The sequence below is a fragment of the Tenrec ecaudatus genome, chromosome 11 (genome assembly GCF_050624435.1).
Source record: "Tenrec ecaudatus isolate mTenEca1 chromosome 11, mTenEca1.hap1, whole genome shotgun sequence".
Classification (NCBI taxonomy): domain Eukaryota; kingdom Metazoa; phylum Chordata; class Mammalia; order Afrosoricida; family Tenrecidae; genus Tenrec; species Tenrec ecaudatus.
This window is the reverse complement of record NC_134540.1, coordinates 6,706,953-6,777,834: the sequence shown is the minus strand read 5'-3', so window position 1 is coordinate 6,777,834 and position 70,882 is coordinate 6,706,953. Positions and strand designations below refer to the sequence as shown.

General features: G+C 51.7%; 1 protein-coding gene, 1 long non-coding RNA gene and 1 other non-coding gene across 4 annotated transcripts; 2 read left to right on the top strand and 1 right to left on the bottom strand.

Annotated features, from left to right (window-relative positions):
* The first annotated feature begins 8,239 nt into the window (after positions 1-8,239).
* On the top strand, positions 8,240-8,313 carry TRNAN-GUU (transfer RNA asparagine (anticodon GUU)). The gene has a single exon. It is a non-coding gene; the product is annotated as a tRNA-Asn (tRNA).
* Positions 8,314-21,264: 12,951 nt separating this feature from the next.
* On the bottom strand, positions 21,265-60,645 carry USPL1 (ubiquitin specific peptidase like 1). The gene is made up of 9 exons (XM_075562814.1): positions 60,522-60,645; positions 56,154-56,317; positions 55,516-55,644; positions 47,955-48,597; positions 44,164-44,277; positions 39,611-39,740; positions 32,360-32,485; positions 28,125-28,282; positions 21,265-24,736 (listed from the first exon to the last, which is right to left on the bottom strand). Exons 2-9 carry the CDS (start codon positions 56,259-56,261, stop codon positions 22,932-22,934), a joined length of 3,213 nt encoding a protein of 1,070 aa, XP_075418929.1. The 5' UTR covers positions 56,262-56,317; positions 60,522-60,645; the 3' UTR covers positions 21,265-22,931.
* Positions 60,646-60,769: 124 nt separating this feature from the next.
* On the top strand, positions 60,770-67,914 carry LOC142461633 (uncharacterized). 2 transcript variants are annotated; one of them, XR_012786910.1, is made up of 3 exons: positions 60,770-60,861; positions 66,337-66,444; positions 67,531-67,914. It is a non-coding gene; the product is annotated as an uncharacterized LOC142461633 (long non-coding RNA). The 2 variants fall into 2 exon arrangements; XR_012786911.1 differs by lacking the exon at positions 60,770-60,861 and adding an exon at positions 61,092-61,224.
* Positions 67,915-70,882: the final 2,968 nt, after the last annotated feature.

Genomic DNA, 70,882 nt, shown 5'->3' with positions numbered 1-70,882 from the left:
GGTTGGCTTGGGTGTGCGTGCGATCCCTCTGCCTGCGGCTCTCTCTGTGTGGAGACTCCTCCAGCTCCGTCCTCCGCAGGTAGCTCCTGAAAGAGGGCTGGGGGAGCAGCGCCGGTGGGCCTGGCTGCCTGGCGTTGAAGAATCCACACGTGGAAGGAAGTGAGAACCCGCCCAGCCCCTTAGTTCAAGCCCTGGGTTGTGGGGTGGCCTGTTAGGCTGCTCCCCAGAAAGAAGGTCAACAGTTGGAAACCACCAGCCTCTGGGAGGGAGAAAGATGGCGGCCAGTTTGCGCTGGCCCTGCTGTGCGTGGGGTCATCGTGGGTCAGAGCGGACTCCATGACAGTGGGTCTTGCGGTTGTGGTTTTCACTTACATCCTCCTCACGGACGTCTCCAAGCACCTCACCCAGCATGCACGTTGCTCAAGACCCTGGGCCTCCTCGGACAGCCCTTTGTGTTCGCGATCCACTGCTCTGGCTACGTCCCTCCCTGCCGGTGGTGGGTCTCTGCTTTTGTTTATGACACAGGGAAAGCATGCCCGCCATGTTTATTGGCATCATAAATCACTCCCGAGAAAAATTCATCGCCTCTAAAGCAATTAGAGAAATGAATTTTTTAAGTGGCAGATATTTTTACACGGGTTTTAAATGCAGACAAACCCATTAACATGATAAAATGTTGTGCTGGGATGATGGTAGGCGAACAGGTACAACATGTGGGGGGCGGGGGGCGCAGCGCTTGGACTGAGTGCTGCCGTCTGGTTCGAGATGTTTGCAGCCCAGCTTGGCACCACAGTGCAAAAACCGGGACCCAAACCAAACCCGCTGCCATCGGGTTGATCCGACTCAAAGCCACGTAGGGCTCCTTAGGGATTCCGTCAATCAGTCCTTCCAGGGGCATGCTGCTGGGTCTTCCTCCCAAGGAGCAGCTGGTGGATTTGAACTGCCAGCCTCACAATTCTCAGCTCAATGCTTCACCACCAGGACTGCCTTCGAACCTAATGGGGAGGGGCTTGTGTTTTTGCTTTGATGTCTGCCCAGCAGAGCTCCACAAAAGAGGCCAGCATGGAGTGGCTTCGTCAGACATACTTGGGACACGTTGTCGGGAGAGATCAGTCCCGAGAGGAGGTTAGGACAGTGTGCTTGGTGCAGTCAAGGGGCAGCGAGAAAGAGGAAGGCCCTCGATGAGATGGACGGACACAGTGGCTGCAACCCTGGCCTTCAACTTCACACTTGTGAGGACGGCGCAGGACCGGCAATGTTGCGTTCTACGGTGCACAGGGAACTGACCTGACGGGACCTAACAACCACAAATCGTGGGTTACACATTGGGCTGCTGACCCTCAAGGTGGCTGTTCAAACCCCCTAGCTGCTCCACAAGAGAACGATGAGGCTGTCTGCTCCTGTAAAGACTGACGCTCTCAGAACCCCGACCTGGGGTTGCTAAGGGTTGAAAATGACTTGCTGGCAGTGGGGGGAGGGGTGGAGTTGGGGGGGGTATGAACTCAGACAGGGCCCCCCCTTTCTTTGGTGCACATTCAAAGATGAGGACTCTCACAAGAAGTAGGAACACCCCCCCCCCCCGGTCTTGAAGTGGGGACATGGCCCTCCTGACCCCTGCGCCCTCCCTTCCTATGATCCCACCCCGGCTTCCCTTTGCCTACTGGGAGTCGCCTGCTGCTACCGTGTCCTTCAGAACATGGGTGGGGAAGGCCTGGGGTCCAGCTGTGTTTCCTGGGAACAGGGTCACCCTGAGCTGGAGCCACACGGATGGCACCTGACATCAACGACAATGAGTGTGTCCCAAGCAGATGTCTAAGACAATATTGGCTCTAACCTTCCAAATAAATCTGGTGCTTGTTAATCACATGGTGTCTTTCAAGTGCTGTTTGGGAGAGACTGGGCCTCGGTGGACCCTACAGGACAGGGTTTCTGAGGCCATGTCAGGGCAGAAAGCCTCATCTTTCGACTGCATAGCACCAAATGGGCTCGAACTGCCAACCTTGTAAGGAAGCAGTTTAGTACTTAGCCCACTGTACCACCATAGCTCCTTTTGGTTATATATGATAAAAAAAAATTCACTACCATTGAATTCATTCTGACTCACGGCGACCCTATAAGACGGTATAATTAGTAATATATAAAGGTAATACATTGATATATTGTCTTTTCCATGAGTACTGGTCTCCTGTAAAGTGTTTCACTGTTATAAGCTATACTGGACTAGACAGTCTCAGAGATGCCCTTATATACTGTCCCTCTCCATCTGGGGTGGGAAACCTTTTTTTCTGCCAAGGACCATTTGGATATTTATAATGTTGTTCACGGGTCATATATAATGATCAACTTAAAATTAACCTGCTCTCTGTCTGAATAGGACAGGCTGGATGAACTATCTGGATGAAAAACAACGGGACCGACAGTTCCGGGGGGACTTGGGGTGGGGGGTAGGGGGGGTAAGGAAGTGGTGTTAACAAACCCAGGGACAAGGGAAAAACATGGGACCCCAAATGGTAGAGAAGGGGGAGTGGCAGGCCTGGTGGGAAATGATCAAGGGTAAGGTTGCTTAGAGTAGAGGTATACTCTAGCCCAGGTGGCGATGAAGCATGGTAGTAGGGCAGGAGGAAGGTCAAGGGAGATGGAGGAAAGAACTAGGAGTCAAAGGGCATTCATGGAAGTCTAGACAAAGACATGTACATGCAAATATATATAGGAGGTTGGGGAAATAGATCTTTGTGTCGATATTTATAGGTCAAGTATTAAGGTGGCGGAAGGACCTTGGGCCTCTACTCAAACACTCCCTCTATGCATGAATACCTTCTTTTATTAAATTGGAACTCTATGATGCTCACTCTCCCGACACAACGGCTGGAGCCAAAGTGGGTGAACAAGTAAATGTGGTGAAGAAAGCTGATGGTGCCCGGCTATCAAAAGAGATAGTGACTGGGGTCTTAATAGGCTTGAAGATAAACAAGCGGCCATCTAGCTCAGAAGCAACAAAGTCCACATGGAAGAACACACCAGCCTGTGTGATCGAGTGGTCCCAAAGGGATCAGTTACCAGGCATCAAAGAACAAAAAATCATATCATTGACTGCACACCTCCATGATAGGATCGCTGAAGACAAATGGGTGCACAAGCAAATGTGGTGAAGAAAGCTGATGGTGCCCGGCTATCAAAAGAGATAGTGTCTGGGGTCTTAAAGGCTTGAAGGTGAACAAGCGGCCATCTAGCTCAGAAGCAAAAAAGCCCACATGGAAGAAGCACACCAGCCAGTGCGATCACGAGGTGCCAAGGGACCAGGTATAAGGCATCATGCAAAAAAAAAAGATATAAGTGTGTGTATGTATGTGTATATGTGTGTATATGTATATATGTATGTGTATATATATATTATATTAAATGAAGGGGGAAGTGCAGAGTGGAGACCCAAGGCCCAAGTGTCGGCCAATGGAGATCCCCTCATAGAGGGGCTTAGGAGAGGAGATGGGTTAATTAGGGTGTGAGGTAGTATCGATGAAGAACACAGCTTTCCCCCAGATCCTGGATGCTTCCTCCCCCCAACTACCATGATCCGAATTCTACCTTGCAGGGCTGGATAGGACAGAGGCTGTACACTGGTACATATGAGGGTTGGAGGTACAGGGAATCCAGGGTGGATGATACCTTCAGGACCAAGGGCGTGAGGGACGATGCTGGGAGAGTGGAGGGTGAGTGGGTTGGAAAGGGGGAACTGATTACAAGGAGCCACATGTGACCTCTTCCCTGGGAGAGGGACAGCAGAGAAGGGGGGAAGGGAGACCCCGGATAGGGCAAGATATGACAAAATAACGAGGTATAAATTACCAAGGGCATATGAGGGAGGGGGGAAAAGGGAGGGAGGGGGGGAAAAAAAAGAGGACCTGATGCAAGGGGCTTAAGTGGAGAGCAAATGCCTTGAGAATGATTGGGGCAGGGAATGTATGGATGTGCTTTATACAATTGATGTATGTATATGTATGGATTGTGGTAAGAGTTGTATGAGTCCCTAATAAAATGTAAAAGAAGAAAAGAGAAAAAAAATGATTAGGGCAAAGACTGTACAGATGTGCTTTATACAATTGATGTATGTATATGTATGAACTGTGAAAAGAATTGTATCAGCCCCAATAAATTGTTAAAAAAAAAAAAAAAGCCTCACTGAAAAAAAGGGAAATCGAGCTGATTCCAGGAACCCAAGTGGAAGGTGAATTATGAGAATGACGAGTGCAACAAATGTATAAGGGTGCTTTGCTCAATTGATGTATGTACAGATTGTGATATGAGCCTTATGAGCCCCAATAAAAAGATTTTTTTAAAAAGCAAAAAAAAAAAATTAACCTGCTCTGTAGGGTCAGGAGCCCTGGTGGCGAAGAGGTTATGTGCTGGCTGCAATCCGCAAGGACTGCAGTTTGAAATGACCCGGTGCTCGGAGGGAGAAAGATGAAGCTCTCTCCTCTCCTAAAGAATTACAGTCTTGGGTGGGGGAGAGAGGGTGGGGGAGACGAAGAGGAGCTGATACCAGGGCTCAAGTAGAAAGAAAGCATTGTGGAAAGGATGATGGCAACACGTCCACAAATATGCATATGGATGTATGGACACAATGGATGTATGGATGGTTATAAGAGCTGTAAGAGCCCCCAATACAATGCTTTTTTTAAGTTTTCATCTTGGAAACCCACAGGGGCAGTTCACCCCTATCCTGTAGGATCGCTGTGAGTCAGAACTGACTCCATGGCAGTGAGTCTATGTGTGGTCACATAGTTAATGCACTCATCTCTACTGTGCTGCTGGAACCGCTTCTCTTTGATGAGGCGTGTGACTGCAGCTGGTACTGATGATTTCACGGGCCTTCTACCGCCCAGTGGGCCGGTGGGTCAGAAGTTCCCAGCTCCTGCTCCAAGGTACAAGTGAGGTCCTTACAGTGCCTCTTCAGTGTCACCAGGATTCTGGCCCTGGGTGGCGCAGTGCACGTGCAGCACCCATTTCTCTGCAACAAGGTGCAGAAACGGGCTTTGCACCCACACCACCTGACTGGTTGGGCTGCTTACCTTCTGCTAGTTGGGTGGGTGAGAAATGCCATCTCCTTCGGGTTTTGTGTCTCCGGATTATTAGACTCGTCGGGCATTTGTCTGTGTGTTTACTAACGGCCTGCTTTTGCTCTCCCACTCATGTTGCTTGTTTTCTATTTTGTTACTTAACTTCCAAGCGTTTCCTCTTTTACTTATCATGCTGTGTTTATGAAATCCTTTCTTGCTTCGAAGTCATGGTCAGCCTTTATCGTTTATTTCCTTTTGTGAAAGGCCATTTGCCTTGCAACAGCATCAGCTGAAAACTTTTTTTTAATTAATGAATATTTTTATTGGGGCTCATACAACTCTTATCACAATCCATACATACATCAGTTGAGCAAAGCTCCCTTATACATTTGTTGCCCTCATCATTCTTTTTTTTTCTTCTTTTTTTACATTTTATTAGGGACTCACACAACTCTTATCACAATCCATACATATACATACATCAATTGTATAAAGCACATCCATACATTCCCCGCCCCAATCATTCTCAGCTGAAAACTTTATTCTGCCACTTTTTTCTTCTCACTTTTCCCACCACTCCCTCCTTCCCTCTCTTTTTTTGTTTCCCAGCAATCCCCCAATACATGTGGTCCTTTCTTCTTGTTGTTTTTCCTTTTCATTTCTCTTCCATCTCCCATCCTGTCCTTCCCCCTTCCCTCAACCTCCTAGTGGCCTTCAACATCTGTTTCTTCTAGTGTGAAAACCATTTTTCTTAGCTTTTTCTTGTATAGCAGTGGTGTGTGCAGTATTTTTCTTTATAAGATGGACTAACTTTGCGGAGTGTGTCTTCTGATTTCATCCTTTTGATGGTGAGCCGTTGGGCAGCTTCACCTCTATTCTTTAAGGATGCACACGATTCCATTGTCTGCAGTTTCCAAAGTCGATCTGTCCATTCTGATGCAGACCGACATTGTGATTGTTTCCTGTGGGTAGCGCTGCAGTAAAGAAGGCTGTGCGTACATGTGTGTTCGTGTGTTGTTCTCCATTTCTTTGGAGTTTGTACTGAGTAGAGAGATTGCAGGATCATAGGGTATTTCTATTTGCATTCGTTTAAGGGAGTGCCATTCTGTTTTGCATAGCGGCTGCACAATTCTGTAATCCCAGCAGCCATGCATGCTGTGCTCCCCAACATTTATTTCCTGTCTTGTTTGCTAGCAGTGCCAGGGTGAGATGGAATCTCAGGGTTTTGCTAATGACTGTGAGTATTTCTTCCTGTGATGGTTGGCCCCCTGTATGCCATCTGCAGTGAATTGTCTGCTCACGCCTTGTTGTGCCCATTTAATTGGCTGATTGATGTGTTTTCTTATTGAGGTGTTTGCCGTTTTCTCTAGATTTTTGAGAATAGTCCTTTGGGGCAGTTACATGATCTACTGTCAACTTGAGGGGAAGGGTGGAGTCTAGCCTGTCAATCAGGTCGCAGCTTGATGACCTCATTTGGAAGCTAGAAGGAGATAAATAGCTCCCTGGAAGCCAGATGCATGCTCTCCCTGCAAGACATTCCTGTTGACAAGCCACATGGAATTGCGCTGAAGTCAGAGCCCTGCAGCTGGAGGGGCCACGTGGAAACTAATCCCAGTGCTGAGGTGCTTCCACTGCCACTGGATCCACAAGACTTTCCACCCACTGGCCTGTGATCTTCCTACATTTGGCGTCATTGCATGAGTCTGAAGAGGAATTTACAGACTGGTATCAGATATATGGGCTAATATTGGACTTACGGACTTGATCTGGACCTGGCTGGGATGTTTGTTTAACATACAGTTACTCTTAATATAAAGCTCTTTCTTAGAGACATGAGTGTGTCCCTAGATTTGTTTCTCTAGTCAACCAGACTAACACATCCTTTACCCGATATATCATTGCCAAACATTCCCCCCGGATTTGTAGGTTCTCTTCTTAATCTTTTGATGAAGCACTTTGATGTATGTAATGTCTTTTTTTAGGTCTTGGTCCTCTATGTTTTTCTTTTACAGTGTGGGTGCTTTTTAATTTTGTTTGGTAGTGTATCGATGTATGATACATGGTTCCCATGTTTCCACTGACGATCTTTAGGTGGGGGGTTGATAAGGAAGTCTCGGATCCACCTTGTGCTCCTTTTGGATGGTGTGAGGCATGGGTCCTGTTTCCTTCTTTTGCAGGCGGAGAATCTAATTTTTCCAGCATCTTTCTTCCTCTATTTAAAGAGTTTCCTCAAAAGTCAGGTGTCTGCAGGTGGTCTATTCTTGGGTCATCTGTTCTGATCCATTGGTCTACGCCTCTGTCTTGTTCCAACCAACAGTCGGACTTTCTTGGCCGCAGCGTATTCCTTCCTGTGTGCTGAAACAACGGGATCATCTGCGACCTCGGCCCTTCCCAGGCGTGATTGCCTCGCAGTCCATATAGGCTCCTCGTGGGCCCCACGATGCCCGGAAACCATCACGCAAGGGTGCCGCGAGGCGTCTTTCTGGAACTGAAACTGAACCGCTTCAGATACCTCCGGAACCCTGAGGCCTGGCGGGCAACGCCCTTGTTTGTTTGGCTTTTTCCGGAGCAGCCGCCAGGTCGCGCGCTCGGGACTCGGGGAGGCGGCCCGTCAGCTCGGGGGCCGGCCGACTTGGGAGGCCTGGGCCCCGCCCTCAGGCTCCGCCCCTGAAGCATCGGCCCCGCCCCTTAGACTGCGTCTCGGCCCCGCCTCTCCGACTGCGCCTCGGCCCCTCCCCTCCGGCTTCACTCGGCTCCTCCCCCGGTCCCTCCTGTAGGCCCCGCCCCTCCGGCTTCGCTCGGCTCCTCTCCTCCGACTGCGCCTCGGCCCCTCCCCTCCGGCTTCACTCGGCTCCTCCCCCGGCCCCCTCCCCTCGGCTCCTCCCCTCCGACTGAGCCTCGGCTCCTCCCCTCCGACTGCGCCTCGGCCCCTCCCCTCCGGCTTCACTCGGCTCCTCCCCCGGCCCCTCCCCTCGGCTCCTCCCCTCCGACTGAGCCTCGGCTCCTCCCCTCCGACTGCTCCTCGGCCCCTCCCCTCCGGCTTCACTCGGCTCCTCCCCTCGGCCCCTCCCGCCGGCTCCTCGGGCGTCCGCGGCTCCTGGGAGGCCCGGCGCGCACGTCGCTCAGCCTCGCGGGGCCGCGGCCGCACAGCGTGTATGCCCAGCTTCGCGCCTCCGGACAGTCGGGTCTCTGTGGCGCAATCGGTTAGCGCGTTCGGCTGTTAACCGAAAGGTTGGTGGTTCGAGCCCACCCAGGGACGTCCGCGTTCCTTTTCCACGAGGGGGTTCTTTTAAAGTGGAAGACGCGAGATTTTTAATCCGCTGGGAAGACGACACCCCCGAGCCTCTGGGCCAGAAGACGGTCCCCTCCGTGTTTGGCACGCGGGGTGCCTTCCTGGGTTCCCCCCCCCGGGGCGACAGGGCGGCTGCGCTGGCTTGGACCCTTTGCCGGAGCTTCGTTGAGAGGACGCCCAAGAACTCAGGGCAGCGGGAGGTGGAAGGGCGAACGGTTAATTGCCCGTTGACAGGTGGCTGAAGACATTGCACTGCTCCATCTCAGAAAACCTGACATGACCCAAAGGCCAGTCCGGTTATTCAGCCCCTTTCCACCTTTGCAAAGAAAACGTGCAGGAATCCCGAAGCCTGGGCAAGACTACCCATCTTAAGAAACGATGGGGTACATTCCGCTCTGACCAGCTTTTAGACAACCGTTGTGCATATAAGCTTTAGGGCAGTGGGAGAAGATGTTAAATTTACCCTAAATTACTGATACAATTTTCCCTGAAGGAAAAAAAACTAGTGAAAATAATAATAACCAAGCAGAAACGGTATGGGATCCTGGTTTGTTTGTTTGTTTGTTTGTTTGTTTTGGGGGGGGATCCTGTTTAAGGCGCTCAGGTGACATAGTTTCACAGAGAAGACAAATGAATTTCAAGCAGCTGGTTCACATCAGACCACCTATCAAGATAGAGAACCACATGATAGGATGCCTCACAGTGATAGACTCATTCCTGCCAAGATGGAGGTCAGGTGCTTGGAGCGTTGTCTGTGGGATGTGGATCATGTGCAAAGTCTGAGGAGCCTGGTGGTGTAGGGGGTACATGTGGGACATGCTGGGCTGCTAACTACAAGGTCACCAAAATTACCAACTGGCCAGTGGACAAAAGATGAGACTTTCTTCCTCCCATAAAGAATTAGAGTCTCAGAAACCCACATGGCAGTTCTACCCTGCCCGTTAGGCTTGCTGTTTGTTGGGATTGACTAAAGCAGTGGTTCTCATCCTTCCTAATGCCTCGATCCCTTAATACAGTTCCTCATGTTGTAATGAGCCCCCCTCCAAACATAAAACTATTTTTGTTGCTACTTCAAAGCTGTGATTTTGCTACTGTTATGAATCAGGAGACCCTGTAAAAGGGTCGTTTGACCCCCGAAAGGGGTTGTGACCCACAGGTTGAGAACTGCTGGACCAGATGGTGGTCTTTTTAAGAGTTTCTAGACCTAGAAAAATGACAACCAAGCCCTTAACCCCTACCTGAGTCCTAGAGAATGCCCTGGCAAATGCTGACTGACATCTGTTTTTGGTTTGTTTTTTTTAAAGTAAATGCTGAATAAAAATCCTCTGGTATCAGGAGTCCTATGGAAAGAGACATAACTGCACTTGTGGAATTCCACCATTCCTGTGCCCCCTCCCCCAAATAATATTCTTAAAAACCAAAGCAAACCCACTCCCTACCAAGCTAATTCCTACTCACAGGGCAGGATTTCCAAGGATGAAATTTCACAAGAGTTCCATGGAATCACTAGGGATGTTTGAACCAGTCACCTTTGGACTAAGGGCTGAGTACCTAAACCACTCAGCCACCTGATACTCATCAGAACTCCAGCTTCCCACCTACACTTACGGCTGGCTTACTATGAAGAAACACTAGATCATAACACTGCTCAGACCTACTATCATATTTCAAGATAAAGAAGGGGTAATGCTTGGTGTTGGTGACGAATGTTGGCTATATCATGAACTGCTAGGGGAACAAATTCATCTGTCTTAGACGAAGTGTATGCAGAATGCTCCTTAGAAATGAATGTGGACACGTTACCTGGAAGAGCCACGTGCCTGCAGAATGGCGCCCTGCTTTGTAAAGTAGAGAGGCAGCAAGATAAGTTTAAAAGGCCCTCAGTGAGATGGATTAGCACAGTGAGCTTAAACAAGGTACTACTGTGGAGCTGGCCCAGGCCTGGGCGTCGGTCCCTTGTACCTGGGGTCACTGTGAGTCAGGACCGACTTGATGGCATCTTTGCTCTCAGTGAACTTAGAAGGACTTAGAGGCAATGGCTTGAAAGCTGGACGCATGTGTGCTGGGTGTAAACTCTGAGGGTAGAGACCATTTCCGTGTTCCCTGGTTCAAACTGACCCAGTGTCACCCCTACGAAACGCCTGGTGGTCTGCCTTGCTGTCGATGGTGGCCAGCGAAACCCTGTGGGCAGTTCTACTCTGTCACACCTGCCAGCGCCAGGAGTCAGGCAACTGACAGCCACGCTAAGCTCCGTGAGGGCAGAGGTGTGCTCAGTTATGAAGGATCCACTTTAGGCTCCAAGGTTCCTGCAGGAGGAAGGTCCAGTTCCTGAGCTGAGCCCAAGAGCGCTTTCAAACCCACAGCCTTGTGTTCGACCCAAGGGCATTGCCACGTGGCTAAGGGCACTTTCCGACGGTTCTGTGCTTGCCCACGGTGTCTGGTGCTAACGACTGTGGAGGAGACGGAGGCCTCTTCAGAAACACTTCTCTGTCCCAGACTGTGGTTGTTACATAATTTCACGTCAACTTGATCCATAACTGTTGGGGTGGAGGCTAGCCTGTCAATCAGTTCACTGCCTGAGGATGCCTACTTGTGGGCGTGGCCTTCCCGTGAGGATTCTGGGGACTTGCTCTCTTTCTCTCTCTCTCCCTCTCCTCTCTCTGCCTTCGTCTTTCGGTTGACAACCATGCGGAGACTTTCTGAGCCCCTCTCTCTGTTGGCACCTTACTGTTGAGGAGACACATCCGGCCACGCTGAGACCTGCCAGAGCCCTGGAGATGCTTCCACTGCCACTGGATCCACAAGACTGTGTACCCACTGGCCTGCGATCTTCCTGCACTCAGCATCAGTGCGTGTGCTGGGTGAGTCTGAAGAGGGATTTATGGACTAGTATCAGATTTATGGGCTAATATAGGACTTATGGACTTGATCTAGGCTGGGCTGGGATGTTTTAATATACAATCACTCTGATATAGAGCTCTTCCTTATACATATATGAGTGTCTCTAGACTAACACACCACTCCCATTGCCATGGAATGGACACTAGCCCACAATGAACTGCTCCACTGGGTTTCCTAGATTGTGTGTGGTCTGGATGGAAGCAAGTTGCCACTGCTTTGCCCATGAGGCAGCTGGCGGATTCTGGAGGAAGGGGGAGGACCGTGTGGCCCGAGAAGTCCTGAGTACCAGCTATCATCGCAGACCTCACCGAAGAGAAGCAATTCCAGCCGTCACATCCGCAATCAATTCACTGCCGCGGAGTCAATGCCTACTCACGGTGACTCTATAGGACAGAGCACAACTGCCCGTGGGGGTTTCTAAGACTGTAACTGTTTACGGGTGTAGAGCGCCATCTTTTGCCCATGCCATCACATTAGGGGTGAGTTAATGAAAGATCTGACTAGTATAGTCCTCAAACGACGCTATAAATATCCAAATAGCCCTTGGCAGAAATAAAGTTTCCCATCCCTGGTGTAAAGGAAAGCCGTGAAGAGATCAGATAATACCAAAATCAAATTCATGGTCGTGGGGCTGATTCCAATTCATCAGGACCATACAAGGCAGAGTCAAGGTGCCCCTAGGCGCTAAATCATTGAGACTTGAAATGAGAAGAAACAGCTGTAAACATCTCTTAATAATCAAAATGTGGAATGTACAGAGTATGAATCTAGGCAAACTGGAAGTCATCCAAAATGAAATGGAATAGATTAGGCATTAGGGAACAGAAATGCATCAGAATTGGCTATGATACGGTTTACTGTGCCAGGAATGACACATTCAAGATGAATGGCTTCATATCCATCGTCAAAAAGAACATTTTAAGATAGATCTTGAAGTATAATGCTGTGACAAGATCTACCCACATACCTACAAGGAAATCCAGTGGATATAACTATCACTTGAATGCACTTTCAAACCACGAAAGCTAGTGACATAGAAATTGAAGAATTCTACCAACTTCATCCGTTGGAAATTGATCAAACATGCAATCACGATGTATTGATCATTCCTGGCAATTGGGATGCAAAAGTTGGACACAAAGAGGAAGGAAAGGCAGTTGGAAAGCGTGGCCTTGGTGATAGAAATGGAGCTAGAGGTCAAATGACGGACTTTTTGCCAGACTAATAACGACGTTTTCCTTGAAAATCCCTTTTTACAACACAAACGGTGGTCATCCACGTGGACTTCTCCAGATGGATCACACCGAAATCAAATTGACTGCGTCTGTGGGAAGGGACCGTGAAAAAGCTCAGTATCAGTAACCAAAACAAGCCCAGGGCCGACTGAGGAACAGCCACAGTTGCTCCCTGGCCAACTGACTGAGAGAGATCCATATTTATGCCCATTCCAAAGAAAGGTGACTCAAGGAAATACAGAAATTCTAGAGCAATGTCGTGAATATCACATGCGAGTAACATTTGCCAGAGATCACTAAGCAGCAGTTGCAACAATACACTGACAGAGAACGCCAGAAGCGTGAGCCAGATTCAGAAGCGAACGTGGAAAGCGGGACATCACTGATGGCGTCAGATGTAGACTGCACCAAAAAGACGTTTAGCTGGTTTCATTAACTATGTAAAGGCAGCCATGGAGAGCATTGCAAAGAGGGTAAATTCCAGAACATTCCTTGAGCTCATGCAGAACCTATACAAAGAACAAAGGCAATTAATCGAACAGAACGTGGGTATACTGCGTGGTTGAAAATCAAGGAAGGTACATGCCCTTATTTAGACCTCTATACGTGCCCTTTGCCTCCTGGTTCTTTCCTCTATTTCCTTTTCCTTTCCTCTTGTCCCACTATCATGCTCAGTCTTCATTTGGGTTTCAGTAATTCCTCTTGGTTACATTACCCTTGATCATGCCCTACCAGGCCTCCTGCACCCTCCTCACCACCGATTTGGATCACTTGTTGTTCCCTCGTCCCTGGGTTTGGTAAAACCATTTTCTTTCCCCCCACCTCCCCCTTACCCATGTCCCCCAGGAACTGTTGGTCCCATTGTTTTCTCCTCCAGATTGTTCATCCAGCCTATCTTATTTAGACAGACCTGCGTAGATAATAACATGCACAAAAACAAGACAGAGCAAAACCACGCAACAAAAGAAAACAAAACAATAAACAACAAAAAGCCAATGACAAAAAAATGGGGAAATAGATCTATGTGCATCTATTTATAGGTTTAGTATTAAGGTAGCAGATGGACATTGGGCCTCCACTCAAGTACTCCCTCAACGCAAGAACACTTTGTTCTATTAAACTGGCATTACATGATGCTCACCTTCCCGACACAATTGCTGAAGACAAAGCAGGTACATATGCAAATTGCTGAAGAAAGCTGATGGAGCCCGGCTATCAAAAGATATAGCTAGCATCTAGGGTCTTAAAGACTTGAAGGTAAACAAGCGGCCATCTAGCTCAGAAGCAACAAAGCCCACATGGAAGAAGCACACCAGCCTGTGTGATCATGAGGTGTCAAAGGGATGAGGTATCAGGCATCAAAGAACAAAAAAATCATATCATTGTGAGTGAGTGCAAGTGTGGAGTGGGAACCCAAAGCCCATCTGTAGGCAACTGGACATCCTCTTATGGAAGGGTCTCGGTGAGGAGATGAGCCATTCAGGGTGCAGTTTAGCAACTTTCCTCTAGTTCCTAAATGCTTCCTCCCCCACCCCGCCCACTATCATGATCCCAATTCTACCTTACAAATCAGGCTAGAGGATGTACACTGGTACAGAGAGGAACTGGAAACACAGGGAATCGAGGATGGATGGTCCCTTCAGCACCAGTGGTGAAAGTGGTGATACCGGAAGGGTGGAGGGAGGGTGAGGTAGAAAGGGGGAACTGATCACAGGGATCTACATATAACCTCCTCCCTGGAGGAACTGACAACAGAAAAGTGGGTGAAGGAAGACATCGGACAGGGTAAGATATTACAAAATAATAATTTATAAATTATCAAGGGTTCATGAGGGAGGGGGAAGAGGGTGGGAGGGAGAAAAATAAGGAACTGATGTCAGGGGCTTACGTGGGAAGCAAATGTTTTGGGAATGATGAGGGCAACGGATGTACAGATGTGTTTGACACAATGGATGTGTGTATGGATTGTAATAAGAACTGTGTAACTAAATCTTTAAAGGAGCAGACATCCTCGCGTTTCTCCCAAGGAGTAGCCGGTAGGTTTGAATCACCCGCCTTCTGGTTAACAGCTACACCTACCCCACAGCTCTCCAAGAGCGCCTTGATTCAAGGTCAGATTCATCACACTCACTGCCGTCGGGTGGATTCTGACTCACCGTGACCCTGGAGGACAGAGACCGCCCTGTGGGTTTTCCAAGACTGTAGATCTTCACCGAGCAGAACACCTCCTCTTTCTCTGAAGGAGCGGCTGGTGGGTTTGAAATGCTGACTTTGCAGCTAGCAGCCCCACACTTCACCCCCAGCGCCTTCCAGGTGTCTTGATGAAGGTTGTCTGTCATTGCTATTTTTAGGGGCTATCCAGTTGGCTCCGACTCCTAACAGGATGAAACACTGTCCGGTCCTGCGCCATCCTCACAATTGTGTGTGGTGTCGCTGCCACAGGTAGACAGCCAGACACGGACATGCACAGTGAGCTCACGGGGACACAGGCCCTCTTCAGCACCTCACAGCTGAGGGCCACAACCCCGTGTCCCTGGGGAACCCCCCAGGGAGGGGAGCCCAGAGGGCTACCAAGGTGATGCCAAGCAGAGTTCAGAGAGCAGAGGCTGATAGTAACAGGAAACATGACCCCAAGACATTCATTCAGTAGATTAAACCTTTCCAAGCAGGTCCTGGGTCATGGGTTGAAGGAGCGCCTGTGAGAGACGGCTAGTCTCAAAAGGAAAATGTGTTTTTTGTTTATCGACGATGGCAGGCCCTGCAGGGCTGGGAAAGCCCGCTTCCTGCCAACTCTTCCCTGATTACAGCCTTCCCACTGGGAGGGGAAGGCGGGAACCCAAATATGCCAGAAGGTTCCAGAGTCTGGACACTCACCTGGTATTTAATGCCCCTTGAGCCCTAGGGCAAAGGAAAGCGGGCCGAGCCACGGGGGGAGTGGGGGGGGGCTGTAAAGACTGCCCCCAGGCGGTGGTGTTTGTTACCATCACTGCCAGGAATCCCCCTGCTTGGTGAAGCCCAGAGACTTTCTCTACTTGCCCTAGCCAGGGCCTGATGCACCAGAGTCTCACAGAGCCCGGGGGACGTGCTGGTTCTGCTTTGGGTTGGTAACTGGGAGAAAGACCTAGTTTCCTACTCCTGTGAGTTAGTCACAGAAACTCAGTTCTACCCTGTCCTACAGGGTCACTGAGAGTCAGAATTGACTCGATGGCAGAGTTGTCTAATTGTTTTTTGGTTTTTCATTGTTTTACTTACCACCACCCCAAAAAAGGCAGGGGGACATGGCTCAGTTCCTATGTGGGGATAATTAAAATATAGCCATTTTCAAGGTATCATGAAGGCTGCTCACAAGTAAAGAAAGAGAAGTCGGTATCTGCTGGTCAAGCCCTTGTAGACCTGACCCTGAGAGATATGTGCCTTCCAGCCCTGGACATCCTGCCAGGCGAGATCGCCATCAGTTATTAAAACTTCAGGTGGCTCCTTTGTCCCCGTCCTGTATTATTCGTTTAAGGTATCTACTTAATTACTTCAGAAACACAGACACACACACGTACACATCAAACTGGCTTTGGGCTTCGTGGTTCCTCAGTAGTATTAGACTCTTGGTTCTCGCGTTACCATCAAGACTATGTTAGGAGGAGGGAGGGGAACACGAGGAACTGATACCAAGGGCTCAGATAGAATGTAAATGTTTAGAAAATAATGATGGCAACATACGTACAAATATGTTGTTTGCTTGATACCATTGATGCATGGATTGTGATAAAAGCTGTAAGAGCCCCCTATACAATGATCTGAAAGAAAGAGAGAGACAGCGATTTGACGACATAGAAGAGGTGAAGAAAAAAACGAGGGAGGTGCTGTCAGCCATCCAAACAGATGAGTTTGAAAAATGTTTCCAAGAATGGAATCACAAAGTGGGTGAAGGGAGACATTGGAAAGTGTAAGATATTACAAACTAATAATAATTTATAAATTATCAAGGGTTCTTGAGGGAGGGAGGGGAAAATGAGGAGCTGATACCAAGAGCTCAAGTAGAAAGCAAATGTTTTGAGAATGATGATGGCAACAAATGTATAAATGTGCTTGACACAATGGTTGTATGTATGGATTGTGATAAGAGTTGTACGAGCCCCCAATAAAATGATGACATTTTAAAAATTATTTTATCTAAGCCATTTAAAAAAAGAATGGAATCACAGATTTGACAAATGTATTAAGTGTAATACAGAGAGAGTACTTTGAAGGTGATAAGGTTGTTTTGTTAAAAAAATTAAAATATATCATAATATTGATTTTTAAAAGATTTTAGTTTAATATCTTTTCCATACCCCAAACTTTCTGTCGTACATAGGGTCACTATGAGTGGGGACCAACTTGACAGCATCTGACAATAACAATAACATGTGCTTTGGATTATCATGCTTTCTGATCCAAGTGCTCCTAGGAGGGGAAGATGGCGTGGCCCCATCTCACGTCCTTTGGACGTGTTGTCAGGAGAGACCAGTCCCTGGAGTCCCTGCTTGCTAAAGTAGAGGGGCGGTGAAAAAGAAGAAGTGCTTTGTCCGAACCTGGCTGGCTTTCTACCTGTGCTAGTGACACCCACACTAAATGTCACCTCATTCCTGTCAGACACCAAACCTTTGCTGTCTGGCACCCCTAGGTGACAGAGTAGAACTGTCCCCACAGTTCCCAAGGTTGTGAATCTCCCTCAGTGGGTTGGTGGTTTCAAACTGCTGACCTTTCAATTAGCAAGCAAGTGTCTGACCACAGGCCACTAAGTCCCCTTACCCTAAGCCACCCGATTGGTTCCACCTCTCCAGCCACGGTGTCCCACACCACTCTCTTCTCCCCCCACCCCCACAATGATTTGGCACGAGATAGGTAATGATTGATGAAGCACAAGCCATTCTGACTACACTACTCACCACTCTCGTAAAAAGTAAGGCTTGGAAACCCAGAGGGGCAGTTCTACCCTGTCCTATATACTCGCTGAGTTGGAATCGACTTAATGGTAGTGAATTTGGAGCTTCACCTATCACTGGGCCTTTGGTCCTCCACTGGCCCATGGTGCCCAGCCTTTGAGGATTTCAGCTCCTGGACGCCTTCTTCCCACCTGGATGCCCCCTGCCAGTTGGATGGCGTTGCCTCGGCTTCTGTGTCTTGCAGAAGTCTCACACGGCCTTCCTTCGGCATCACCAGGGTGACCGGTCCCAGCAAGGGTCCCTTTCAAGCACAGCACTTCCAGACCAGCGTCCTCCTCTACTAGTCTCACGCAAGCATGCTAAGATCTGTTGCCACTTAAAAACATTGTTGTTAATTAGGAGTTATGCATATATCATGTCCTTCCTTAGTTCAGCCACGTCAAGCAGAATTGGACAATTGCTACCACGGTCCATTTCCAAACATCCCCTTTCCATCTTTTAACCGGCCAGTTCCTGCTTCGTGCCCCGTGGTTGTGCGCCCTCTAGCGGAAGCACCCTCAAAGCAACACTGCAGGAGAGATGGGAACTGCCCTGTCGGTGACCAAGGCTAGAGTCTACGGGAGCAGATGGCCACATCTTCTCTTCCATGGACTGGGTGGGTTTGAACCACCAGCCTTTCAGTCAACAGCCAAGTGCTTAACCACTGTGCCACCAGGACTCCTTCCTCAGAGCCCTACTTCCTTGCTTATCTATCATTATAACCATTCACCCTGATTCCTTTTCTCCTCTTTGTCCCATTTACCTGAACGTGCCGAGTACTAGGGTTAAATTCAATTCCCCGGCTATTTCTTCGGTCCTGCTCAACAGGTTTGTTCAGTCCGAGGGGCGACCATAAGCCTCCAGTGGACCCTGATGCTGAGGCTTGGCCCTCCTCGATGAGCAATTCACCGAGTCTCATTTTCCATCCTCAGCCCTGTGCTCTCCTCACTGACGATTGGACTGTTGCTTTTCCCCAGAAGCCAACCAGAACGCACTCCTTTCCTGCCCCACGTCTCCCCAACAGCTCCACTCACACGTGGTCGTCCCTCGGCCGTGAAGTCCATGCCGGCTATAACAGCTCTGCTGGTCAGCGTAGACCTGCCCCCGTGGGTTTCGGAGACCAATTCTCTGTGGGAGGAGAAAGCCTCCTCTTCCTCTCTCAGAGTGGGCTGGTGGTTTCAAACTGTTAACCTTCCGATGCATGACCACTGCGTCAGCAGGTCTAATATTATGAAATGGATTCATCCTTCTGGTGCTGAAGGTCAAACCCTGCTTCTCTATTCCATCCCTGGAGACTTACCCCACTCCCAGGGACAAGCATCCAAGGGTCTCTCTCCATGAGACACCAGGTCCACACACCAACATGGCAGCGCCCTTTAGTCACACCCACCCCCGGCTTTACGTGGGACTCCCCAGCAGCGCCTGCAAGAGGGACTTCGTCTCCATGTCCTCCCCACCCTGACCCTTGAGCCCGCCCACAGTCTACGCGTTCTGAGTTGTCCTTGTTCATTGCCAAAGCCAATGGTCATTTGCAGCAGCACCCAACAGAGCCCCCCTCTTTCTTCCTGGAAAGACCCGGCTCCCCTTGACTTGCGGGATACCATCATCTTCTCTTTTGTCACCTCTGCCTCCCTTTGTTGCTAATGGCTGCTTTCATTTAGCCATGAATGGCCATGGGTTCAATTCCCCAGTGAGTAGCTGGTCTCCGGTCTCTCTCCTGAGCTTTATCACTACGCCATCACCTCTCCCTGGAAGCCTAGCAGGTATCTCTCTCGGCTCATTTCCTTTTAAATCCCTGCCTGTGTAAGTCTGTCCCATTTCCAACGCTGGTGCAGACCGTTTGCTGAGGCACCCAGCCTGGGGTTCATCTGTGACAACTCCTCAGCCCATATTCAATCCATCATCACGCCCCCCGTCGGCTCTACCTTTGAAGTGGAACTCGGAACCCAACCCGTCCTGGAGTTGACTGACTCAGCAACACTGGACAGAGGGTTCCCCAGGCTTTGTAATCTCTCTGGGAGCAGCCAGCCTCACTGTTCTCCCTTGGACCAGCTGGTGGGCCTCAACTGGCAACCTTGCAGTTAACAGCCCAGTGATGAGACCACAGCTCCAAGGCCGATTCTCCACACTTCAGCGAACCTTTGAAAACCTCAGGCTACATCATGGTACCTCTCGTCTGGAAACTTCTAGTGGTTTCTCATGATGCTTTCCACAAAGCTCTCACCATGGCCTGGGAAGTCAATCTTCCCGCCCTCGCCTGTTAGGATTCCTCCCCTTGCTTATTCTCCCCTCCTTTGTCCTCCGTGGTAAGCCCCTGTTCCCCCACACAGTCACCTGGCTAACCCCCCAGCTTCACAGTCCTCTCTGCTCCAATGTCACCCAGCCACCTCCACGCGGCCTTTCCCAGTCCACCCGGCCACCCTTCCATGTCTTCATAGCACCACCCCGTCTGGTACCATCGACGGGCCTCCCAGCACCTCACACTGCACAGCGGGCTTCCAAACGCGTGTGGAAAAAAAGAAAATGTTATTTTCCCACGAACTTACTGACCCTCCTCATCTCTTTATCTTAATGCTATAGAAGGCAAACGAGCCACCGTAGGACATCTTTTGGGTTTGTTTACTGCCTTAGTTGGGGGCTGAGAACAAAAGGAATCTAGAAATACTTGTTGAATGAATAATTAATAACAAGAACTCAACTGGCCACTAGTCGTGGAAAATGTTCCCTTTCCCTGGTAATTATGAAAACGTAGACAGGACGAGGTAAAGGTTGCATTGTTTGCGTAATGCTAGTACTTCGGGCTGAGTGCACACGCGCGGACCCTGTGAGCCAGCAAAGGCACTCTCCGGAGCGCAAGAGCAGGCGCAGTGAGCACAGCACCCAGCTCCCCGACCACCTGGACTGGCCAGACGCGGCGCTGGCTGCCATCGGGAAGAGTCCTGGGGAGTGGAGCTGAACTGGTCTATGGAGGGTTTCAAACATGTGGCCTTTCCGAGGCGCATCACCAAGCCTCTCCTCCAAGGCACCTCTGGGTGGCCTCAAACAGCCCAGCTTCGGGCTACCAGTCAATTGCTTAACCTTGGGTGCAGTGCAGGAATGCCTAACCCAGTAGTGTGCTCACTCTTCAGGTCAGGGAGCTACTGGTGGGGGGGGAGGCACTGCCGAGAATTATGAGACTTCCCAGGCAGAACCAGATCCTACCAACTGTTATTTCTGTTGAATTTTATCCCCCGCCCTCTTGATTCATTTTAATTTTTTAAGTCATTTTATCGAGGCTCTTACAGCTCTTCTAACATTCCGTACATACATCCACTGTATCAAGCATATTTGTGCATATGTTGCTACCATCATTCCCAAAACATTTCTTACTTAAGCCATTGGTATAAGCTTTTTTTTTCATTTTCCAATTTTTAAAAAATTTAATAAATCATTTTATTGGGGCTCATACAACTCTTATCACCATACATACATCAATTGAGTAAAGCACCCTTATACATTCATTGCCCTTGTCATTCTCAAAATTCGCCTTCCACTTGGGTTCCTGGAATCAGTTTGTTTTCTTTTCCCCCCTCCCTCCCCCTGAACCCTTAATAGTTTATAAATAATTATTTTATCGTATCTTACACTGCCCAGCATCTCCCCTCACCCACCTTCCCATTGCCCATCTCCCAGAGAGGAGGTTACACATAGATCCCCAAGATCGGTTCTCCCTTTCCACACCCCCTTCCCTCCCGGTGTCGGTGTCACCACTCTCACCACTGTAGCAGCTCTTTTATCCCTTTGCTCCCCACCCCACCCTTTCATTGTTATCACCCCCCCATTGTTATTGGAAAGATGTTTCTAATAGTTGATGTCTGTGGAGATAAGCAACCCTAACAACTGCCATTGGGGTGAAGCTGACGCACAGCGACCCCACAGGATCATGGGCTTCTAAGGCTGTAACACTACATTTACAGGAGTGCAGCCTGTCCTCCCTGGGGTGGGTGGCGGGTTTGAACTGACTTTGAGGTGAGCAGGCACGCCCATTCCGCCACTGCCCCAACCAAGTTCCTATTCTGCGTTTTTCTTCACAACAAATGTGCATTCAGTTCTTACATTCTTCTCAGTAACTGCTCTCAACCCATCACTGCACAGGTGCCCTGTGGGGGTCCAGATGCCAGGTGGAGCTTGGGGTGGGGCTCAAGTTGAGAGCCAGCGTGTCCAAAAGCTGTGGCAGCCCCTCAACCCAGGCCTCCTAACTTCCCACACTCTGGGCCCGTTCCCTTACCTGTAAACCCATCCCGCTCTGCCCCTTCACTACGAGGGCAAGTCAGCAGCATGGCTACAAAACGGAACACAAACATGAAAACGGGAAACCGTTCTTTCAGACAGCCACCACCTTGGCCCATGCACTCTGAAGGAGGCATCTGCAGCTCCAGAAGCCCTCTCCACACACACCTGCGCCGTGCCAATCAGGCAGTGTCTCACTCTGGACTCAGAAGTGTGTTACTTTTCCAGGAAGAGTTTGGAAAAGTTGGCCTGAGGGGCAAAACCAGGGCCCTGGGTGACGGGGACAGATGCGCCCCGAGGAAACTCTCTGAGAGCAGCCCTTGTGACCCTCCCCAGACAGGGCACCGTGATGGGAGGGAAGGGGGATTTCTCAAAGTTCCTGCCTTTTCAACGATGCAGCTTTCTGGTAACTTCCCAACCTGTGATTGCTTCGTGTCCTTTGATAAACTCTACCAAGCCGACCCTTTTGAAATCTGCTCCCCACACACCCCCCAAATATGGTTGTGGTCACCCTCTGAGCTGACCTCTGCTCTGAATGGAACTGGCTGGGCAGATCCCCCTGGGAACTACTGCTTCGCTGGGATTCTTCCAAGTCCATTCCTGGGAGAACGACCCATTGGTCAGTGAGGCGCGTTGAAGCACATTGTCTGGAACAAACCCGTGCACGGATGACCAGAGCCCTACCCGCACACCTCCTGGGCCCAGCGAACCTGACGTGAGCACAGCCTCACGTTGACGCTGGCTGCGATGCTCGCCCACCCAGAGCTGCTGGAAGGACATGCGCTTTGGCTTCAGATGGCCCTTTCCTCCCTCGGGGCTCTGGCCATGGGTGTAAGGGGAGGACAGGGAGGCTGACTGCAGGGGGAGCCGGCAGGCTGAGACCAAGGGCCACAGGACCAGTCGGCAAAACAGACAGACACCACCTTCCGTGGGATCCAACTACTGCCTTCCCTAACCAAGGTGGCAGATGTTCAAAGTCTAGATACACATTTTTTAATTGAACTTTTAACAGCAAAGTTTCCAGAGACAAGAGGCTGTTTTCCATTTTTAATGTTCAGAAACCCACATTCTGCAAAATGAGTCCCCCCCCTCCTCCCCTAAAATAAGGAGAACAGATCCCTGAATCACACCCTGCATGCGTTTTCAGGAGAAACCAAATAACTTACGCTCTTCAAGAGCTAGCATAAATTAAACACGCGACCAATGAGGTACCGGGCAGTCAGCAACTCTCAAACAGGTACTCATCGAAATGAGGCAAGTCCAAGGGGTCGCTGGTTAGCGCATTCAACGCTGAAGTAGAAAAAAACTCATCAAAAATATCCGTCTTTACGGGGCTCTCCAGGTCCAAGGCCTGAGCGCAGGCGTGACTGGCCCAGGGGTCAGCCTGGGCGCCGTCTGGGTTCTTCTTGGTGGGGCTGCAGTAATTGTGGTCCCCTCTCAGGTGCGAGGTCTGGGGACTCGAGCCTAGTTTGCTGGGGGCTGGGACGTGGTCGTCTCCCATTTCCAGGTACTGAAAGTCCGCCTCCCTGGGCTCAGGAAGTGCCGTGGACCCCACAGCTACAGGACAGAGCAGCTCAGCTAAAATCTCTTCCTGCGTCTGGCCGCTGAGCGGGGACGCGCCGGGCAGTGGGGGAGCCCCGGCTGAGCTGTCCGCAATATCGATCTGGTACTGCAGCTCATTTAACAACAGTTCAATGGAGTCACAGTCGTTGGGGGAGCCACAGTGAGACGTGTTCTCCAGGGTGTCCCTGGGGGGCATCCTACTTGGGGGGGAGGACGAGGAAAGGGAAGGGGAAGAGGTGAGGGCAGCCAGCTTCTTCTTTTTGGCCCGGAGCTTCTTCAGCAGCTTCAGCCGGAGCTGGTGGATCTGTCCCTCCCTCGTGTCTCCAAGGCCAGCTGCCGAGAACCCTCGGTCCTTGCCAGGAGAGGCGCTTCCACCCGTCCTCTGAGGCCCCGGGACAGCAGTGTCAATGGGGCGCGGAAGAGACACTGTGCCCCCTGGAGCAGGCTGGCTTGGGAGCAGGCTGCTCACTTCAGGGGGCTTACTCGCCCTCTTATGGGCCTTCTTGGACGCCCGAGGTGCCTTCTGGCTCCCTGCTTTCGTCTTGAAGCCGCCAAAGTTCCGTGCGCCTTTCACAGACGGCTGCAAGCCCGTGAGGGCGGTCCTGGCCTGCGCAGACACGCAGGGCGGCATGAAGGAAACGCCCCTGCTTAGCAGGCCCTGCACCCAGCTCCCCACAAACGGTTTCTTCTGCACCTCGTGCACTGGCTGCTTCGCTCCGGGCCTGGCTGTGTCAGTCCAAGCACCCAGTGCCCGGGAAGGAACGTGGAGTTCTGGCTTTAATGCCTCTGGGTCCGGTGGGCAGCGCTGCGCCGGCTGAGCATCTGCCTGCGATTCCCCTGGCCCCTCTCCTTGCTGAGGTGCTGCCGAGGGACCAGTGTGCCCGGGAGCAGCAGGGAAGGCATCTTGAGTCCCTGGGGGCAGGCTTGCACCTGGACCTGGGGATGAAAACCGGACATCCAGAGTTTGGGCTTGGACGGGCTTTTCCGCATCCGGAGCTGCCACTAAAGAATCCAGGAAGGAGTCCAGCGACGGCGACAGACTTGTAGCCCGCACACCACGATCTTCTCCCCCAGGCTTCTTTTCTAACCGGAAACGCTCTGAGCCGGCCTCTAGTTCGTCCAGGGTCAACGCAAGGCTGTGACTGTCGGCCAGACCCTGGGGACCTGGAAGGACAGGGTCCTTGGGAACACCGCCGGACCCAAGTGCAGGCTGGGTTACAGGAGACCCTGGAGCTGAGACCGGGCTGCCCACCAGGCCCACAGGCGGGAGTGCCTGGTTCTGACCCCCCAAAGTGTCTTGGTCGTTGGCCTCTGTACATGGAAGGCTGGCGGTTGCGTCAGCTGGCGTGGGGGAGGGTTCTCTCTCCCAAATAACGATGTGAATCTCTGCAGCTGGAACTTCAAATCTCTCCCGTCTCTCAGAACACGGGCCTTTTAAGTCATCGCATTCAAGCCAACCTCCTGAGAGAACGAGAAAGAACGGGCAAGAGGTTAGACATGGGAAGGCTGCCATTCCAGCCAATAACCCTTTCCATGCTGGGTCTCTGGGCCCCGGCCAGAGGCGAACAGCTGACATATGGCTCGGCACCACGCACCACCTGGTGTTCAGGTTAACGGAGTGAAGAAAGGCAGCTTGCTTAGGAGAGAGTCGTTTACACTTCCCCCAAATACCCACGAAATGTAAGACAAAAGTGTACTGCGGGACCTGAGGCTTAGAGCACTCCCCGCCCTAACTCACCCAACAGTGTCAGAGCACAGACAGGGCTCCACCCTGGCTTCCATTCCTAATGAACCTCTGCGTTTCCATGGGAACGAGATGATGGACGGCAAGGGAAGTGTTTAGGGGCTAGGCCGAGTCTGGAGTGTCGGGTCTTGGAGGCCTTTCTCTGGGTCAGCACCATCTGGGGGTGGGGGGAGGGGGCAGCAGGGCACGGTGGCAATCAGTTGAGCGATCTGAGGTAGTTAGGGAGGTCACAGCCTGATGGCATCTCGGTGGGTGTGGCCGTCTATAGGGAGGACCCTGGGAACGTCCTCGTGGCTCTGCCACTTTGCCTTCCTGCCTGCCGGGACTCTGCTGGAGCCCTGCCGTTTCCACCCCTCGGACCCACGATGCTCCTGCACTCTGCATCACTGCACGTGGCTGCGTGAGCCTGAAGAGGGACTCCGGGGCTGCGTCGTACTTTGGACCTGCGCTGGACTGGGGTAGGGCACTTTCTTGATACTTAACTACTTCCTGATGTGACATTGTTATACATATATGTCACTGGATTTGTTTCTTGAGTTGACCTGCCCTAGCACATTATATTATCCCCTTCCTAAAGGAAAAGGAAAAGCGAGACTAAGCAGTACAGGAAGGTGGCAAGGTGCTGGAAGGCAATGGGTCAGGGAAAGCGTGCTTTGACACTCCCACGTTACTACCGCAGGTGAACTAGGCAAGGCTCACTGTCGTCCTGGCAGCTAACAGCTTTTACAGAGGCAGCGGCTACATGCGCTCCTCCTGCGGACATCTCCAAGCCACCCGGGTGCTGTGGCCTCCGTCAGTACTCACGCTTGGGTGACCAGAGATGGACAGGAAGGGGCTACTGGGACGCGGCACCGGCTCCTGCTGAACTAAGTGAGATGAATGACCAAGCCAGAGGCCAACCCCATCACACTTCTGAGTTAGGCCTTTCCAGTGCCCGGTGGCCCAGTGGTGAACACCCCAGGGATTGTGCGTGCCGCAGGGCGGTGTGGCACTTCGCAGTGTCCTGTGACTCCAGGACCAAGTCTGAGGGCCGCCTTCCAGTAAACAACTGGGCGTGAGCGCTCACTGCGCCCTTTGCTTTGGGAAAGCTTTCGAAGAGCAGAGGTTGAGAACTGAAGAGAGGGGCGGATCCAGGGTCTACTTTCTAGTGCCGAGAGCCTTCTCACGGGCTCAGGAGCAGGCTCGAAGAGCGTGGAAGGCTAAGGAGGACAAAGGACCGTCTTCCTGGCTGCGGTGACCCATTCCGACACCTCCAGGGCACCATTAGTGACGGACCACGGAGGACCCAGGCCTCACACAGACCGCGCCACCAATGCCCGAGGGGAGAAATGAGGAAACAAGATGGTAAGAACCTACTGACACACCTGGTACAGACAAACTTCCAGGGTGGGTCGAAATCTAGGTGATGAACAAAAGCAAATGGCTCGTCTGTGCAGGCAGGGTCGGAAAGCACACTCACAAGAAGGCGCCGACGTGGTCAGCCTCCCCGAGGCCCTCAAGGAGGCAGAGGGTTTCCCTGGGCAGTACTGGGTCACTCTGAGACAGAACACCTGACCCCATGGACGCCACTGCCCTGCTCTCCACACCGCCTAGTGACCCACCCACCTCTGCCAGGCAATGGACACCAGCCCTGGCGCTCTTCTGTATGGGCGCTGGCTGGTGCTCCTGAGAACACTGCTGCGCAGGAAGACTGCATCTGCAGGGGGGTCTCCGTCTGCACTCTGCATGGTCAGCTACACCATCACGGGGGGGGGGGGGGGGGGCGGGCGGTGTGATTCTCAGAGTCTCTCCAATTTGGAAAGCGTACAACCAATAGAAACATTACACCAAGTGACAGACATCTCCCGCAGTGCCGTCCTACACGCATACATGCCGCCAGGGACACGGCCTGGGACCCAGGGAACAAAGAGAGCAAGACGTGCTCACTGTGACACACGGGAGAAGCACGGTGTCCTATCTGGCCTGCTCGTCACTTGAGCGATGCCGACAAGGCTCTCCCACGCTTCGACGGAGGATTCTCCAACTGCGGAGTCCCGATAGTCTACGCGGCACCGTCCCAGAGCTTGCCAGCGTGTCAGAGCAAAGGACTGACCGTCGCAGACTAGGCAGCAGGGGCTGTGTCTGCTGTTCTTTCAGAGAGAAGGAACAAACGCTAGCGCCCACCGTGCTTTCCTCACCGAGCAGGGACTGCTCATGGGCTGGAAACAGAAAAGGAGATCAAGCCCCACACGCGGACCAGGGCGCGTTGCTGGGAAGGGGAAGGAGGGGCGGTCGGTGTTGTGGATCTGAACTGGGGCGCAGTGAGCGCGGCTCCTGAGAAACGGACCATAGCCGGTGCGTACCAGGTGGGGCGGGGCCGTGTGCGAGCAAGCACCGACAGCTGGGTGCAGGCACACGTGCTCCGAGGACACAGTTCAAGGCACTTCTCACACTGCATCGGCACTTGGCAAGGGTTTGAAGGCTGAGGGCTCAGCCCCTCGGGATGGCTCGGCCGATCAGCACCGAGCGTCCAGAGGCATGCTCTGCGAGTGAGTAGCGTCTTAAACTCTGGGAGTGGCCACTGAAGACACCGCCACTGGTCTCCCCTTGTCAGGAGCCAAACAGAGAGGCTAGCCAGCACCGCAAGGAGGACCAAGCCTGCGCGAGGCTGGCAGCTCACAGCCCAGGACCTCAGCCACCCAGACCACCGTGGCCAGAGCGCCCCGCTAGCACGGGGAAAAGGCAGGACAAAGCCAAACTCAAACCTAAGACCCAGAAGGCCAGGGGACTTCCCGAGACGCTCGTCCTGAGACACGGGCGGACACCCTTAGGACAGAAGAGCAGAGGGACCTACAGGGCAGCACTCTGGCCAGCACACAGCCTCCGAAGAGCCGACAGTTCCCCTGGTGCACAGGGAGCGCAGCCCGTGGTCGCTCGGCGTGGGAAATGCCTGGGGGGACTGACCTGCTGCGTCAATGTTGACCGGCAAGCGCAATGAAGCGTTTTTCTAAAAAGTAATACTACAGAAAAGCAAGGGGAGAGCTCTGTTGCTGTTTTTGTTGTAAAAACACCAGGATTTGGCTCCCGTGCCGACACCGTAAGAAGAAATACATTTAAACCACTTACCGCCGGCATCTGCGATCCAGGTGATGAAGTGACTTTTTGCTTGGTACTGGATCACGGAGGTGACCTGGTAGAGCGAGCCTGCGAAGCGAAAGGCGTACTGCTGGAGGTCGTTGTGAGGTAAGCCTTCCACGAAGTGCACCATGAAGACGGGGGAGAGCCTGGGGCAGGGGGGAGAAGGCAGCGCCGTCAGGGCTGTGTGCAGCAGGACACCGGCCCCAGGGTCTGATCTGAAGCTGGCGCCGCCCTCCCCCCCCCCCATGAGCAGGACCTGGGAGCAGGACCTGCCTGGCCTGCAGGAAGGCGCACAGCCACATCACAGCAACGGCTCCGGGGCAGCAGGAAGGCTGGGGCCGAGAAGACCCCGGAGGAGTGGTCAGAGAGCAGCCCCTTCTCCAGTTGAGAATCTGGAATGCTCTTTGCTGTCAAGATTATACATCACTTGCTTTTGTGGGACAGGAGGGCAAAAGTGTACAACAAAGTTACAACCCCAAGATAGTCAATAAAATCAACACAACAACAAACCAAAAATTCCCATGGCAACATGCTGATAATTAGGCCAATTGTAGTTATCTCAGGAAGCAGACAATAAAATTTCCATTTGGTAAAAAAACCTCAATTTGTAACCAGGAAAGAAGACAATTTGACATGCCGATTGATGTACTGTAAACTCCAGAACATCCATAATTCCCAAAATGTAATTTACCTTTAAAAATTACATGCCACATATCAGACAAGAAAACCCAAAGATGGGTCAGAAATGGCTAAATTTAACCAAGCCGTCAGGATGTAAGGAAAACACCGAACGGCTCCTTGCTCAATATTTAAACAGCTGTCAAACTTCCTTAGCTTAGCAGAATGATGCAGCCGAGACGGACTCGAATCAATGTCCCAGACGCAGACTCTCGGGCGGGCGGGTGGGCCCATGCTGTCACTCCTGTCAGTCTCTCTGCCGACCGCCCGCCCTGCCGGCCTGTCCGAAAGGCCACTCTTCAAACCCATGGGGTTCAAAGTCACACCTTAGTTCTCAGCCATCGGCCCCGCATTCTCGCGATGACCCTTGGCGCAGACAGGTGTTCTCGAGCCAGACACACGCACCTCGGCGCCCTGTCTCTGCTGACTACTATTTCACACACGACACCTTGCACGACACTCCCGAGGCCTCTGGTTGATCTCCAGGCTTCCCGATCCCAGCAGCTTCCTGAGCTCTGTGTGCGCTCACCACGCGCCCAGACAACACTTTCACAGACACGCTTCTTAGAACGAGAAATAAAACCCCACAAGGAAGCCGCCTGACACGTGCGGCCTGCGCTGCTCACCACTAGCCGTCCAGAACACCTGCCGCCGATCACAGAGTGACGCGGCAAAGACCTCACTCACAACAAGCCCCGGCCCGACCACAGCGCGTGTGCCGACTCCAGCTCAGCACAAGAACTGGCTAGTCAGAGAAGTCCAGCCCCACCCAGTCTTGCACAGACTCCCAGCAAGTGTCTGCTCACTGCAGCTGACTGACTTAATAATTCACCTTTCAGAAAACATGCTGTGATAATGCATGCTGGCTTCAGGAACATTCAAATTGCTCTCTAACGTCATTACATCTTAGCTCAATCACCGCATTGCTTAAGCTAGTTTCAGACCCTAAGACAATATAAACATGATCAACTGAAATCCAAGGATTATCATCAATCTACATTAGTAACAGGAAAGTACTTTCAGGGAAATTCAACTGTTCAACAAAGGTTCACAAATATATTCTTTGGAGGTTAAAGTTGAGGGTTTTTTTTTTTTAAGTAGTAGGGCCATTTTTAATTGTTTATTTACATTTTAAAAAACAGATTTTTAACTCCTTTCTATTATCAGCCCTCCACCCAAAATGTCATCAGGAGAGACGGAATTTAACTTTTCTTAAGCACTTCAAACTCACAGCGACCCACCAGAACAGGGTGAAACTGGGCCTGTGGGTTTCGGAGACAGGAACTCTTGAAAGCAGTAGAAAGTCTCGTCTTTTTCCCACAGAGCTGGCTGGTGGTTTCGAACTGCTGACCTTGGAGTTAACAGCCCAATGTGTAACCACTAGGTCACCAGGGCTCCGCTAGTGCCTCAAAAGTGAAATATAAGTCACCGTGGAAATGGAAGGTGAAAGAAACAAGCTGCCCAGGTGCCCAGAGAGGAAGGTGCTGACCAGCTCCCACGGCAGGGACGAAAGGTTGGTCTCAAGAGTCTGCAGAGTAAAAACTACGCCTGACGGGAAGCACCTGTGCTTCAAGCCACCACGGTCTGAACTGAGCTCCTGCAGGATTTCCCGAGGAAAAGTTGCACCCACACACCCTCACCGTCGTCCCGGTTCGTCCTGAGGGGCGGGTTACAGGGTGGGCCACCCACCAGGCACACAGCACTGCCCACTGTCAGACGCCCTCACACAGACTACCCATGGTGACCACGAGGCCACTCTCAGGTCAGCCCAGCAACCCGTTTAGTTTGCTTCCAAATCCCATTAGGACACCAACAAAGAGAGCGGAAGCAATTTCAAAGTAAAATACTATGAAGACCCGTATCAAGCTCCTGTCATTGAAAACTTAAGTGACATTTCACACATTAGCTCAATTTACTTGTGATGAATACAAAGGGCTGCTGGAAGGCAGTGCACACACTGCCCACAGAAACATGACCCAGCCTTGCCCACTCGTTCCCAGGCAGGCACCCCCACCCCCGCCCCCGCGGCGTGTGAAGAGCTCCCCGTGTGTCAGGGAGACAGACCTGTGCGGTGCTTCAACGCCGCAGCCCATCACGAGCCCCAACAAAATGAGAGCTCCCTGCCAACGCTGAGCCTGAAGGACAAGCAGGAGTCGACAGAGCCTGAGTCACTTCACCAAGATGCCCAGCCAGCACAGGATGACAGACACGCACATCCGGGACACGACTCCTTCTCGTGTGACAAGGGACAGGCTGGCAGCACTCACGACGCACAAGGCCTGGTGAGAAGGATGCTGTGACAGCGTCGGGCATCATGGCCGTGCAGCCCGGCGGGAGGCCCTGCTCCAAACAAAGACAGGGATGGCAAGCCAGGGTGTGCAAGGACCACGCCATGTGCTGAGCCCACAGAGGAAGCAATATGGACTGGAGGACGGGGCAGGACAGGAGTAGAAAGAGGCTTTTGGGAAACAAACATGTTTGAAGGAACTCAGAGAAGAGTATTTGGTGATTTTATGAAATACCCTTAAAGCACTGGCGGTGGGGTGCGGTGGGGTGATGTGGGGTGGGAAAGCAATGCACACATAAATAAAAACACAGGCACAGGGAGTGACATCCCCTGTCTGCCACTTGGCTGACAATGTTCACTGTGAACAATCACCACTGATTACAAGAGGAAACAAGACCATCGTGGTGGGGAGACAGGACGGGGTTAAGGAGAGGCAGGGCGGGCCCACAAGGTGGTTGGTGTGGAGCCCCAATCTCCACCCCCTCAGAGAAGAGACTAGACCGCCTGGTAAGGCGGGCATCACCTTCCAGGGTGTAAAGCCCGTGCCTGGGGAAGGAGGGCAACAGGACTGCTCTCTCAGGCACAATGATGTCAACCGAGACAGACGTACTGCCTCAAAGAAAAGTCACCTTTTAAGAAGGAGTCCAGGCATTTCTGGCCAACCCCCCCCACCCCCCGGGGCATCAGAGGATCATCACACTGGCTCTTTAGCACATGACACTTCAAAGGACTTCCACAACATAGAGCTGGGGAGAAAACAGCCTGAAATGAAGATGGGGCGGGGACGAGAGAGGGAGCACGCATGCGCGCATTCACAGAAGCAAGATAGACAGATGCACTGCCTGGAATGGAACGGGGCTTCTATGAACGCAGAAAGCTAACCCGCAGCAGAACCGCTCGCTGAGGAGAAACGGGAAAGCTGAACAGAGCATAATACAAGCCCATCTGCTCAGAGGCAGCAGCGAGCTTGCAAGACAAAGTCCGGGAGATGGAAATCTATGAATCAACTTGGTTCTTGAAATTAGATTACAGTCAATCCCAAAACCGAGGGACTCTGGCCACTTGGAAGGAGAGAAAAAAAACACAAGCCTCCTATCCCTCTCGGGAGGAAAAAGGCCAAAGGAGCCCGTGACGGCCGTGGTGTGTGACAGTCAGTCCCAAACTATAACCCACTCAGACGTCTTCCCAAGGCAGGTCGTCGCCGCCATGTAACCCACCATCCTCTCCTTCTAAAACCTGCAAGGCCACTTTAACTCACTTCTCCAAGGTCATCCTCCGTATTTGGGACTTGTCGCTGCAGTTGTTGCACGGGCCAAAGTGGGCAGCATGGAGCGGGTGCCACTCAGGGACGACGCGTGTAAAGGTGACCAGAGTCTTCACACACCTATTAAAAAGCAACAACAAATAACAGACACGATGTAACTCACTTGCATCGAACCAAACACATTAAAGCCACGTCTGAACTAAGACGGTTTCCCTTCCCTAGTTTACTCGTCCTTGGGCGGCTGCCCGCAGCACTCGCTGAGTCAGTACAGCGCGCCTCCAGGATTGATACCAGTGGTGGAGTTCCTCGTGATGACTCCCCATTAACTGCTGGGAGCTTTTGACCAGGACATAAAGCAAGGAAATGCTGTTCTAAGAAGGGTTCCGCACTGGCACGACAGTGCACTGTCTGCAGCAGGTCCCTCTCGGCTGTGGGCGGTCCGATGCACACAGGATCCTCCCTAGGATTAAAAGGCCCATTTTGCCCCCGGAATTATGGAGGCAAGTAAGCAGTGGAGAAGATATTTTAAATGCTGAAAGAAAAGGACTGGTACTGTCATTCACAAAGTGAGAGTAATATTTAGACACTGTTGACAGAAACAGACGGAACTTCTTAACCACTAGACAGGACCGTCCAGAAATGTGAAATTGAGTCCTTTATTGGAAAAGAAAGGACACGAGGTGATCATACCTCGCAGATGTAACTACAAGGGAGAAAACCACTGCATTGAAGGCAATTTCTGGGCAAGAGTGAGGGCAAGACTGGAAGGACTTCGGGTGGGTAGGCAGTTATATTTTTAAGCTTTATGGAGATAAACGCATAACAAACAAGTATGAATTTATGCTACAAGGCACCAAAAAGGCCGAGCCAAACTCACTTCCATCAAATCAATGGTGACTCACAGCGACCCCTGTGGGTCTGTAGGTGGCCTCGAACTGCCGACCATGTGAATCTCAGCCCAACACGTCACCACTACACCACCAGGGCTCCTTGATGTAGGGCATGGGATGTATAAAGTGTTCACAGGTGATAACAACACAAGCAAGGGAGAGAGCAGTCGGTAAGTACAGAATTATGGGATGTTATTTGTGTTGGTAAAAACCAAACCCAGTGCCATCAAGTACGTCTCCACTCGGGGAGAGCTCACGGGGCAGGGAGTGCAGAGCTGCCCCCGTGGGTTTCTGAGGCTGCGACTCTCTGCCAGAGGAGAGAGCTCCATCGTCTCCAGCAGAGACGCTGCTGGCTTTGAACTGCTGACTTTGCAGTTATCAGCTCTTGGGTCACTGCCAGTCAGAACGGCTTGATAGCAGTGAGTTTGTTTTTGCTGTTTTAATTCATTTAAGTCCCACTCAAGCTAAACCAGGTTATTAGAAATGCTACAATGTTACATCTAATCCTCATGGTAACCACAAACAAATAAAATCATCTAAAATATATAGACAAAAGGAAATGAGTTGAGAAACAAAATGGCTCGTCCCTCATCCCATCACACGTGCCCCAGACGGCCCCACACAAAGGCAGCAGTAAAAATGGGCCGTGGAGTGTGCCGAGAAGGTGTCACTCAAGCAAGTAATCAAGGGAGCCAGCCTGGTGATCTTAACCAGACGAAATGGTTTTAAAAGTCAGTATCTATTTAGAGGCAAAGGCAGACACTATCTATCTATAAGAGCCTCAATTCACTAAAGAGATCAACTACCACAAATGTACATCTCCCTAAAACTTCAGAGCCTCCATGTCTACAAGACAAATACTGACAGAACTGAGGGAGGGACAAGTCACCCGCCGTAGTTGCAGCCTTCAACACACCACGCGCATGAATGGCACAACTACCTGCAAGGAAACCAGCACGCAGGCAGGCCCGGCACAGCTCTCTGCCCAACTAGAGCCAGCTGACACAAAAGACAGCACGGTACACGTTCTCCTCCAGCACACACGGAACAATCTCCGGGGCAGACTATCTAAAGGCAGAGAGCAGATCTGAAAAAAGCACACAAGGAATGAAATCATATGTCATCTTTTCCAAAGAAACTGGAATTACAAGGATGTGTGGAAATGAGACACTGCACTGCTAAACTACCAAGGGTCCAGGAAGAAGCTGAGAGAGAAATCAAGATACCTAGAGGATGAATGAAGGGGAAGCACAACGCACCATACGGAACAAAGACCGTGCTGGAGGGAAATGCAGCAGTCCGGTCCGTGTGCGGGTGGGAAAAATACACCAATAAATGGCACTTACAATTCACAGAGCTATATCAAGAAGAGCAAAATACGTCCAAAACTACAAACTGAAGGAAGTAACCAAGAGTGGAGCAGAGACACATGAAAAGCCAGAGAGAGAGCTGACTGAGGCAGACTGACAAAGGAAGAGACAACGCTCGCTCCCATCGAACACCAGCCACGACTGGGAGTCACCTGCACAACCACCAACCCTACGGAAGCAGAAAGAAAAAATTACAGACAGCTGTGTGTGGACAAATTAGATCCTTTAGAGGAGATGAACAAATTCCTGAAAACGTGAACTTCCTGCACTGACTCAAGGAATAGAAAACCTCGGACTGAGGCCATGATCAAAGCCCTCGCAACACAGAGGGGCCACCAAATGGCTCTGCCGGGGAATGAGCGACTCTTGTCTGAGCTCAACTTACACAATGACAGCAGCAGCAGCAACGTGGGAGAGAAAGGGATACTTCCTATCTCATCCTACGGGGCTAACACTGCCCTAATAACACCAGGGACAGGAGGAAAGAAAACAAAGGCGCACTCGCCCTCTTGCCCACGACAGCAAACCCACCCAAAGGCACGCGACCCACCACAGCCAGTTATTGTAGGGAGCAGGGGTGGTCCAACATCCGAAAACCAATCAGCAATGAAACAAAGGAAACGACAGCTATCAGAAAGAACAGCGTCTGGGGTCCTAAAGGCTTGTCTTCAAACAAGCATGCATCTAAGCAAGGAATCAGCTAAGTCCACATGGAGAAGCACACCAGCCTGTGTGATCCAAGGATTGTCACAATAAAATCCACATCCCAAGAGAATGGTGATTAATCTTGAATTGTGAACACCAGAATCCATTTGCAGGGTCCACACCTAGAGTAAACCTCTGATGGATTCCCTGGCCACAATCGAGAGATGTGAACGGGCTAGTTAATCAGACAGAGTCTTGTGGAGATGGTTACAGGAGATGCAGTCAGGTTAAAATTTAACCCCTCAGCATGTGATTCCCTCCTTTCGACACTTAAAGTCTAGTTTTAATATCTTCTGCTTTCTTTTCGATTGAAGTTTTTCTCTATTTCATTTTATTATTACCCCATATACTCAAATATAAGCTGACCTGAATATCAGCCAAGGTACATAATTTTCCACAAAAACTGTATTAAAAATACGCTGAAACCCTCAGCCTACACACAAATATATACAGTATTAGCTTTTCTACTTTTTATTTTTGTATGATTTTCGGTATATAAAATGGGGAGCTACCAAGACATGAATGCAACATGCTGGCATGATGCCAGCCCGAATCCCAATTACGTGGACAGCGCCCTCTCTCCCCAGAATACTTCACTTCAGAAGACAGCACCGAAGCTACAGCTCCGGGAGAGGGACATGTCTGATCAGAGCACACGGGAGCAAATGAAGGGGGAGGGAGGGAGAGAGAGAGAGTGGAGCACATCCTGACCCACCAAGCCCTGAGGACGATATTCCTGTTCAGAGCCGCCAATGCACAGAGGGGACCATAAGGCCAGCCCCAAGGCAACCCATATCCCTACAGAGGACAACACTGGAGACACAGTGTGGGAATTGTGCCCATCTGACCCCACCACACCAAGGCAAAACACTAAGGGCATGCAACAGAACAGCAAGGGGAGCAGAGCAAGGAAGTCCCAAGGGAGTACCAAAAATACTTTGGGGCCAGGGTGTGGGACCCCATCAGACTCGACCGGAAAATGCTCTTAAAGGTCAACAAACAGACCTGTAACTATTTACAGGCTCTTTTTTTTCTCTCCTTGGTTTGTTTTCTTTGGTTGTTTTGCTCTGTCTTGCTTTTGTACTTACTATTGTCTCTGCATATCTATCTAGATAAGATAGGTGGGATAAACAATATGGAGGAGAATTAAGACCAATGGTTCCAGGGGGACATGGGAGAGGGGGAGGCGGGGGAAAGGAAAAGGGTGTTAACAAACCCAGAGACAGGAGAACGACAAGTGACCTAAAGTAGATGGAGAGGAGGGTGCAGGAGGTCTGGTAGGGATTGATCAAAGGCAATGTAACTGAGAGGAATCACGGAAACCCAAATGAAGGCTGAGCATGATAGTGGGACAAGAGGAAAGTCAAAGGAAATAGAGGAAAGAGCTAGGAGGCAAAGGGCATTTATAGAGGTCTAAATACAGACATGTACATACATAAATACACATATGAATTTCTGTTAAAGATGACAGACTAGCTCAGTGATGGCTGCCCAACGTGACCAACCAAACCTATGCCACTGAGCTGTTCACATACAAAGTGCTGACCAGGCAAAGATTGGGTCCTATGTTGTTCAATGTGCCACGTGGGTGCGTGCATGGGCAACCCCCCCCCCCACACACACACACAGAGCGACACTTTAACCATGCTACAGTGTCACGCAGCCTGGACTGACTCATCACCCACACACCCAGTTTGACGTTAACAGAGCCCGTGTGCAAGAGGAGCTTTCTATGTTCAGGGTCAGGCAGGGTGGCGTTGGGGGAAAAGTGATTTCTGTAACAGAATACTGAGGAAAGCAGCTGCTCCTTATTCAGCAGAGTATCACGGAGAGAAGTCGCTATTAACATGGACATGCACGGTAAAATACCAAGTGTGCAAAAGATGCGGAATTATATACACAGCGGACTGCTGACCAACACAGACTTGGTCTGCATGGGCTCACTTACCCAGGGATTGTTCTCAGAACTTGTTTATGATCGGGAATGGAAATGAAACCAAATGGTGGAAGGATGGGTATGGTGGAGCAACACGCTGAGAGAAATGAAACACTGAGAAAGTCACACTGTACTTTGCATTTCCCTAAGGTTCCCGGCACGCGCCAAACTCTCCTGCCTTCCCACCAGGGCGGCCACAGCAGCCCCTCCCTGTCCCTCCCCTCCCCTGGTTCAGTGCCCGAGGGGCATCCTATCAGCAGCTATCACAATCACAGTGTCAACAGACACAGCCAGCACAGTGCAGGCGCCGCTCATGAGATGTTCCGTTCCTCCTCTGCCTGGCGTGCCTGTGAGAGCCCAGCACACAGAACATAACCCACAACAGGCGGTAGCTGTTTGTTATCATAAGACTTCAGACAACAGGAGGCCACTGGTAGCTAAGGTTTGTTTGGGGAAAGTTAAACTGGGATTTTCCACTGCGCAGGGCTCAGCACTCCTAAGTCCTGGTCAGTAAGGTCGGCTGTAGAGAAATGCAAATCTGGCAAACAAGTTTTGAACATACTGGAACATAATACATGCTCAATGAAGAAAACCAGAAAATTTCCATATTTGGGGGGAAAGGGAGTCGCTTCTCTCAAAACCAACACCAGGCATGTATTTGCACCTGCCGCGGCGAGGGCGGGCGGGCTGCTAGGAACAGAGCGGGCTGGGGGAGTGAGGGGTGTAGAGCACGGAGCCCACACAGGGGCCAGCATGCACTGTTCCCAGGGAACATTAGTGAGGACACCTTTTGTTTTGCATCTCCACAAGGGAAACCAAGGCCAGAGACCCAGATAACAGCGCTCAGCAGGGGTGAGTCTTTGGAAGCAGAGCACCAGGCCTTTCTCCCGAGGCACCTCCCCCACCCCACCCCATTTTTTAGTCAGCAAAGCTGAGACCCCTCTGGCTGCCCGGGAACTTCAAATTTTGCAGGGTAGGTACAGGCATTTCTGACCCAAGAAAGTTCCCACTCATACCCAAAGAAGAGCTGTCGTTAAGCTGGTGGCTGGCACGCCTGGAAGCCCGAAGGGCGGGCTAGGCGCCCACCACAGAGTGTGAGCAGCTGGGATTCTGCCTGCCAGTTACCACTCGGGCAGCCAGCTTGCAAGGCTGCCGGGACTGTTCCTCACAGGCTATTGTTGAGGGGAAAGCCAGGTCATTTACATAAAGATCAGCCCACGTCCCCGGGAGACCTGGACACAGATGTCAGCTCTCATCCTCCCTCGCTTTGACACAAGGCGATTTAAGGCCTCTTCGTGAGGGTAACACCAGTCCTCATGCTGTTCTGGGGCTCTGGGAACTCACTGTGCAAGAACAATCGTTCCTGGCTCTGCTCTGGCATTCCTCAGAGCACCCCCTCCCACGCCAGACAAAGAAGCCATCTCACACTGAGCCGATTACTGTCTGTGTGGATGTACGTGGTAAGGAGCTAGTGTTGGTGTGGTTACACCACATGGTCGGCAGTTCAAACCTCCAGCTGCTCCGTGGGAGCAAGACGAGGATTTCTGCTCCGGGAAGGAGTGACGGTCTGGGAGCGCGGGGCAGTTCTACCCTGTCTCGCAGGGCCACTCTGAGCAGCCCAGGCAGCAGGGAAGCTAGATGGCTGGAGGCGGGGCTGCCAAGATGCACATGTCTGGGGCACATGCCCCTGCAGTGTCCCTGAAGGGGGTGGATCTCTAATAATTTAGATAAAACCGCCCAACAGAGACAGTGCAACACCGTACACGGCCCACCAGCCATGTCCTCCCAACGGGCGGGGGAGAGGACTACAGTGCACTGAAGTTGACCCTCACTGACCCCTCTTACAAACTCTTCCTCTGACCGGTTCATGGAAGGGACCCTGCAGATCTCTCTCTTCTCCGGCTCCTTCCTACCAGGACCGTAACCCCTCACCTCAGCATTAGGGGATGTCAGCTCCCAGGCTATGGGGCTCGTTGCTCAGGACAGGAGGGGAAGGGGCGGTTACCTCGGAGAACGGGTGCCAGGCTCTAAATCCTAACACAGTTCCCATCAGGTTTTTAAAAAGCCTACTAAGACAAGCAAGGAAAACCCTGGTCTTTCAGAGGCGTGAAAAAACCACACAGCGCTTTCTACGTACTTCTGGGGACCTCTGAGTAGGGGTGATCTCATTCAGCAGGGAATCCAGGGAAGGGGAAAGTGGTCAGAGACCCCTCCATCCCCACTGATCTCCACGGAAAGAAGCGTGGGTAGAAGCAAGGCTTTACTCCGTTTTATTGCTTGGGCTCCTTTGCAGTCAGAATGAAGTTATCTTAGAAACAACAACAACGAACCCCACAAAACGCACCTGTTCTGGTACTTGTGCCCGCACTGCGCACACGCAAAGTCCCAGGAGAAGGAACACGCGAAGAGCGGCTCCACGCGAGGCTCGAGCTTTAAGAGCAGGGGGAACGCAAACACAGGGCTTTCCATGTCACCTTTAAAAGGAAGAGAAAGCCATTACTGCTCAGTCACCGACACAAGGACGTCCACCAGAGACACCGACCGCCTTCCACACGATGGTCCTCAGGTAAGCTTGGGAGGGGCTTGTCACAGGTACTACACGACGTAGAATAATCCCAAATTTGCCCAAAACACCATTCCCACTCCAACTGGACGGCTCCATGCGTGGAACGGGTCAATAAAACCCACTGCCCACGCACAGGGGCCGCTAGGACGGGGAGAAGTGCTCCCACAGGAGCAGAGCGCCTCGTCTTTGCCCCGGGGAGCGTCTAGTGGGTTTGAACCTACCAGCCACGGGCTGAATCGTTCTGCCACCAGGGCTCCTTCCAGGGCCACGAGCAACCTCAAATCCTGCCTCTTCATCTGCCACTCTTCCTCTGAGCCTCTCCTTTCAGGATGAGCCTTTACCAACGTTTGGAGCCAGAAACGATCGGAATCTTGTTGTTAAAACCAAACAAAGCCTGAGCCAAGTGACTGCTTGTGGGCGCAGATTGTTAAGGTGTGCTCTGTTGTTCGGAATTCCCAGTTTCCAAGTGACAGGGTGCATTTAGGGACGTCTGTAACCGTAGCCACATTGCATGATTTAAGAAGCTGTCAGCTTTTCCCAGGGAGCTGAGACTCTGATCAAGTAAAAGTGCTCTCTCGCGTGCCCTGGGGAAGGGACGAGACACAGCACTGTGCAGGTGCTCAGTTACACACCCCTCCAAACCCTGGTCTAAATGACCGAAGATATTTTTACTTCCTTATTTGTTTTCCAAGAAATTGTCAACAATTCTTCTGTGCTAGAACGTTGTCACAGAATGTAGGACGAGTGGAATGAAGTGCTGGGCCCTGGAGTGTCTAGTGCTACAGGAGTCCCCACGCCCACCTGTCCTCTTTATCCAAACCCATCGTTCTTAACTGTGACCATGCCTCTCCTGACCCCATGGTCACTGTCAGAGCTGGGTGGGGACCTGAGTCCCCCACGGGGACGATCCCCCGAGTCAAGAACATTGGCAGGATCCCCAAGAACCACCAGCAGGCATTACTGACAGGACGCAGTCTCAAACACCAGTCTACCAGGCCGTTTCAAGAACACCTTGGTGTTATGATCCTGCGCCTACTGTCGTACAAAAACAAAGTCTTAAAAAAAAAACTTTAAAACCCATTTTAAATGTATTCCAGTTTTAATAAATTCTCTTCAATTGAAGTTTTTTGTTGTTAGGTTTTTTTCCCCCATTTTCCTGTGTTTCTGCACATGAAATCCAGGGTAGGTAAATCTGTAGATAGGAACTGGATGAATGGTGTTAGGTGAACGGCAAGGAGGTTAGGAGGAAACGGGGAAATAATAAGCACACAGAAAAAAGTCCTAAAGCTGATTGTGATGACAGTGCAGGTGTGACGACAGCTATTGCATCGCACCTGTGAGTTACACGTCAACAAAGCTTAAAGGGGGCATGCCCGGCTCCATGAAATAGACGCCCACCAAATGGTACTTTCCTTGATGAGTCTGAGTAAGAAGGTGGAAGATACTAATTGGATGCTATGACCCAGCTGTGCGTGGCTGTGCGCGGGCTTCGTTGTGATTGGCATCCTGCTGAGTATAAAATGAGCCATCTCAGCAGCGGGAGGTGAGGGCTCACTACCGAGAGACAAGAGCCGAGGGTGTGGCACGTCCTTTACACCCCAAAATCTCTGCACATTGACCCTCTGAGATCCGGGGAGCTGTGACGGGACCAGGAGGCAGAGCATGAGAAGGAGAGTGCTTTGGGGCCGGAGGTTGGCTTGGGACATGTCTGCAGACACTTAATGGGAGGGGTGAGGTTTACTAGCTCGCAGAGTTTGAGCTGAGTGTCCAGATGAAGGTTTATCTTGGAGTTGAGGGCTTTTGGAGTGTCCACTGGCAGTCCTTACGAGGGCTCTGTAACAGGGTGGGCCAGGCAGAGAGGCGGGGGCCACAGAAAGGCCTGCCTGAGAGCCCAGCAGAGAAGCAGCTGTCCTGACTGAATGACAGCCTGAATATTTATTTCTCTCACCTGAATTGTAACCCGTTGACTTCGCTAATGAACGAGCCATGAACATCACCTGCCAGTGTCTGTGGGGCCACGGCAATGAACGACAGACCCCAGCCCAGGATGCCAGAGGGGTGGCTGCAGAGCCAGGGCATGTCTGACCACTACCTTATGGCAATCGGCTGTGGGGGAGGAAGAGGTCAGGCGTGGCCACAACAGGACCAGACTGGGGGAGAACAGTGAACACCCCAAGATACTCTATAAACGGAGGCCTGCACCCTTTAACCTAACATCTCCCACCGTTCAGCGAAACAGCAAGGGGCACACCCAATCAGGGCTGTTCCCATAAGGGTGGGCCTCCACCTAGAAACCCTCAGAAGCGAGCAGAAGGGCCAGCAATTTCTCACGAGCTAAGACAAGAAGAGGGGAGGCAGGAAAACTGGAGCACTGGAAGAGGAGCCAGAGGCTGCTCCGCTCTACGCGCTGTAGCCAAGGTCACCAGGGCCGCAGGGAGATGGTCAAGTGCCAACCCAACTTCTGGGTCTACTCTCACCAAAATATGTTAGAAAGTTTGTTGTTGAAAACAAATATAGTCTCAGAAACCTAAATGCAGCTCTTCCCTGTGCTACCAGGTCACAGGCTCGATGGCGGTGATTTTTGGTTCAGTCATTCTGGGAGGAGAGTCACGCCGGCACAGTGTGCCAGGGAGGGGCCTCAGCCAACACCCCAGGAGCTTCCGGAAAAGGCGCCCAGCTGGTGGCGGCCATTCACCACCAGCTGGTGGCGGCTGCCAGAACCTGGGGGCAGGAGCGCTGGATGCAGAGGAGGCTGGGAGGAACGAGTAGGAGACGCTTTTGGATGTTCCCTCCTTCCAGACAGTTACACGCCTGCCACACCTGATGGAGCACTTAAACAGGTCAACTTCACAATGTGTCAATTCTCCTCTAAGAAGCAAAAATACTAATCCTAGCTGATACCCCAACTTGATACAATAAATGAGCGCAGCCTTCCAGACCTAGCAGCAGCAGGGCCCGAGAACTGGCAGGAGGTCCATCTGTTTGTTAGTTTCAAACCCACTGAACTTGGATGAGGGAGAACAGAAAAGGGCAGGATCGTGGGATGTGAAAATAGGTCAAAGGCTGTCTACGGGAGACCAGGCCCAACTTACAGAGCTGAGACCTGGGTTTGGTGAAAAGATGCCGCTGCCTGCAGCGGCAGCAGCAGGAATGCACGCCCTGTGACCAAACCGACTACAGGAGCCCGGGAAAGGCAGCCGTGCAGGGCCTGGCTCAGTAACCCCGAGGCCGGCACTCGACCCGCCCAGTGCCCCACAGGAGGGAAGACCTGGCGCTCTGCTGACAGCCCAGAAAACCTGACAGGAGTCGCTTGAGCTCGGTCAACACGCTAGCTCACTGTCACGTTGTCGATTCCCTGAGAAAGCACCCGCAAGGGAAGCAGGATGAGGGCAGTTGGTCTAGATCACGGTTGTGCTGCTGTTTGTTTTCTGAGACAGAGTTAACAGACAATAGCTCGGTCCTGTTAAGAAGGGTTGTGTGATCTTTAGCACCATCCGCGTTGGTACCTTTCTTCCCTCTGGCCCCCATTTCTTCTCCCAGACCACCCCGCCCACACGTGCGCAGTGGAGGGGAGGAGCTTCTAAGCATCACTGATGGCCGGGCCCCTCCTCCAACGTTTCAGAACGTGTCCTCAGCACAAGGGTTCCCGCTGCTCTCCCAGGGACCAGCAAGGCTGAAAATCAGGGCCCTGGGCCAAGCGGGGCCACCTATACGTACATGGTACCCACAAGTCACCCCACGCAGCTTCTGCAGCTACCGCGCCCTGATCTCTTCTCCAGGAGTCTGGTCAATCAAAGTCACAGAACTCTGTGTCCTTCTAATTAGTTCTTCATGAGAAAGGGGATGTGTAAACTGAAAAAATGCAATCTACTGGGCTGCCAACGGTAAAACCAGCAGTTCCAAACTACGAGCTGCTCCTTTGGGAGCAAGGGGGCTGGCTGTCTACACCCCTAAAGGGTCGGTCTTGGAAATTCACAGGGGCAGTTCGACAGGGTCACTGCAAGTTGGCATCGACTTCTTAACAGTGAGGGTGATTTTTTTTTTGAGTAACGTTTTAAAAATAAATCTCTCATCCTCGCTTCCCCTCATTCCGTGCCCATGTTCTGGCAGATGGAATATGTATATATTATTTGTTGGATAACTGGAGTTAGGACAATGGGCTGGGGTGAGTCTGTCCAGCGTTTTGAGAGCACATGCTAAAAACTCAAGATTACTTTGAGAATTAATGTGTGCAAACATATCCTGTTTTGCCCAATAAAATATTCAAAACGTTTTTGTTAACATTTCTTCAGGTTAGTGAGCAACACAGTGACAGTGTACAACCGACTCACCCAGTGTGCACCGAAGCTGGGCTTGGAGCCTTGTGAAAATCGCGTCCCGGGCTTCATTCAGACAGGCCTCGATCTTTGCCGACACTTCTGCAGGCAGGTTTTCACCATTCCCGCCTGGAAAGAAAATGCACAGCATTATCACTCCTCCTCCGTCGTTACTTTCCCACCCCCAAGTCAGACATTAGCAAGAATTCTATGTTCCCTAGATCCACTCCCTACACACACACACACACACACACACTCTCTCTCTCTCTCTCTCTCTCTCTCTCTCTCTCTCCCTCCCTCCCTCCCTCCCTCCTCTCTCTCTCCCTCCCTCCTCTCTCTCTCTCCCTCCCTCCTCTCTCTCTCCCTCCCTCCTAGTACCTTTAATTCAGAAAACTTTAAAATGTTTTTATCAAGACAGGCTCACTCAAACATCCAAAACCAGACAGGATAAATCAATTCTGGTCTATCTACATAATCAGCAGCCAGCCCCGGGGGTGCACAGTGAGCTTTTCGGGTGCGGTTCAGCCGCCCTGCGGGAGAAAAGACCTGGCCATCTGCAACCAAGGGAGCCTGAAGCAGCAGCAGCTCCGCTGAGACTGGGAGCGCCACTCGGCAGAACCCGCTCGCCCATCTGCGGCTCTTCCAGCGTGTGCATGGGGGAAACTGTAGAGGGTGACTTCATGGCTCTTGCATCTCGAGTCTGCTGACCCCAGATCTACACTGTGGAGAACTACTCAGACACAGAGGTGGACAGACTACTCATGTGGGTAACTATGATGCTGAACATAAAGCACATTTTAATTTTTTTAGTAAAATAAATCACACACAAAAGTACCCAACTGTGTACATATGAATCCATACACAAGGGAGCTTCAAAAAGTTGGTGGCAAAATTCCACAATCTTTTAACTCCCTTTCCCCATGAACTTTTGGAAGTCCCTCGTTAGAAGTCTTTGAGAATCGGCAAAAAATAATGTAGGGCCACATGGAGGGGGAGGGAGGGGCTGCACAGACTGAAAAGGGACACGAGGGCACTTTCTAAGTGACAGAGACACAGCAGATTTTGTTTCCACTGGTGGTTACTACGGAGCTGTCACCTGAGACCTGCTCATCTTACGCACCAAATGACACATCATCCCAGACTCTCAAAACCATAGAAACGCAAAGTCTGGAAGGAATTCAGCAACAAAAGCTGCAACCACACACAATGTCCTGTCTCCCGTCTCTCTGGCACCCCACGCACCGTGCTATCTACGCAGGAGCAGTCATCTCTACTGCCTGGCCAAGGCCATTCAGCATGGCCAAACTCTATGGCGGCCCATCTCACCCCCATCACCACCGGCTTCACCAAACAGCTGACCTGTCTGAAGTCTGGCCTCTGACACACCGGAAGTTACACTGACAGATCCAGCCATCCTAGAGACCACTTCTAATCCATCCACTGCACTCTGTACACTAGCTGCTCCCACATGAAGATGTCTCGTCCAGGGGACCCTACCGGGCAGTTCTACGGCACCACACAAGGTCGCTCTCAGCGGAAAGGACTCAGCGGGTGAAGACCCAGGGGCAGATGAAATCTATGGGCAGTCTTTCAACATGTATTCATTTCCCAAACTAACAATTGTATTCTTGCCTCCAAGCCTGTTTCTGGAATGTATACAACATACAACTCCACAACTGCTGCTTTCACATACAGGCTTCCCCAGTAAACTCAGCAGCCCCCCCCCACAACCCCCCACGCCTGGGCAGTTCAGCTGCTTGCTGTCCACAGCAGCAGGCACCTGTCATGGTTTGATTCCTTCTATAGGTGAAAGTTCTATAAACAGAACCACTGTGCCAGAAAACCAGCCAAGTTAAAACCAACAACAGACCACGGTCGCTGTAGGACTACTTAATAGGATTCTTCCAGCAGAAAAGGAGCCGGGATGGCCCTGTAGGGGAAGCGCTATGTGGCTGCTCTGGCCAAAAGGTTGGTGATTTGAGCCCACCTGCCACTCTGTGAGAGACAGATGAGACTCACAGACTCCAATCCTATAAAGGATCATTCTGAGATAGAATCGACTTGATGCAGTGGGCTTGGTTTGGTTTGGTTTCTGCTACTTCCTTGAGGAGCATGCAGATTGGGTATTGTTCCCCTTTTCCTGACAGGTCTGGGTGAGAGCCCTGGGGGAAGGTACCGACAGGTAACACGAATCGGATCTGTGGTTAACAGTCTCTTAGGAGCGTGAGAACTTTCAATTCCAACATGGAACTGGTTGGGTCTTGCATGCCATCCTGCCAGGTACAGAACAAGCTACTTCAGAGGCAGCAAGGGGAATTCACACCATGTTAAGGGAGGGCCAAGAGTGGAGCTGCTCATTTGGACCCTGAGATCCCACCTTGAACCTACTTGATGCATGCGCAGAAAGCTGGGTGCTAAAGAAGTAGCAGAGCCCGAGCCCCATAATGAGTGGTGGGCTTCCCAGTCCACAAAGACAGCCGAGTGCCACTTGTGGAGTGGGGTGCCTCCTGTCACTTAACTGGAGGTGCCAGGTTTGCTGGGCAGAACTAGAGCGGAGCACCTTCAGGCTGAGACTTTTGGCAGTGTAGCAAGCCCTCTGGGCATTTGTCAGCAGCTCTCCAAAAACGCTGTAGCCCTGCCTGAGTGGGGCAGAGGGCAAGCCCAGGGGCGAGAGCCAGAGAGAAGAGGATGATGTCCTGCCTGGACTGTTGTGCCTGGAGTGGGCCTCACCTTGTCTGTAACCTGTTAACTTCCCTGGCAAACCCTGAGTGGTGAGTCTGTGACTTCTATGTGCCAGCTGCAGTAGACGACTGGGGCAGGGGAGAAGCGGCGGGTTCGTGGAGGCACAAGAAGGAGGGGGGAGTGAGAGAGACGCCACCTGAGCTGGGCTCACGCGGGTGGTGATTCTCTTCTGTCCCCCTGCACCCCATTGCCTCCTCCAACACCAACTCACAGTGACCTCATGGGACAGAGCAGAGCTGACAGCCACATCTCGCGTGCCAAGCCACTGGGTGGGTTTGAACTGCTGACACGCACTTCACCACCGTGGCCCCAGGACTCCGTATTTTGAACAAAACCTGCACCTGCTCCACAAATGTATCTTTCCACTCAGGTCTCTCAATGAACAGCCCATGCCGCCTGACAGCACTCTGCTTTGACGCTCCGCCAGGGAACTCCTGGGCTCTCCCGCAGCAGGAAGCACAGCCAGGGGCTGCTCCCAAGCGCCACTGCACCGAGAGCGGGCACCCACAACACCCAGCTGTGCTGGCCCACACACTCACGTAACGTGAAAGTGCACCGGCTGCATGCCGGGTTGCTAACTGAAAGGTTGGCGCTTCGAGCCCACCTGACTACTCTGGGTAGACCAACCTGGTGAGCTTGCTCCTGTAGATTTCAGCCCCAAAATGTGCTCGCTGAGCTGAGGTGACCAACAACATAAATCAACTGAGCCTCTCTTCAAAACTCCAACCAAAACGAGCCCACAGTCACGTACGGCACAAACTGGCCATGTTTACCCCAAGTCTCACCCCCAAGTCCCGAGCTGCCTTACAGGGTCCCTTGGGTGAGACTCACGGGTCGGCGCTGACTCTAGGACCTGGCTGAGAAGGCAGCAAAACTAGAGCTTGTGCCTGATGCCCTGAGCAACCACCTGTGGGCAATCTGGTCAGTAGGCTGTTGGGTACCTTCTCCTGCAGGGTTGGCCCCTCAACTGCTGGGTCAACCTTCAGAGAACAGCCCATGGGATACAGTCCCAGTAACGTGATCTGGGGATGAAGGGCAAAGAGCAGCAGAGGATTGGTACCCACCTTTCCTGCCCTCCGGGTGGGGTTGGATGGTCCGAAGCAGCTCGTCTGCCTCGCTGTACTTGGTGAACAGCTGCCAGAACAGGGACTCCGGGGAGCAGCCCTGCCCCGCCACGACTGTGGCCAGCCCTTCCAGGTGCACCAGGGCCGAGAGGATGCAGTCTAGCCAGCACAGTGCATAGGCATTCTTCCACTGGACCAGGCCAGCCTGGCGAGACGGGGACCCCCGGCTGGCCGACGGCACTTCCAGTTCAGAGGCACAGCCTCCAGAGCCCTGGGTTCTGGCGATATCGACCGTGGGAGGGTGGTCTTCTCGGGGCAAGTCAACAGTGTCAGCTTCCAAAAGCCCCTCCTGCTCTGAGGAGCCCGCCGGCCGTGAGGGACTCTGGGAGTCATGCTCTGGTGGGGCAGGCGAGTGGGGTGCGACTCCATCATCGCCTTCTCCATCTGGGCTGCTACTTGGCGTCCGTGCCCTGGCTTCGGTGGCTGCCTGGCTTCTCGGCTTCTTGGGCTCTGTTACGAGAGGGGAACCTGGGCAGCTGGCTGCTAGGTGCCTTCTCTTCCGGGGCTTATCTGGGGGGGACCGGTCTTCCGAATCAGGGCCAAGGGCGCGCTTCAGAGGTTTGGTGCCCAGAGGGTAGATGCACTAGAAGGAGAAACATGAGATGAGGACATCCACACAAACCCAAACAAGCATGCGCTTCCCTCCATGTCTGGCCGGGGAAACAGGTAGTCAGTGTGCGCCCTGATGTGCACAGCAGAGTGTCGTATGCGTGACCGTGAATTTGAAGGAACCAGAGACAAACAAGTACTCAAGATTATCAGACACGTAGCCCCGCCAACAGCGGCATTTCCTAGTTCATCTGAACGGTCCCAGGATCGTCTGAGCCACTCTGGGCTCTCCGCTGACCAGAGCAACACTGGTTATTTTTGCTTTAATGAAAACACAAACGTCCCCTGGCGGTGCCGTGTTACGAGCTGGGCTGCGATCCTCAAGAGCGAACGCCAAGCAAGTGCACCAAGGCCGGCAACTCCTCAGACCTCAGTGACGAGCCGCTCGCTGGCTGTCCTGCTCCCAGCTGGGAGAGCTCCCAGCGCAAACTCTGGAGGGAGGGTGGTTTCCTGGGAGGGGAGAAGGGCTGGTCTGCATTTGTCCTGCAAGCAGAGGCACACAGGATGGACGTGAACAGCCTCATGGAATCACACTGCGCATCAACAACACTGTTGCAGTCAGCGGCCACAGCGGTCGACAAAGCATGGAAAGGCTGGTGATTCTTCCTGTCTGCAAACTGCCAATCTAAGGCTTCCATCAAAACCTGCCTCCCTCCTCCACAGAGAGCCAGGCTGGCAGCTCTGATGGCCCTCAGCAGGTGGCAGACGACACCCTGGAGAACGGGCACTGGCCAGCAGGAAGATCCGAAGGCCTGCATGGCACATGCTGACTGGTACCTGTCCACTAGGAAGCCTGGTCCTTCCGGATCCCCTATTAGGAGCCCAGCCCCCTCTGTAGTAAGCAGCCAACCCCTGGGGGGTCTGTGACAGCGCCACTTCTAACACCAATTACCAGCCAAGCAACATCTCAGATGTACGTCCCAGAGGGCAGCAAGATGAGGAGAAACTACAAAGGAAGGCCCGACCCCCACCCCGTTCAGAGGCCTGTGTCAGTGAGGGACCCCTCCTCTCCTGGCCCCTCCTGCACTGTGTGTAGTGTCCACAGCCCGTGTCAGTGGGGGGCCTCGTTTCTCAGCGCTCCTGGGGAGGAAGGCAAGGCTGGCAGCACCTGTAAAGATCGGCAGCCTCAGAAACCCACAGGGCAGTTCGACTTGTCTGCAGAGTCAGATCGGGCTCGACGGCATTGGGCTCTTTTATTACTCGCGAGACTGCACTTGAGGACTTTCTGGTATTATTAACTGGTCATTCAATGTCAGCACAACTAGACACGCCCACTGACCCTCAGCTTTACACCCTGAAATTATTTCCCAACTCCTACCATGGGGTTGGAGCCCTGGTGGTGTCGTGGTTACATGTTGGGCTGCGATCCACAGGGTCAGCAGTTTGAAACCACCACCCGCTTCCTAACAGAAAGACTAGGCTTTCTACTCCAGTGAAAAATTTCTGTCTTGGAAACTCACAAGATCCTACAGAGTCACTGTGAGTCAGTCCATGCACTTGTAGGCTTTTGTTTTTTCCTGAGGTGGACCATAGGTAAGAAAACTGAGAGTACTTTAAAGCCAAGAGGAGTAACTCTGACTGAAAGTCTCTATAAAGATACACAGAGCATTATGACTTTTAGTCCAGCCCAACCATCTAATACAGTGGTTCTCAACCTGTGGGTCGCAACCTCTCTGGGGGTCAGATGACCCTGTCACAGGCGATGCCCAATTCATAACAGTAGCAAAATGACAGTGATGAAGTAGCAATGAAAATAATTTTATGGTTGGGGGTCACCACAAACATAAAGGGTCGTGGCATTAGGAAGGTTGAGAACCACTGATTAATAGCATTTAAAACCTAAATCTTATTAAAAAAAAATAACGTGCCTAATGCTGCTTAAGCAGCCCTGGTGAAAAAAAAAAAAAAGCCCTGGTGGTGCAGTGGGTCACACGCTGGGCTGCAGATCAAGGCCGAAGACCCCACCAAGGGAGGGAGAAAGGGGCGTGGTCCAGCTCCCACATACAGAAGAGAGCACTTCTGCCCTGTGCTCCTGGGTGGCGAGGACTCAGAACCAACGCCCTGACAGTAAGCCTGGTTCCCACGGTCTGAATGCTGGCTCGCTCATGGGCTTTCGGAGCAGCGAACATCAGTCAGCCCCTGCTTGGAGTGATGCGCGACAGGAGTAAGGAAAACTGCGTTCAACAGTCACCAGGTCTGGGTAAGGCCAAGGGCAGTGAGAAGCCCCACTTAACACTCCATTTTGCCAAGGACAAAGCCCCTGAAGTATGTGACTTGAAGACTTTTAACATTAATGGTTTATACATCTCTTGTAAACGTCATTAAACAGTGAAGAGACTGAGTAATGGAATGATCAAGACAAAAAATAAAAATGAAGCTTAAAAAACTCCTCACTGAAAGCACTGAGTCCTGGAAGAGCGTCCCGGCAGTTTGGTATTGATTCTGATCCAGTGTGATGAGCGGTCCCTACCACCAACCAAAACTCCAAAATCTACTTACAGGTAAGTGGCTGACACGAGGAGTTTCCCAGGGGCTCCCTGCAATTCCTAGCAGCTGCGGGAATCTTAGCCATATGCAGCCCCCCAGACCACGTATACCAGGAAGTGTTTTCTTATAAAGGGACTCCGGGAGGGCTCTGCCCTGTCACAGAACAACTAGCCGACTACCCACGGCGGAGCGAGGCTCCCGCTCCAGGAAACGACTCACCACGAGTGAGATTTAAGTCTTACATGTGTACAAGAAAGACTATCCTTTTGTTTTTTGCTATGGTTGAGCCATTTAAAAACATGCAACTCATTCTTGGCCCATGGGTCACAGAAACACTTGGCTGACCCCGTGGGTAAACCAAAGAGTGCTTGGTAGCACAGTAGGCTAGGTGTTGGCCTGTTAGCTACAAGGTCATCAGTTAGAGTCCACCAGCTGCTCTACAGGAGAAAGAGGAGGCTGTCTGCTCCCGTAAGGATGCACAGCTGTGGAAACCCACAGGGCAGTCCTCCTCTGTCCTATGGGTCCGCTGGTGTTGAGAGTTCTGTATAAATTGATCTCTGTCAGGAAGTACCTGCCCTACTGCTAATGAATAAAATTTAATTAGCCAAAGTAATTACGTTATTTGTATATATTTTAAGAGACAATACTTAAACTTCTGATATTGTTTTGCTCATCGTTTAAAAACACTGAAAGTGAAAATCATACTTCTAACCTTTACAGCCAACCCATTTCCAGTGGACAGAAGTTTCTTTGCCAGGACAGTAAAAACTGTGAAGCCATTCTAGGGTGCGTAGCAGGTGGAACCCTTCAGAGAAGGCAAAATCATGCTCTTTCCACTCGTGGGAGTCCTGGTGGCAGTGACTACACAGTGCCCGGCCAGCACTTAGAAACCACGGGGGAAGGACAAGGCTCTCTACCCTGTAGACTGACACTCTCAGACACCCGCAGGGGCAGTGTGACTCCGTCCTTCTTGGAACAGATTCGATGGCAGAGTTTGAGGGTTCAGAGAGGGGCAGCAGAGTGGGTGAGCTGCACCCCGTCAAAGATGAGAGGCTGGCAAGACCCGGAAAAACAGAACAATCCCGTCAGTCCCGCCTCTCGCTGTGCACCAGGGGCTTCAAAGAGCTTGTGGGGAAGTTCCGTCAACATTTAAATCCATTTTCCACCAAGTTTCTGCAGCCCCCTTGCAAGACAGCCCTTGGTTAGTCAGAAGAGGTAACGCAGGTGAACTCTTTTCCCATCAGTAAGCTCCAACGTTCTATCTTCCCATGCTCAGTCCCACTGAGAAAACCGCTGCCTGAAGGCTGTCACTGGCGGTGAGCTGTCAACCACCCAAAGGTCAACTCTCACCTCACTCCAGGCAACTTTCTACAGCTCCAGCCTGGTGTCACCAGTTAACCACCCAGCTGCTAAGTAAAAGCAGCTGGCTGGGGGGTGGGGGGGGAGGGGGTGCACCCAGTGCCTCTAGGGGATAACAACCTGTTAATCTGATCCCACTAAGAAAATCCGACAGGGCACTTCTGTCCCACAGACTCAATGGCACCTCCTAGCACCCCCACCATCACCACCGCCAGAGGCCAGCAGCATGCTTCCCACTTCCAGGTGCCACCTAGCATTATACTGGGGGGTGGGGAGTGTCAAGAAGTTCAAAGGAAACTTCCCCTCTTTTTTTTGGTCCCATTTGTGCATGCACTCTATCAGACCCTCCCTGCCCCCGCAATCACTGTCCCATTTGTGCACGCACTCCATTAGACCCCCCTGCCCCCGCGATCACTGTCACTCTATCAGGACCCCCCCCACCCCCGCGATCACTCTGTCCCATTTGCAGACTGTGTTCATCGCAGGACTGGGCGTCCAGCCGAGTCTTAACCTCCCACGTGAGTTCCAGGACAACAAACTCTCCTCCTTGACTTTGCTCTTCCCTCATCGTTCACTTCATGACTTCTTCAGCTCCCTGCCCTCCTAGTGCTGGGTGTTCCTGGGACCTCCTTAGCCACGCTCCGGGTGAACTCACCCAGCCTCATGGCTCTCTTATGCTGACGAAGCCTGCATTTCTCGCTCAGACCCCACACTCCATCTAACGCCACCAACTCAGAGCCAGCACTTTCCTCCACATACTCATGGGGTGGGAGACAGACTTCCCGGCGGGACAGGACTCCCTCCTGAGTTTCCCCCAAGCCTTCCTCTTCCTCCCTATCTCAGTAAGTGGCAACCTCACTCTCTTAGTGGCTCAAGGCCCAAATCTTGGAACCGTCCATGATTCTCTCCCCAGCACCGCATCCTCATCTTTGAGCAGATCCTGTGGTCTCCCCCTTCAAACTATCTCTGGAATCCAAGCAGGACGCCACCGGCGGGGACACAGTCACTGCCCATCACATGCGCATGGTGCACGCAGCCAGCAGCCACCGCCACTCTTGACAACATACAAGTCTGATCTTCCCACAGCCTAGTTCTTCGTTCCTCTTTCTCCCAGGACGCAAGCCAGGACTGTGGGCAGGGTCTAGCCTCCCTTCTCCCTCCTCTAACTTCCTTCCCAAACCAAACACCCCACCAATCAGTCAATTCTGACGCACAGGGAACCGTAGGGCAGGGTGGAAGTAACTGCCCCTGTGGGCTGAGACTGTAACTCATAACAGGAGTAGAAAGCAACATCTTTCTCCCAAGGAGCAGCAGGTGGTTTGGAAGTGCTGACCCTGTGGTTAGCAGCCCGTGCTGTAACCACTGCACCGCCAAGGCTCTGCAGACAGGCTCCCCTGCAGCAGCACAGAACTGACCCAATGTCTGTCTCTTGGGGACTTTGTCATCGCTACCCCCCGACCTAGAAGGCTCCCACCTCCGCCTCAGTCCCCATCTGCTCCCCCGTTTCCTTCTAGCTTTTGCTTGTGCCACTTTCTCACAGAGGCGTTCCTGTCACTCATCTGACAGGGCGCTCACCCACCCACGGCTCTCTAGGGGCTTCCACTGCTCCGCGTCAGTCACGCCACAACATGTCATGTCACGTCACGTCACGCCACACCCACCCACCACCACCCCACCCTCTTACTCTCAGTCCGTCCCCCCCAACAGGTCTTAAAAAGGTGATTTCCATGAGTTACTACTTTAGCTGGAAGGAAACAGATCTAAAGGAGAGGCCCGGAGTCCCTGGGGCACAGCGGTTCCAGGCTCAGCTGCTGACCAGGAAGATGGATGGTTACAAGACGGCGGGCTTCCAGGAGACGGCCGGGCCTAGAAGGCCTGTGTGGTACTTCTTCTCTGTTGGACAGGGGTCTCAGAATTGGAACCGACTCCGTGGTTCCGAGTTTCTGAAGGAAACCTGCATTTCCATCCTAGCCCAGCTGCTCCAGGGAAACCTCATGCTCCCAACCCCTCTGAATTTATTGGGCCATTCGAAAAATGGGAATATACCGACCTTGTAAAGTTGTGAGAGTTACATACATATAAGATAGTTGTGTGCACTGTCAAAGTTAATAAAATGTAGATCACAGAATGTAATGCATTCTTATCGGAAAGCTGTCCTCCTTTGTTATCAACCACTACAATTAATTCTAAAAGGTACAGAGTCATTGTGACCTCCAGCAAAAGTGAATAAATAAACAGGCCTAAAATACACAATACACAGCTCCTTCACGCTCGCTGCCATCCAGTGGATGCCTACGCGCAGCAGCCCCGTCGACAGGGTGGAGCTGCCCCTGTGGGTTTCCCAGGCTGGAACTCCTTATGGGAGTAGAAAGGCCCGTCTTCCTCCCAGAGTGGCTGGTGGATTCGAAGCCCAGACCTTGTGGCCCGCAGCCCAGCGTGTAACTACTCCACCACCGGAGCACCGACACTTGGTACAGAGCACACTGGTCCCCTACGTGGACAAACCCTCTCCCAAACCCTCTTCCAGCTCTATTAGAAATTACAGGTCTTCATTTCCATCCCAAAGTTAATAAACCAATCCGCTAGTCTATATGCTAACAGGAGACAAAAGCTTCCATAGGGTTCATTTAAGACAGAGACACAGACAGACAGACAAAAATCAATCTCCAACTGTACGAGGAGTTTAAGAAAATTCACGGGAAAATTCCATTTTCTTCCAGTTCCATTTCCACAACCTTTTCTAAGTCCCTTTCCTGTTTCCCTTCCCACCTGTCAGGTCAAGTCTCATGGGAATAAGCATTTTTTAGGCAACAAACTCAGGAAGTTGGGTTCATTCTAAGCAATAATTTGCCTAAGTACGTTTTGTTAAGGAGCTCACCTGAGCAATGTCAATAGTGTATGAATTGGAAACGATTTTAAACTGCTTCCGGATCGATGGCGATCCAGCTACCACTAACCATTTAGATTCTGAAACATCAAAGAGGCGCGCAGACAGGAGCACACAAGAAAAAGCAAGCGGCTGCATCCGTGAAGACGGATACCCTACCTGCAGGTCCTCGCACAAAAAGATGGACTCTTGAAAGCTAATCCGGTAAGTCTTCAACGCTTTTAACTTTCCCTTCTCTCTACAAGCCGGGCAGTACTCCTCCCCTGTCGCTGGGGGGGATTCACGCGTCTGGAAGGGAAACAGCACAGATGAAAACGCAGGCCCTCCAATCACAAGTCGTTACAACAAACATTCAATGGAAAGGTAACCAGGGGCAAGGCAACATTTAACAAGATCTAAGTCCTGGCAAGATATGTTAAAGAAGGCCAATGGAGGAAATGAAGCCAGGGCTTTATAAAGAGCTACCGTTTCGGCTCTAAATACCACATGGGAAGTGGTTAGAAATAGCATCGGTTTTCATTTGCAAGGGAAGAAGGTAACGCCAACTGCCAGGAAGCCACACAAGCTCCGTGTTTCCAGAGGCTAGTGAGGCAGTGAGTCTGTTTTACTTTAACTTTCAACCTCGCTATAGAAATGCAGAGAGAAAACACATTTTAAAATCTTTCGCCATTGCTGTAAGATTTCCGTGGATATGATTTTTCCCAAGTTAATGAGTAAAATTAAAGCCAGATGTAAATCTCAAACATAGGAGGAAAGGAAAAATTTTGTGCACCGAGGCAAAAAATGAGTTCACTAACTTTTCCCAAACCCCCCACCATGGGGGGTGAGGCGCCCCCTCGCCCAGGCCCTTGTCCAATCACCGCAAACCATTTCCAATCTTCAGGGAAGCCATCGTTCCGAGTCATTGCTAATTTAGGTCACTTGAACCATGTCAATATCCCTAAGGATTTTTCAATGAACCCTGGAAAAAAAAAGTCAATAGGCAATTAAATAAGAATCCTATGCACTTGGAAAACGAGCTAAACTACTTTATAAGGCTTAAGAGACAGGCTACGCACATTTGAGAGCTACGCGTTTGAGGGTGAACACATTCTGAAACACAGTGGGCACGAGTGAAAACCAAACACAGAGACTGATTTCTAAATCTCAAGGAGCTGTGGGGAGCAGGCAGCCGACACAATTGGACGGAGCAGACACATCTGCAAACAGATCAAACCCAACCTGTCCTAGAACTAGCCACGACTAACAGTGAACGACAGCTACCATAAGGAAGCCTGCTGGTGCCATGGGGTAAGTGCTGGGCTGTTAACCTTAAGGTTGGCCATTCAAAACCCTATGGAAGAAAGTCTGCTCTTGTACAGATTTACAGCCTCTAACGGCGGTCTGACTCTGCCTACAGGGTCGCTATGTGTCAGAACTGCCTCCACGGGATGGTCTTGGCTTCCATACTGACCAGAAGACGCCGGTGGCCCACTAGTCAGGTGCTCAGTGGGTAACCAAAAGGCTGGCAGTTGGAATTCACATGCTGCTCCACAGGCAAAAGTTGCAGCAACCTGTTTCCATAACGTTCTGCCCTGCCCTATAGGGTCCTTATGAGTCAAAGACGACAGCGGTCTGTTTGTGCAAAGATCCACAGCCTTGGAGAACTAGGAGGCAGCTCTACCCTGCCTATAGATAGGGTTGCTCCGAGAGGGAATCAAGAGCAGCAGGTATCTGTCCTGAGAAAAGCTTTCCATCTACTGCCCAGGCATGTGAAAGCAACACGGCAGCAATGAGCCATGGGTCCTCCAGGCCCCTGTTGTTTCAGCCACCAAAAAGTCTCTCTCTGAGAATGAAGAAACTGTCCAAAACTGACTGTGGTGTCCCTTCTTGATGGGACTGAACTATCAAACTATATGGCACATAAACTATAGGCCAACACAACTGGAAAAGAAAAAACTCTCTCCAGTTGGGAATACTGTAACTTTTAAAAAACTGACAGCAGGGTGCTATTTTCTATGAATCTGTCTGGAAACAAATACATAAATAACTTCACGCTTGTTGGGTACAGTCCCCTGGGGTGGTATCCGTTCCAGAAAGGCAAAATTAGGGAGCCAGGGTCCCATAAAGATCCAGTACTAAGAGCCGTTCAATCTGGGCTTAAAACAGAGAAAAACGGCCCATCTTTAAATTGGGGTAAACTGCCACTTAGCAGGGATGCTATAAAAACAATCTCGAAGAACAAATGGTTGAACTAGAGCAGGGGTCCTCAACCTCCCTACTGCTGCGACCCTTCATACAGCTCCTCATGTGGTGATGACCCCCCACCATAGCTTGATTTTCATTGCTACTTCATAACTAATTTTGCTACTGCTATGAATCATGTGAGCCCTGTGAAAGGCAGTGGTTCTCAATCTGTGGGTCGCGACCGCTTTGGGGGCGGGGGTTGAACAACATAGGGGTCTCCCAATTTATAACAGTAGCAAAATTATAGCTATGAAATAGCAACGAAAATAATTTATGGTTGGGGTGGGGTTGAGAACCTCTACCCAAAGGGGTTGCAACCCACAGGTTGAGAACCGCTCCACTAGATGGTTCTGAATACCTTCACCCCTCTACAAATCCATGTGTCTATGAGAATTCCATCTCTGGGAAATCCGTGGCTCACAGGTTCATTCTACAAGACAGGGACCACAGCAAACCCAACCCCAAGTGATCGGAGGGAAGCGACACTGCAAGACAGAGCAAACAGCCCTATGGGGCTTCCACAACTGTCACCCTTTGTGGCAGACTGACATGGCCACTGCTGGAGGGTCTCCGTGAACAATGGGGAGTTGAGGGCCGACCTTTAGATTAGCAGCTGAGCACTTAAGCATGGAACCACTTTCCTTTCACACCAAAGAATGGTTTTACAAATATAAAACCTTTCGTTCATAGTGTTGAATCTCAATTTCCAACTCTGAGGCCATGACCACCCATCAGGTGCAGTTCCTCAGCCACCAAACTCAGGATACTGTGTGCCTGGTCTTCCTCGTGGTTGGGTAAGTCCTGTGTGCTGAAGGACACCCATGAGTATCCCTGGCCTGTATTCCCTAGACCCCAAGAGCATTTGCCACCCCAACCCACACTGCCCCAATCACAAGTATCTTCATGTTGCCTGGAGCCAAAAGTCATCCCGAGCTTAAGCCTGGGCCAGAGAAGTGAATACAAGTCAGATGCTAGCTCTCTCCATCCTTGCTGACACCATCAACTGGTTTAGTGCCTTTGGCTGGTTCTGTTTGGAAGCTAATTACAAAGGAGACAGAAGAGCCCGCCTTTGGGTGCTTCCAGGGGAGCTAACCACATTGGCTGTGGGCACCCCATTCTGGGTCCAGAAATTCCTGAGTTGTAAAACTGGCTCGTCCTCCGTCTGAAAGGAAGCAATGTGTGGAACATGCCTAACGGAAGACCTCGCACAGTTACTTCCAACTGCTGTCTACTCCGACTAATCTTACACTAGGCTCGAAGTAGAGAACAGGCAATCCGCTTCACCATATCCTCAAAGGAAACCCCAGCAGGCGGTGTGTGATGCATGAATTATTTTTTATGAAAATCTCCATCCGCCTGCCAAATCTAGGAAACTTTGGGGGGAGGGTCCTCTCCCTCTCAACTATCAAAGGAAACTAAAATGGAGGGTGGGGATCAAGACCTGAAACTAAGCCTTCAAATCTGCCCCCGCCCCATTTCATTCCACCCACCCACACACTTAGCAACCATTACCAATGGGGAAAGCTGGTGGGGTTGGAGGTGCAATCCTGAAGCCAAGAACCATGGAGGACCCCCACCCCATCCCAAAAGTCACTTAAAAAACAACACATACACAGAGAAATAGGCTATTTGGATCTTTTAAACCAGCGGTTCTCAACTTGTGGGTTAAGACCCCTTTGGGGGGGGGTCAAATGACCCTTTCACAAGGGTCACCCAATTCATAACAGTAGCAAAATTACAGTTATGAAGTTGCAACAAAAATAACTTTATGGTTGGGGGGTCACCACAAAATGAGGAATTGTATTAAAGGTCACAGCATTAGGAAGGTAGAGAACCACTGTTTTAAACAATTAGTTTATCCTAGTATACAAAACTCACAACTTGTTCCTTAAAAAATAAAAAATGTTTTAATGCCCTCACTCCCACCCCTTTTACAAAAATATCCTGCTCTTCTTCCTTGCCTGTTATCTCACCCGTCTTCTGACTTCTCCATCCGTCTAGACACACAGATCAGAGCCCAACTGGGCTAAAAGGAACTCGCCAGATCTGTGGCAACTTTGGGAATGCCCCCCATCCCACCCCTTTCCCTCTCATCCCACCCCTACTACTTGCCACCACCAAAAGGGATGCTCCAGAACATAAGGTTGGCACTGTCCTGGCTGGCCGCCTATGTTCTCCACAGGGATTCCAGGGAAGGTCAAAGAAACTCCTATGACCTAAAGATGCCTTATGACCCACAGCTCACTGCCCCGACATCACTAGTGGCTTCTAGTCTCCACCCCACCCCCTGCTCGGCCCGTACCACCTCCTCTTCATAGGGTTCCAGGGAGTCAGAATCGACTCAATGGCAATGAGGGCTTGAGTTTTCTTGGGGGGTGCGGGGGGAGAGTGAGGACGATGTCCCGAAGTTCGTGGGGACCATCCCATTCTTTTCCCATGCCACCTTTGTAGCTCTCGATGAGCCGGATTCCGTAGGCGCCCTAAGGTGACCGACTGACCCAAAACGTGTCACGGGGTGGCCCTGAGAGGCGTCTGCGATGGAAGGGGATTAAAAGGAGGACCCTGCTCGGAGGGGGGTTGGGGGGGGGTCCTGCCTACTGGAGGCGGCGCCCGAGGTCAAGTGCACGCAGCACACTCGAGGTCACCAGCTTTGCTCGTCTCGAATCAGTGGCGAGGAAGGCCCCCGACGTCCGTTTGGAACCTCAGCCTGGAAACCCCAGGGGACGTGCGGCCCCATCCCCACGCTCTAGGGGAGGGGGACACACACTCTGGCTTCTCTTCAGCGTTTTCACCTCTGAGTCCGGAAGGGGACCGTCCTGCCCCCTAGACCCAGCCTGCCCAGCTCGCCCACCTGGCCGACCCCCCGCACACGCCCCAGTTCTTGCCCTTTCCCTCCGTGGGGAGCAAAGGCAACGACGCCTCCTCCCCCGCCCCCTTACCTGCCGCGAACACTCCCCATCCTCGTGGCGGGCCGCTCCGAACTCCCCGTCCCAGATCGAGCCCCAGAGCGCCAAGCGCAACGTTCACCCCACGTTCCCGGCGGGCTGCTCCTCCCCCACCGGCCACCCCGCGCCCACAACAACTTCCGGTTTGAGTCCGCGGCCAAAAGGTTCCCCTTCCGGTTCCGCGTTGGGCCCGAAAGGACGCGGCTGCGGCGGGGAAGGGGCGGGCGGTGCACTTCCGGCCGGGCTCCGCAGAGGCGTGGCCGCCCCCTCGGCTGCCGCAGTCGCAGTTGCGGCGGCGGCGGCCACGATTAGGGGGCGGGGCCGGCGACCGCGTGTGAGTGGATGGGTCTGGGGAGGCGAGGTTTTCGGGAAGCTGCTGGAAGGGGCGCGGGGGGCGGAGGTGACGCCGGCAGCCGGGGGTGGGGCTGGGGGGTGGGGCTGGGGGATGGAGCGTGATGAAAACGAGTGCGCGGCCTGCGGCGGAGGGATTAAAGAGACTCGCGGCACGTCTTGGCGTCCGTGCGTGCGTGCGTGCGTGCGTGCTGGGCGGGGCGCCGACGTTCCCGGATGGCCGGGTTGGGGCGAGAAGGCGTCCCCGAGCCTGGCGCAGGGAGGCTGAGATGGCGGGCCTTCACCGGCCCGGGTCTGCAGTGCCCTTCCGTGCACATCCCGGCCGTGCGAGGCACCCCGAGCCTCGGTGAGCCCCGAGCCGCCACCGGGCGCGCCCACAAAGGGCCGGCCCACGGACTGCCCCTCGCGCCCCCCAAATTCTGTCCTTGAGGCCCGAGGCTCTGCTCGCCTCCTGTGCCCCTCCCAGATGGCCCCGCGGGAAAGGGGTAGCCACGGTTCGGGCACTCGGCCGCGCATGACCCAGTTTTGCTGCTGCGCTCATTTCGGCTGCCCTTGCCTCGTTCTAATTTGGGGGGGTTGGGGGAGGAGGAGTTCGCCTTTAGTGCTTGCGTTTAAGGTTCTGCTTTCGTAGGAAGGTCATGTGGCTTAAGGGACATCGTGACTGCGTGTGCTATTTCTGAGCCTGCATTGTAAAATCTTGGGGGCAGCGTATTGCAGAAGTCCTTGCGATCGCCTGGGGGTTTTTTTTGGGGGGGGGTTGCTCCCTCAATGAGCTCTCTCACCATTTCATCACACCGCAGGATAGCCACGTTGGACATTTTGTGCTGTGACGTTCTTTTAGTGAGTGGTCGGAAACCAAAGGGTTGTACTTGGGAATAAAGCTGACTTTTTTGACGGGGTGAGATGGAGGAAATGAATCCCGTGGGCCAAGAAACGCTTCCGTAAAAAGGATCTCTGTTTTGGATACTTCTGGATGCAATTGACCAGACGGTAGCCAGATCGCCCTTGTGCTGGTGTGTTGTACAATCTAACCAGTTGGTTTTGTTTAGTTTTTCTCCCCAGGAATTAGGATAACCTGAGAAAGTTCAGATAGTAGCCAAAACTCAAAGGATTTTTCTTGTTCGCTAATGCTGTTTACATCTTTTTGGAATGAGATACTTTGCCTTTTTCTTTTTGAATAAACACTGACTCATAATTGAGCAACTGTTCATTAAAATGTGGCTAAATTTTTTTATGCAGCTAAGTTTTCAAGATTATAAAAAAGCCACCGCATTGGATTATGTCAGAAATCAAAACATTGTCACCAGCAAAGTTAATTTATAGTCATTCCATCGACATTTGAATTCTTAGCAGAAGGAAAAGAGAGTGGACAGAAACAAGATGGAGGGGAAGGCCGAGCTGTGAAGAAACGAAAGGATTTCTGAGTGGGCTGTGTTTTGACTTCAAGGGTTTTCTTAAAAGGGGATTCTGATGTAGGAACCGCCAAACAGGAGGTTAACCAGCAAACTCCCCTTGAGGGTGGATTCCAGAGTAATGAACCAGAAGGTTCTGTTGCCCCTGCTTGCCTTTCCCCCAATATCTTGGAATGCCTTTTTTTAAAGGTATGCTGGTCCCCAAAGAGTGCAGTCACCTGGAAGGAGCAGAGCCCATTGCCTCCTTCCCCCTGTCAGCAGTGTAGGACTGAGCTCTGTTCACTGGTTTCTGTCTGTCAATTAACATGCTTCCCACTCCTGGCAGCCCTGATAGGCAGATAGAACTGCCCCATGGGATTTCCAAGGCTGTCAGTCTCTGGGAAGACTGCCCTGTCTTTCTCCCTGAGCAGCTGAGGAGTGCACAGCACCCACCTTCTGGTTGGCTGGCACCTGGCTGTTTGGGCCCTGGGTGCCGCAAGCTGTTGGGCTGCCAGCCTAAAGGTCAGCAGCAGTTTGCACCCATCTGGCAACTTCGGAAGAGAGGCCTGGCAAACAGCAGTCAAGGTCAGGGTCTGGGAGACCCTGCAGAGCAGTTTGTTTCCTTGCTTTCCTCTTCTTCGTTTTAGGAGCATGTAATCCACATGCCACACAGTTCAATAACTCAGTCATATCAAGGAGTTGTACAGTTAACACCACATTCCATTCGAGAACCTCCTTCCTTGTACTCCTTATGTCATTTGTTTTCTAACTGGCAAAAATATATGCAACAAAACATTCTCCTATTCAACAACTTCTACATGTATAATATTCAGCGCCATTGACTATACTCTTCATGTTGTACAACCGTTAACGATCTCCTTTTCCAAATTAGTCTACCACCCTGAACATAAACTCAGTGCCCTAAGTAACAAGTCTTCTTGATAGTGTTCACATAGCATATTGCTTCCATGGCTAAATTACTTTTTAAAAAGTTGTATATATATCATAAGACATGACAAAATAATTTATAAATTATCAAGGGTTCGTGAGGGGTTAGGGAGGGAGGGGAAACATGAGCTGATACCAAGGGCTCAAGTAGAAAGCAAATAGAGAATGATGATAGCAACAAAGGTACAAATGTGCTTGACACGATGGATGGATGGAAGGATTGTGATCAGAGTTGTACAAGCCCCCAATAAAATGATTTTTTTAAATAATTTTTTAAAAGTTGTGTATGCATCATCACAATCCGTTCTAGTGTTCCCTTCCTTGCATCTCAAACCCCCCCTCCGTCACACATCCCCCCATCCCGGATACACCCTTGCATCAGTTCCCACATCTGCATCCACTCCTGTGCATTCCCAAACTAGAGCCCAACAGGAAACAACTAGCAAGAAGAAAATAATACAAAGATAAAAGTACAAATAAAGTTGGGAACCGATTACAAGGATCTACATGTGACCTCCCTGGGGGACGGACAACAGAAAAGTGGGTGAAGGGAGGTGTCAGACAGTATAAGATACAACAAAATAATTTATAAACCATCGGGTTCATGAGGGACCGGGAGCGGGGAGGGAGTGGGGAAAGGGAGCTGATGCCAGGGGCTTAAGTGGAGAGCAAATGTTTTGAGAATGATGAGGGCAATGAATGTACAAATGTGCTTTACACAATTGATGTATGTATGGATTGTGATAAGAGTTGTATGAGCCCCTAATAAAATTATTTAATTTTTTTCAAGTACAAATAAAGTAAAGAAAAGGCAGAGAAATTTCTGCCCTGGAACAGGTGAGAAATCCTTCAGCCTAGAGCAAATTCTTGTTGGGTCAAGAGGGAGGTCACCTGACTAAATGATCCTATTGCACCAAGGTTCAATCCACCATAATCAAGTTTGCAGTAATCTGACAGTAAAGCTGGTCAAGTCCCGTGTCTGTGGCCAGATAGGGGATGGATCCCCCAACGGCTTACTCTGACTAGATACTCTGCAAATGGGTTTTGCGCTCCCACTGTTTTCCATAGCCATCTACAAATGGGGGTGTTCACAATTTAAACTCTGATAATTTTCCCTTCATCATATTTGGATTTTGTTATTGGCTGGTGTTCTGCTTCTCAGTGGACTTAGTTGACAACTCACTTAGATGGCTGCTTGTTTGCAAACAAGCCTCTAAGACCCCAGACTTCCAATTAATAGCACGGCACCATCTGCTCTCTTCACCACACTTTGCTGTGGCACCCTCACCTTCAGTGATCATTTCATGAAGGTGTGGAGCAGGGCCACGTTATAAGCACTAACTCTTCCTGGGTTGGGTTTAGAGTTAAGGGGGAGCCCAGAATTCATCTACTTGTCCACGGGTTATGGAAGGCTCCAGTCTACTTTGGCAATCATATTATTACAAAAACTCAAACAACCACACCCAAAACAAAGGGCAGAAAGAGAAAATACAAAACCATTGTCAACTCCTCCCCTCCCTCCCCCAGGGTACAAGGCGATGCATTGATAACATCAACAGCTTATCCAGCGGCATAGAATTTAAGATACTGTTGAGAGTTACATGAATGTGAGCCAGTCCAACTGGGAGCTGCAACCCATGAGTAGTTGCTTTGTACAGATGGATTTCACAACTGATTGAGCTGTTTACATGAGCGTGGGGATTGGTGCCAAGAGCAAATTTCCTGAATCGATTCCTTCAGGTGTAGATCTTTGCCTAACAGATTAGAGCCTGTCATTTTAATGCAAAGGGAGCAATGAGGTATTAACATGATGGTTCTGGGTCCCCTGTCATTGGACAGCCACTAAGCCAGTGTCCCACCCAAGGTCCAGTGACCACCATCTCCACAGTCTTGGGTGGCCAACCGTTGCTTCCTCTCCCATCAGAGTATGTCCGTCCTAAGATCCAGGGTGCAGGTAGTTTTGAGGGGCTTCTACACGGAGCCCTCCTGATGTGGCCCTTGGATGTGTGGAGCAGTTACTTTTACTCCAACCCGTGGGACAGCCATGCTTGGGGGCCAGCTCCCTGGCAGACAGCAGCAGCAGGGGAGTGACTACACTCGGACACAGTGCCGTGCACGGTGGGTTTGTCTCTGCCCCAGCCCTCCACCCACACCCTCTGCTACTGGATTCCCCAAGCACAAGCAAGTCTCCTGCCCAAGCCTGGTAAGCACACGGGGTCTGCTAGGCCTGCTCCTTCCGCTGTCAGGCAGAGGTGAGCTCGGGTGACCAAAGCTATACCCCGCAGCACTCTGGTGGACAGTCCGTAAATCCCGGTCCAATCCCCCCACCCTCCCCAAATTCACGAGACATTACATCAGTCTTTCTTTCTACCCCATGGATTGCAGATGAAAAACATGTTTGACCGTGGAATCTTCTCCCAAGCCACTGAGGTTTGGGGCGTGATTCAAAGGCATGTCCCATAACACTTTTAAATTCCAAGAAATTCATGTTTCTAGAACATTTCCAGCCCCTGGGTTTGGGATAAGGCCTTTGCTCCTGTATGAATATTTGGTGGTTTATGACACAAAGTCAGCAGTTCAAGAAAGCAGCCGCTCTGCAGAACCAAGATGAGGCTTTCTGACCATCAAGAGTCACCGGCTCAGAACCACAAGGGCCACTCTAGTCTGTCCTACAGGGTCGCCATGACTCTCATCGACACCGAAGCAGTGAGTTTGCTTGGGCTATATATTTTAGATACTAAAAAATTGAAATCATAACATTTTCGTTCTTGTGCTTAGTGAATCCAGTAAATTCAGATGGAACTAAACTTGTTTTTTGACATAGAAATTCATTGATCGGGTGGCAGTAAATGCCGGGTCGAGGTGTGTGTAGGCCACTTGTGAATGGATCCACAGGATGATGGCAGCAAGCCCTGACCAGTGAGAGAGAGGTGTCAGTGCAGCTGTGCTCCAGGCAGGGGCAGGCCCAGGGTTGCTGGCAGGTTTACATTTCAGACTGAAATTTAGAAAGGACATGACAACCCACTCCGTAACCCCGATTTAGGAGCGGAGAAAATGAGGGGGAGGAAATCGGTTGACTTCAGTCAGTTATGAAACCACTCTGTCTTGTCTGCCCACAGGACGCAAGGAGGTCCGATGGAATGCAGGAGTGGGGATAACATCTTACTCCTTTCCTGTCTCTCAGGCCTGCTGATGTCGTGGTTATGAATTGAGCTGCTAACTACAAGGTCAGTGGTTTGATACCACCAGCTGTTCTTCGGGGAAAAGATGAGGCTTTCTACTCCTGTAAACAATTAGTTTCAGAAACCCACAGAGGCGGTTCTACCCAGTGACTTGGCATCAACTCAGTTGATGAACAAAACTTTACGTATACATCTTATACATTGTATATATTTCTCACCCACTTCACAAACATACCTCGTATTTTACTCAGAGGCGGTTTCCTGTCATTCTGTGTATGTGTGATTCTTCTTCCAGCTGCTTGATTAAATGCTGTACAGATGTATCCATGTGTTGGAGGCGTCTCTCTGGTCTTTAACTATTAAAAGCACTGTGCAGTGGACATCTTGGTCCATTCGTTGTTTTCTGCGTCCGTGGACATAGCTGGGCTCCAGCCTGCAACCTCGCTCTTTTGGGCATCATCGATAAAAACCATTAGTAAGGAATCAAGTAAAAAGACCCGTTAACCAGGGGCTCCGCGGTACATGCCTAGGGTTCTGTCTCCCGGGTGCAGGGCCTTCCGAAAATCCTTCAAAGGTCGTGGACTTTTCCCAGGAACTTGGCCGGAGCAGCTGAGGGGCGCCTTTGCCAGACCCGCACAGAAATGGAGCCACGGGCCCGTTTGGTTCTAAAGTAAACATTGGTGACAGATCACTTCACCTTTGAACCCAGAGGAAGCGAAACCGAAACGAAAGCCCCAGTACTCAGACTCACAGCACCCCTTCCAATGAAGCCGCAGGTGCTGTGGGGCCTTCGGGTGGCACTGGGCTGCTAACAGCAAGATGAACAGTTCAAAACCACCAGCTGCTCCAGGGGAGAACGATGAGGTTTTCTACCCCCATAAAAATGTAGTACAGTCTCAGAAACCCCCCCTGACCTAGGGTAGCTGTGAGTTGGAGTGTTATTTAAGGAGCCGGAGGCACAGTGGTTAAACACTCAGCTGCTAACAGCAAGGTCAGGTTCAAACCCTTCAGGGAGGAAAGTCCAGCTGTCTGCTTCAGTAACAATGTTCAGCCCTAGAAACCCTGTGGGCCCAGCACTCTGCCCTGTGGGTTGTGGCACTGAGTTATCTCTGGTTTTGTTTCTTCCTTTAGACCCTAAGTTAGCAGCCCTGGTGGTGCAAGCAGGCAAGCACTAGGCTGCAAACGGAGAGGTCAGTGGTGCAAACCCACGGATTCCTGCCCAGGAGAAAGGCCTGCCCACTTCCACGCCATGAGTCCGAGTCAGCTCAGCAGCAGTTTCTCCTAAACAAGCTAACAGATCTTGAAACACAAAGAGCGAGGAGTCGACTCAGAGTTCTCCAGGGAAAGCCGGAGAGCCCAGGCTGGTGAGAAGGCGGTGGCCAGGCAGCGGAGGAGAGCTTTCCAGCCAGTGTCCTCCCACCGCAAGGCAAGAGGAGTCTTCCCGGGTGCCCTTTAAATGGACTTATTATTAACCAAGCACATGTAGTGAATTTGTGTAAAATACAACTTGTCTATTCTGCCAAGGGTGACACTGGCAGTCTGCTTGCTCCCAACGCTGGTGTGTGGTGTGTCGCTTCCACGGTGTCTGCAGGACGGGGGAGCACTGCCCATCTCCATTGGCTTGCCCAGGAGGTCCTTTCAGGAAGCAGACTGCCACAGTGCTTTCCAACCACCAGCCTTTCAGTTTGCAGTCAAGCACTTCACCACTGCGCCACTAGGGCTCCTCCAACTCCTAGCAAGCCCTGGGAAAGGGGAGAAGTGCCCCCAACCCCCAGGGCTTTGTAGGCTGTGGCCTTTACAAGGGTCGATGCCCAGGTCTCTCTCCCGAAGAGCCCCAGGGTGGGGTGGGTGCAAACCACCTCCGTTCACTCAGCAGCCAAGGGCCCGGCATTGCCCCACGGGCCCCTGGAGGCCGAGTCCCACCATGTGGCTTTCACTCGGCTTCTCTGCGTGTGTATCTGGACTCTAAGCCTGGTGGTGTCGTGGTTGTGTGTGTCAGCTCACAACCACTAGCCATTCCTCGGGAGAAAGAGGTGTTTGAGCCACCGTTTTAGAAACCCACGGGGGCAGCTCGACCCTGCCCGACAGGGTCACGGTGAGTCAGAATGGACTCCACTGCAGTGCGCTTTCCTATCCATGCCAAGGCCTACCGGAAACTTGAACAGGCACTATTCACAATTACAGGGGTTTTTAAGGAAGCTAACTGGCTCTAATGCAAAGGAGAAATGCTCAGGGTTGAGTTGTTCATCAGGGCCTGGGCTGCTAATAAATGCCCAAGGGGGCACACCACTCTGCTGGGAGCATTAGGCTTCAGGCGTAAGCAGTGTGGGGCTGCAAACCCAGCTCTCTGAATGAAACTAGGAAACAGTCCGGATGCTCTCAGCCCCCACGACTGAGGGTCTGCAAACCCAGCGCCCCCAGTTAAGTGCCCTGCGGCACCCCACTCCACAGCCAGCTTCCAGCCCAGGAGCACTCAGGTTCATTTGCTCTGTGGGTAGGCAAGTCCCCGCTCTGTCTCATTGCACTGGCTCCTGGTTCCACTGCTGCTCCTCTAATGCCATCGCTCTCTTCTGGATCCAGGAGTTCCCCATGCAGGGATCTCAGGTCCAGAGGACACACTCTGCTCCTGGCTCTTGTTGGTAGTGAGCTACATCCCTGCTCCTGCCCCTCAGAGGGCTCATTTTATACTCAGCAGGAAGCCGCTCACAATTGCTCACAGGTGATCCTATGAGTACCTCCCCCAGCTTCTTCCCAGCCCCTGCAGGAAAGGCACTTGGGCAGGAATTAGAGACTTTGGCTGACGGACCACTTTAAAGAACCACTGCCCCTGCCCCACTGGCTCTGAGGGCTCACAGGGCGCTCCAGCAGTGGGCCAAGGACAGCCGGTGCTGTGTGCTGCCCCAAGTCTGGGGCTCACAAAGCAGTAGGGCGTTGGCCAACGGCTTGTTGAAGCAATCACCCGGCCCCGGGTTGGCAATCAGGCGAGATCCATGTCCAAAAAGGAGGCTGGCGTGGAGAAGCCATCTCTTAATTGGGAGGGACTGACTGAGTTGTCACTGGGAGATAGAATGACCCATCAGAGGGCCCGGCAGGCATTTGAGGCCTCTCGAAACTAGCGTCCTCCCAGCCAATGTTCAGGCCATCATGTGGTATATCCAGGAGCCTGGCCCAGCTCGCTGATGGGAACAACAGGTGCGATGAACTGGCACTCAGAAGCCGGCAGGCAGCACCGGACAGGCCTGTAGGGCCCTCAGTTCTCTCAGCAGTTCCCAGCCAAGCGGCCACCCCATGCCCTCTAGCCTTTGAACTTGCTGGAATCCACTCTGACTCCTGGTGATCCATCAGTCTCACTGCCTCACAGTTTCTGACTTTGCATCTCCACACCCACAGACTGCCTCTTCGTTCTCCAGAGTGGCGGATGGTAGGCTCAAACTGGTGACCTTTTGGCTGGCAGCTCAGCTCCTTAACCCCCAGGGGGCTTCCCTGCCTGCCACGATTTACTGTTCATTTCTCTCCCACTTTCCCCACCCTTCCCGGCCTTCTCCCTCCTTGCACATTTACATTGCTTTCAGCCATTTGTTATCTGCCCCCTGCTAGGCCTTGAACCCTGAGGGTGGGGTGGACGCCTCTGCTGAATTCCCCACTGTTTACACGGTGTCTGCTTCCTGGACTCCCCAGGGTGGAGTAGCTCCAGTCAAGGATCCACAGCAAACCAATCCCACCCCTAACACGGGGGTGAGAGGGTTACCAACCCAGGGCCCCGTCCTGCTGTGATTCATTCATTCAGGGTGGTGTGCTTACCTTGACAATTCGTGTCCTTTTTAGTGCGGGCAATCCTGACTGTCCCCACAAGCTCTCCCAGACTTGGGGAGGCGTGGTGCTAGATGCTGGGACAATCCAAAGACAAACAATTCCGAGTCTGATCCCTAAGGATCTGTGGAAACTCCCGGGAAGAGCGGGCAGGCAGGATGGATGGAGTAAGGGAGGTGAGGGGTCCACTGTTCTGCTGGAGTGACAGGGACGAAATGCCGGGTTCACTGTGAGAGGGGCCCCACTCGGTGAATTGTGTCCCTGGTCCTGAAGACAGCCAAGTAGAGCTGCAGGCCCTTCCTGTCCTGTACGGGGCGCTCTGAGCCAGAATCCACTGGACAGCCCTGGGCGGCTCCCATGGGGAAAATGAGGCCTGGCGGTGCAGGGATTAAGCACTTAGACACTGATGGGAAACTAGGTGGTTCAGACCCCGCCCCCAGAAGTAAACTGTGGCTGGCTGCCTCCTTATAAAGATGACCCCATCAGAAGAGCAGCCTGAGACCCCGCCCTGTGAGGCAGTTTCCACTCTGTGCAATCAGTGGCCATGAGTTGGTTTAGCAATGGCATGTCTTAAGAATGAAACCGCAGTGTCCCTGCCCCTTGGGGCTTCCAAGGTTGTCCATCTTTAAGGGAGCCAGGAGCCTCATCTTTCTCCCCAGGAGCCACTGGTGGG

Excerpts from the sequence above, each read along its gene's own strand:
- USPL1 (XM_075562814.1), bottom strand. The coding sequence starts at position 56,261 with ATGACTCGGAACGATGGCTTCCCTGAAGATTGGAAATGGTTTGCGGTG. Across the intron at positions 48,598-55,515 it reads TTTTGTGCGAGGACCTGCAG|TGCATCTACCCTCTGGGCAC; the intron begins GTAGGGTATCCG and ends TTCTCCTTCTAG. Across the intron at positions 32,486-39,610 it reads GGGCACAAGTACCAGAACAG|GTGTGTGAAGACTCTGGTCA; the intron begins GTGCGTTTTGTG and ends GCTTTTTAATAG.